The 72,089-nt window shown below is 31.7% G+C and overlaps 2 protein-coding genes and 1 long non-coding RNA gene across 3 annotated transcripts in view; 2 read left to right on the top strand and 1 right to left on the bottom strand.

Moving 5' to 3' along the window:
- The first annotated feature begins 1,414 nt into the window (after positions 1-1,414).
- Positions 1,415-6,871, top strand: LOC139497956 (perlucin-like protein). Its single transcript, XM_071286210.1, has 6 exons — positions 1,415-1,465; positions 1,935-2,228; positions 3,395-3,468; positions 5,101-5,182; positions 5,725-5,937; positions 6,803-6,871. Exons 2-6 carry the CDS (start codon positions 1,943-1,945, stop codon positions 6,808-6,810), a joined length of 663 nt encoding a protein of 220 aa, XP_071142311.1. The 5' UTR covers positions 1,415-1,465; positions 1,935-1,942; the 3' UTR covers positions 6,811-6,871.
- Positions 6,872-42,246: 35,375 nt separating this feature from the next.
- On the bottom strand, positions 42,247-52,372 carry LOC139497785 (chorion peroxidase-like). Its single transcript, XM_071286019.1, has 10 exons — positions 52,331-52,372; positions 51,805-51,850; positions 51,169-51,315; positions 50,235-50,411; positions 48,411-48,515; positions 47,862-47,957; positions 46,392-46,484; positions 45,147-45,639; positions 44,392-44,592; positions 42,247-42,514 (listed from the first exon to the last, which is right to left on the bottom strand). The coding sequence occupies exons 1-10, from the start codon at positions 52,370-52,372 to the stop codon at positions 42,247-42,249; spliced, it is 1,668 nt and encodes a 555-aa protein (XP_071142120.1).
- A 19,105-nt stretch (positions 52,373-71,477) lies between these two features.
- Positions 71,478-72,089, top strand: part of LOC139497957 (uncharacterized) — a 3,186-nt gene continuing 2,574 nt past the window's right edge. The window contains exon 1 of the long non-coding RNA XR_011657773.1: positions 71,478-71,687. This is a non-coding gene — a long non-coding RNA (uncharacterized lncRNA). The remainder of the gene's footprint in view (positions 71,688-72,089) is intronic.

The following is a 72,089-nucleotide window of genomic DNA, read 5'->3' on the forward strand; positions in this document are numbered from 1 at the left end:
TTTTTGAAGGAGCAGTTTATGATTTAATAGATAAAAAGCTTTACACATATCCAACAATACTGCACCTACTAAAGTTCCTTCATTAATGGCTTTCAACCATTTATCTAACAAAGAAGTGATAGCAGTTTGACAGGAATGGTTTGCACGAAAGCCTGATTGCATGCCATACAATAGATAATATTTGTTTCGAAAATTAATCAAAAGAGTTATATACGTGTTGGAAAGTAGCGGTAAAATTGCAATAGGTCATAGGTTTTTGAACCTTTATTTAAAAAAAATGGTATAACTTAAGCCAATTTGAATAACGATCCATGATATACCGGTTTTCGAATGCTTAAATTAAGAATGAGACATAAAGGAACTGAAATAAGGTATGATGACATTTTTAAAAACTTTGCACTGATATTAGTTTAAACATATTTTATTGTTCAAAATGACAAAAGGATCAGACACAAATTTTACAACTTAGCAACGTCTTCTCCAAAATCACTGATATTATCAACACTTGTTCCTGTTTTCTCATCATTTATTGGTCATTTGTGGTATGGTAGATGTTATAATACACCAGTATAAAAATGTTGTTTTGAATTTTCTATGAGGTCTTTAACCTTGTTTCACTAAAAAGAATAGTAATGCGTATCTTTTTTCTTATGATAATAATAAGGTTTTTCATGCCCTCCTTAATTTCATCATTTATCCACTCATTTTGATAAACATTTTAAACTCGATCTTAGTGAATCGGGCATGATGATTCAATACTTCAGTAAAAATATTTCAAAACTTAGTAGCGTTTTACTAGGATCATCAATTTCTAGTAATATATTTTCTGCCACATAACAATTAACATGATCATCTTAAGTGGATGAAATTTTTGTTACTCTAGTAAGTTGTGTAACCATCTGACTTATGATAAAAATATTTTTGATGTGTGACCACTTAGGATGTTTTTTTACTTGACATAACATCAATATTAAAGTTTCCCATAATAATAGTTTCCTTATCTTCAGTGTCAACTTTTAACAACATGGTTTTAATTCCAACTTAGAAACGCAGTCAGCATGACTGTTAGTTGGTCTATATACATAACCTTGTAAAATAGGCTTTTGATGAACAAATCATCAATGAATGACGTTTGTAAAATTGATACAATTGTGTATGCCCTTTTGTGTTTCTTTGTTAAATATTTGTTTTGATTTTGACATTTGATGAGGGAGTTCCCGTTTTAAATTATCCTCGGTGCTCAGTATTTTGGGTATTTACTTTTTACTTCCTAAAACAATTCCAAGAATCGCATGACATACAATACGGATAGTATTATGATACATGTACATGTACATTCAACAGATGGTAAATCATCGATGCTTCATACAAGTTTATAGGAAAGGTCTGTATAACTTAAATTTGCGTATCAAAACGGTAAACAAAATATTTGCAGTGATACATTTGTATACTGTTGACGTTTTCGGTAAGTTTCATTACACATAATATTGTTTTGACTGTTTTATATATATGACATAACTAGTTGTTATCGGATAACAAATGTTGAATCTATTGTACGGTAAACATTTATTTCATTATTAATGACATTAATATATCTTTCCGATTAGCTTTTTTTAATCTTAGGAATTTCTTTTTTCCCCCGTTGAATTGTAGATTTTAGATTGCAATCCATAAATGACATTCTTTATATTCTCTTCAAAATATTTATAAGAGTTGTTTACTCGCTTGCAAATTTTACTCGACACCACAACAACTGACAGTTAAATTTCGCATTTGCTTATGTGTTTGTTACCTTAATTTATGTTCCTAATCGTTCATAATATTTGAACATTAATTTTGTGAAAACTACTGTTTCTTTGATTCAAACTAGTAGGCTTATGCGGAATAAATCTCTTAACCACCCAAATAATACTGAAGTAATCTTTTGTCGTCAGATTAAAACATGGGATTTTCATCAATGATAATTCTGTGTATAATCGGTATTGTATTTAAAGAAGTGCTTACATTACCATGTCTGTCCACCGACTCAAAAACTAAATTTGAAGCAACCAGGAAGGCATTGAGAGAAGTACAAACTTCCATTGATGAGAGGGTAACTCGTTTACAAACCGATATGAAAAATAAAATGAAGAAATTAGATGGCGATATGGGATCTTTGCAAACGGACATAAAAAATAAGATACAGAAATTAGATAAAGACATGGAATCTTTAGTTTCAGATTTTCAAAGTGAGTAGATTAAAGTATTTGTGTATTTTGAGATTTAAAAACACTACTAAATCTATGTTTCTTCATATTTCATTTTTTTAAACTGTTGCAGGCTATATTTAGCATATTTCAAATCAAAGTGTACAGAAAAATTTAACCGTTATTATAAAATAAGTAACGACGAAAAGAATATCATCAAGTAACAAAATCACAACCAAGCAAAACAAGTTCAAACACATCAAACGAATAGAAAATAATTCTCATATTCCTGACTCGGTAATACAGTTTCCTTGTGTAGAAAATATACAATAATTATTAACAGAAAACATTACTGAGTATGTATCAATATTGTTCCATATATTATACTGTCAACGTGGCACTTTTGAGTTCAGGATTTTCTGTGTGTTTATACGATCCATATACAAATTAAATGCGCCGATGTTGATGGTAGACATGCATTTGATTCCGTTCAATTTATTCATAAGTTTTATAGGATTTACACAATTTAAAGTTGTACTTTAATAAACTTATCAGAGATGACAAAAGTAATTGTGTACGCTCGGCGCGTGTTTCGTCCTTAACAAGCGTAGAAGGGACATAATGAAGCTTGAATACATATTTTAAAAAGGCCAAAGAAAGTAGGTTATTAAAGTTTGTCTGTGTCTGACCTTTTTTTTAACAGCGTCTTTTGAGTTATTTAATGTATTCAACTCAAGTAGTATCATACATGAGTACACTTGAACTTGTATATGATGTATATTGATATCAGATATAAATGATCCTGACTTCAAAACAAAAAACCCCTCCCTTTCATGAATGTGACCTACCGAATTAGACTACTTACCGGATGTCTAATAACATAAACAACACGACGGGTGCCACATGTGGAGCAGGATCTGCTTACCCTTCCGGAGCACCTGATATCACCCCTTGATTTTGGTGGGATTCGTGTTGTTATTCTTTATTTTTCTATGCTATGTCATGTGTTTTATTGTTTGTCTGTTTGTATATTTCATTTTTAGCCAGGCGTTGCCAGTTTATTTTCGATTAATGAGTTTGACTCTCCCTCTGGTATCTTTCGTCCCTTTCTCTTGTTTCATCATACACGAATTTATTATAGCTTCATTTATATTATTAAATAAATAGAAGTTAATGATATAATTTAAATTTACCTTTTTACTCTAAAGAAAAACAATGGCGAAAATACAACGGACATTGTTACTACTTTGGAAGCGAAGCGCTTACCTGGTTTAAGTCTGAGGTGAGATTTTATAATATAGATATATACACAACTTTTGGTCCAATAACAAAAACAAAATAATTTTCAAAAACACATTTTGAAATACGTGAATATCGGTCACATAATGAAGTAATGAAGGACTGATACTGTAGAATCTGTAAACGTTGTACTGTTAGCATCTTTTGCAAGTTGAACATGACCATGATGACAATTCTTATAGTTAAGAAAATAATCTTAACTAGCAAAACATGTTTTGTATTGATTTAAATACTGTTTGAATCAAAGGATTACAGTTATTGTATATGAACCGTGTCCTAGTGTTTTCAGAAATGTCATAGCATCATTGCAAGTATCTTCAAATATAAATGTGAGGTATATAAAACAAATATCATGGCCTTTTATCAAGAAACATTAACATGGTTAAACATTTTTTATCCTTATTTTGGGGTTGAACTGTGTCCAGTTGAATCAAATAAAGTATGATGTAGCTTTTTTTCGCATTCGTGTGCGTTTTATGAAAAAGTTTAAATATATAATTATTATGATTTATTGTATTGAAAGATGATGTATACATTCATGCAGATCACTTCTCTTTTCGCGTCAAATTTGTTCAACAAAGAAGCTAGCTTCTCTATATATATTTTTATACTGAAGAATTATCTCACAGCTAATATATCTTTAGAAATATCTTCCTCTTACATGTCTTATGTCACTGAAAAGTAACACCATAGATGTATACTGCACTAGGCAAGAATAAGCCATACTATGCTTTATATGATAGTTTTGAACTTGAAAGGAATATTCTCATCTAGTAATGCCATGTTCTATTTTATATCTAAAATAAATGGCAATATTTTCTGTTCGTAACCTATACATTTAAGGAATGTAGCGAGTTATGTAAAAGTGTGCACCACATTTTTTATGTTATTTCGAATAGACAAAAAATATGTATCAGTCATTTCTTATAATTTAATTATAAATTCCTTTTTAAACCGAGGTAAATCATGACAAAACGTTTATGACGTCAGAGTCACTTGACAAACTTATGTATATTGGCTAATAAACATAATACCTTCAGCCAATCAGAAGAAGTGTTACATCCAAAATTAATTATCTAATTTTCATTTTGGCTTTCTTATTTGTTTAAATGTTCCTACTAAAGGTCAGCTCCGTATGATAATCAAATTCATGCAGGAGTATATTTTTTTTAATTTCGCAAGCTCTGTACTCATGGTACTAACTTCAATAAACTAAAAAACAGTTCCTTATTCAAACGATCAATACAAATGTTTAAGTTCTCTTTTTTAAATGCAATTTAAAATAAAAAAGAATCATCAATGCATACATGTTTCGAATTTACTTTGACACAGGCATCGCTGCAACTGCCTTGATAATTATATGTATTCTAGTATAATATTGATTAAAATGTCCAATATTCCCAAATAGTCTACGATGAACCACCCATTGTGTAGTAATAACATCAATGGTTTATATCTTCGAATTCTCATAAAAGGTTGTCTTTACATCTCTCTTGAGCCATCAGTTAGGATCCCAGACCTAAATCGACATCATCGGAGAGTATTCGATAGCAGGTCGTTTGCTTTGTCAAATTACATTTTACATTTTTTTGATTTCTTTTCATTGCATTTGAAGCAACGATGCAGGCAGATCGGAGGACATTTAGCAAAAATAGACGATGAGGCAGAAAATAAATGGATAATGGATAACAGAATAGGTAAATATACGGCTTTTGATTAAGAGAACCAAAGATGAACATAGAAAAGACGATGTGCATGAACTTTTTAAAGCGTTATCAAAAGAAAATTGCCAATTGCCAATAGAATTATAGAAAAATTCAGGAATTTGGATTTGTAAGAATCTAAGGTCTCAGTTTCCTAGGGAAAGTAATTCTTAGAAAAATGTGGCTTATCTTCTTGGTTCCATTTTCTCGTAATAGCTCTTTTAAATTACAAATTATTGTTATACATCCATGGCTTTCAAATTGTTATGTTTGAACGATTCTTGTGAACGTATCTCAAACTGTTTTGAAAGATACATCATGTACACGATATGATTAAACCATTCGTTCAATATATGATAAGTTTTTTTTTTCATTTGATGTTGCCAAACTATTTCCATCGAAGTTTGAACAGAAGGCTTTTTATTCACGACATTGTGTACGACATTGTGATTGAAGACTTAACTGAATTGATTTTGTTAAAGACAAACATAAATATGATGTCATTTCATTGACATATATGTATGATTTAATTTCAGTAAAATCTAGTCACTGGATGGGACTGACGGACCTAAAGGAAGGAGAATACCGTTGGAGTTATGACCAGACATTGGCAAAATACAAACCATGGTATAGTGGATGGGGCAATAAAGGTACATCTTATAACTGTGGATTGATGTACAATGGCACCTATACTTGGCTAGACTATGTTTGCACGAATTCATACCAATATGTATGTGAAAGTCATATCTGTAAGTACTGATTGTATCAAAAGTAAACAAAAACTCATAAATTTCAAGTTTTTGTAAAAATGATAAATCTTAACATTATGGATAGCTAAGAACACGTATTGCTATATCATATGACGTCCATTTCTTAAAAAAGTATACCGTATTTAGCGAAATTTCTAATGACTATTTTAATTTGAATAACAAGAATTATTTCTCTGATGATATTGGATACAATGTATTTTAAATGATAATTCACTTGTTAAATACAATTTTTATTTTCATATTTGAACGATATTACAAAACGAAATGTAAGATACCATTAGTATATGTCGTATTCATTTGATTTTTGCCCAGTTTTGTTCTGCTATTCCTGTTTTTCTTTTTTCTTTGGACTGTGTTAACTGTATGTATTTTGTCTTTGGCTCTTTTGTACTGTTTTCCATTTTGTTATCAATATATTTAACATGTTTACGTTAGCTACATATTGTTATAACTCAATATGCATCACTTTGAGAAGGTTATTCCAATCGAAGGAATTCCTGATATAAACACAAAATTTAAATAACTGTGTAACTTGGAAATGGAAATTTTGACATTTTTTTTCAATTTGGATTTGTTTTGAAACTTTGCTAATTTTTACCATGAGCTTTTTCGGTTGTATAATTTTATAATCATTTTCAACTACCATGAGCATGATAAGGTTGTCCGAGTTAAATTGAGAAACTCAAATCAATTACAAAAGAATAATTGTTGTGTTATTTTCATCATGATAGCCTTTGTTTGTAAAGTTAATGGTGCATGAACACTGCATGAACACTGCATGAACACAGACTCGCTCATTATTAACATGATTTTCGAAATTTACATTTTGTTTTTTATTTTACAGGTTACTGATGTTTGAAATGAAGACTTATAACATCAAATAATAAAGAGAAAAATCTTTCAGTCTAAAAAATGTCTTATTCATTGCTTTCCTATATATTGCCAAGAGGAGTACACTTGATTTACTTATGCTAAACACATTCACGAAACACAATTATACAGCATTCCATCTCTAGATTACTGGACGTTTCATGTTAGGGCGCTCTCCACTCACATATTCCTTAAACATTGGAGCTGTTACAACAAAACATTTATAGACTTATAAAAAATAGACAAGTCGATGCGTTCCTGAAATACCGTTTCAAAGTTGGTACATAAAATGTTCAATGTCATGTACTAATAGTTATTTTGGTCTTTGTTACACGATTGCTTTAATTGATCTGGATTAGTAATAGTTTTCAGTTACTGCAAATTGTGTATGGTGGGTACTTTGTTTCTTAAAGATTTTCTTTTGCTGCAATGCAAATAAATCAGGTCGTCAGTCTTTTTCTTGTTTGAATTGAAATTGAGTATGGAAATGGGGAATGTGTCAAAGAGACACCAACCCGACCATAGAACAGACAACAGCAGAAGGTCAACAATAGGTCTTCAATTGGCCTACTTTTGAAATGTCGGGAATTTTATAAATTTGCTATGCATTAGGGTGTTTGTTCAACGGTGCTGCTTTCAAATTTATTGGTCTCCGTTGAAAAGATGTCTCATTTGCAATCATACCATTTCTACCGATGTATCATATACCTTAAGTGAATGAATAGCTTACTTTTAACGTGTTGATAAATGTTACACAGCTACAGTAACCTACATAGAGCATACTCTTACATATATGAAAATGAACATGAAAACCCAATCTCGACGAATCAATGCGGAACAAAGTGACCTTGGTATCATTATTTATACATATTAATTGACTCTCATTCATGATTTCCAAAATATAAAAATAAGAAAATTGTTTTGACAGAAATTATATGTTTTCTTTATGAAAAGTAACAATTATATATGGGTGTTATAAATTATCAAAGTCAAGAACAATTTGAGTAGATACAATATTCCTGTGCTTGTATTTCCTATCATGATTTCCTTGATAGAGGGTTGCTGATCACAAGGAAGCTTTTAAACTAAGAATTCCAAATGGTGAAGTTGAAATCATCCCTTCGTAAATGTTACGACGACACCACGAGTTGGTTGACCGTTATGGAATAAACGTTTCACAGATGATATCGGATAAGTTCCTTACGTCGTAACTACAATCCCCCTCCCTTTTCATGAATGTGACCTACCGAATTGGACTATTTACCGGGTTTTAAAAACATGCGCAATACGATGGGTGCCACACGTGCAGCAGGATTTGCTTACCCTTCCGGAGCACCTGGAAAACCACTAGATTTTTATGGGGATTGTGGTTGTTAGTCTTAAGTTTGTATGGTGTGTCGTGTGGACTATCATTTGTCTGTTTGTCTTTTTCATTTTTAGCTATGGAGTATTTTCGATCTATTAGTTTGACTGTCCCTCTAATATCTTTCGCCCCTCTTTTAAGACATCTTTTTAGACAGACCTAAAGATTTTTTTACCATAGGCTTAATGAACTATTGTAGGGTTCGATTACCTTATATCATATCTCAACCATTCCATGTAATCAAGACTAGAGGGTCTGATTAAGTATTGGCATGGTCTTATTTACCGTTAAATATCTGTTTCGTAATGCATGTCTAGTTTGATTTCATTTTATTCAAAAGCTATCGTTAAATCTTATGATAATTTCCCACCCTTTAGCATTGTTAGAACAAACTTATTAATGATGGCTTATTGAAAACATCTTAAATATTCTGAACTTTAGTCAGAAAAGTTTTTATTCACTCAAACATTTGCGAGTAAAGAAAGGTCCATTCTTGAAGTTGCAAATTTTAAAGTATTTATAAAAACGTCTAAGATATTCATCTAAATGATACCAGTCAAGAAATCAACATTGCTTTATAATACGTTAAGATGAAACAGTATTCCGTTCGTTTTCTAGCAGAATATTGTGTAGTTTGCAGGTAAACCAGTTATATTCTTTGTTTGATTAATTTGCATCTTTTACGGTAGAGCTTGTCATATGGTAAAGATGTCGTTAGTTGACGATTGTATGTTGACCTATATAATTCTGATCTGTTTATCTGTTGCGTGGTGTTCCAACTCATTTATGCCGATCGTAACCTTTTTTCTACATAACAAATATAAGGTTTGGCAGCAAGCACGAAGCGGATTATTATGATTCACAAAGATGAAAATCTCTTGCAAAAGTTTTTTTTTAAGAAATAACCAATTGTTTTTGGACAAGTATACGAAAATATGTCGGGAGTAAATCGATTTAGAAAAAGAAAAAAAAATTCCGGGTTACAAACTAAAACTTATGGAAACACATCAAATATATAAGAGGAGAATTAAGACACAACAGAAACACATTTAGATGTAACACACACAGAAGCGAACTACATTGTATAATATAACAATGGCCATATTCCTGTCTTGGTACAGGACATTTAAAGAAAAAATGGTGGATTGAACCTGATGTTGTGGCATGCAAAACCTCCCGCTTGTATGGCAGTGTTAAATATAACATAAAAATGATAACATTTCATGACAGGACTTCGATACAAATAAACGGGAGAACATATAGGACAGAGAAACACCCGCATAGTAGCTAACACAATGTGCCAGGTTTATAATTTAATACGCCAGACGTGCGTTTCGTCCACACAAGATTAATTAACCAGTGAAGTTCGGATAAAAAAAAGTTCGAAAGCCAAAACAATAACAAAGTTGGAGAGCATTGAGGTCCAAAAATTTCAAAAAGTGTGCCTAAAACTGCTAGGGTTTTCTGCCTGGGATCAAAACAATTTTTTTGTAAAATGACTATATCATCACATTGTAATTTATGAATATTTTCCTCAAAATAGGATATAATTAGGATAGAATTGGAGATTAGATTTGTAAAACTGAGATAGCATGTATTAATAACAATAGAAATAGTCTACTTCTGGTCAAAATATGGTGAATTCCGGTTGACCAGATAGTTATCAAATGTGCCAGGTTTATAATTAAGTACGCCAGGCGCGCGTTTCGTCTACATAAGACTCATTAGTGACGCTCATATTAAAATATGTATAAAACCAAACAAGTAAAGAGTTGAAGACCATTGAGGGTCCAAAATTCAAAAAAGTTGCGCCAAATACGGCTAAGGTAATCTATGTCTTGGATAAGAAATTTACATTTAAAGTTTTGAAAACAGGAACTTTATAAAAATTATCACATTATTGATATTCATATCAACACCGTGTTGACTACTTGGCTTGTGATGCCCTCGGGGACAAAACGTCCACCAGAAGTGGCATCGACCCAGTGGTGTAAATGATGAAATGTCTACATTCAAATGGTAAACACTATTTGTTTTATTATGAACAGTAACAATTTTTAGCAGAGGTTAAAATCTAGAACGTCAAATTGACAAAGGGAAATAATTTCCATGAGATGTCATCCGATCACATCAATCATACAAAACCAGATCATTCTGAGTAGATAAACAATTTGAAGAAAACAGTTTCTTTAACTCTTTTACGGTTTCAACGAAATAATGATGAGATTTTGGCTACACAGGGTGAGTTTTGAAATCCCCATCATTGGCCAAAAAAGCATCTCAGAAGAAAAAAATAAATACCAATTCTACAGAGAACAATTGAAGGTCTTTCCAATGTCACTCCTAACAAAATAAGAAATATACATTGTAGTTACTTTTTCAGAGGATAAGTCTGAAATATGCTACTTCCGGTTAAATAACGGTCATTTCCGGTTGACCTGATAAATGATGAAATGTCTACAAACAAATGCAAAAGACACAATTGTTTAATAATGAGCCAGTAAAAAATCTAGAACGTCAATTGGCATGTGACATTGATTTCTATTTTAAGGTCATAGGTCAGAGGACTAACGTCGAAAAAACCCAGGCCAATCACTGGTATGGTTGTGGAGTAATACTGATTTTGAATACATAAGGGGAGAAAACTCCTTTGATGGTTGATCAAAACACTTTGACTTTAAAGGGTTGAAGTTGCGCCCTTTTGATCGACAATATATTTGTTGAATTTGGAGGATTTATATTTCAACAGACAGTTGATATTCAAATAGGTGCTAATTGTGCACCCCTGCTGGCCGATTTCTTTTTGTACTCGTATGAAGCAGAATTCATTCAGAATCTTCTAAAAGACAAAAAGAAAAAGCACCTTGCGAAATTCTTTAATTTTACTTTCCGATATATTGATGATGTTCTATAATTGAATAACCCATATTTCAGCCAATACTAACATCTCATACATCCCAGCGAACTCGAAATAAAGGATACTACTGATACTAGAACGACTGCTTCATACCTTGACCTTTTCTTCAATATTGACGCAGATGGACGACTTCACACGAAAATCTATGATAAACGGGACGATTTCAACTTCCCAATTATTAATTTCCCATTTCTCAGCAGTAATATACCCTCTGCCCCAAACTATACGGACTTCATATTCAGGAGTATGCTCCTTACACAGAGACTGCTCCAACAAAGTTATGAGGAGGACAGATTAAAATTGACACTCCGTAAATTTTATGGACACCATCACGAATTGGTTGATCCACACGATGTGTCTTTGACCAAACTAGCTAAGGACATTTTTACCACATGGTAGATTGTGGTTTGTCATTACGTCGTTTAATCTTTTAATTACCGAACGTGACTTATTCCCGATTGTGACTGTTTTGCTGAGTGTGAATTCGCATTACTATAAGACGTGTTACGGTACTTATCTATCCCAAATTCGTGGATTTAGTTTGATGTTTGTAATTGTCATTCGCGTCGGATTTTGTCAAGTGTGTTGACGTCTTTTCTTTTATATTCATGCGTTATGGTAAAGAAAATAAATCACCGCACTCATTTATTATGTTTGATTTTGTTCAACGTAATCTGAACGATGTTTTACGTTTGAAGTTAGATTCAAAATAAACCGGACATAGCTATATAATATAGTTATTTGCTACCTTTGTTTGCTATTAATAAGTATTGAAATGTACATTGTTATTAAATGTTATATCAGTATTTAGTTCAAATATGATCTTAAATCAATCCTAGTTCTATCTTACTTTTGAGATATAGTTTTAGTCATTCAAATGTGACGTCATTGTTGTGCTGTTTCAGAATTACAAATATGACGTAATTTTTGTGCCTTTTCACCATTACGTATGTGACATCACTTGTTTCACTTTTTGAGTTGAGGCTTTGACTAAGTCGGGTGTTTCTATTTTTTTATGTTGGTCTTTGTAATGTATCCGTGGTTTGTTTTCTGTAATTAGTTAATACTTCAATTTTATCATGTATATTCATTTGATAAAATTTACTGTTTGCAATAGCATACATTGTTCTAAATAATAAGGATGTTCTCATCCGAAGCAGAAAACCCTAACCGTATTTGGCACAACCTTTTTGAACATTGGATCCTCATTGCTGTACAACTTTGTACTTTTCTTGACTTTCAAACGTTTATATCTGGGCGTCACTGGTGAGTCTTGTTTGGACGAGGCGCGTTTTTGAAGTATTGAATTTTAAACCTTATGCCTTTTGTTAGCTATAATTCATGTGTTTCTTTGTCTAATATGTTCTCCTATTTATTTGTATTGTAGTCCTGTAAAATTATGTTGTCATTTTAAGTAATAGTAAAAGCTCAATGATAAGTTAATATTGATATTAAAAGACCTCCGAACAAAAAGGGATGTTCAGATCCACGAGCCCGAAGGGCGAGGGGATTTGAACAGCCCTTTTTGTGAGGAGGTCTTTTAATGTCAATATTAACTTCTCATTGAACTTTTACTGACTTACAAACCGTCAAAAACATAAGAAAAGTACTCAACAAAACACTTGCAGAAACCTTAATCCCCTGAATTGGACCAGTCTAAATATATCAAACTTAAATAGTACTCATACTGGTCTATACAAATAACCGTTACCGAATTGCATTTGAAACGGACCGATTAAATGACAGCACATCATTTTATTGTCTATATATTATCAAATTTTAGCATTTAAATAATACCATAGGATAGTTTTATAAAAAATTAAGGGAAAAATTTATATTTTTGAAATCCAACTTTTCTAAATTACTATTTTTCATTTTATAAATGAACAAATCAAAACCCTATACAGACCTCATTTACAACTGACCAATGAATGTTCTGTACAAAAATGTCTTGTTATATATATTTAATGTTTTTAATTTGTCAGTAATCATGATACAGATTCGTAATGACCAGACCAAATGAAAACTGTAAGTAAAGTCTTCCAACAATAAGTAAATAGATGCATAAGGTCCTGCACAATATTCAGGTATTTTGATCAGTGGCGGATCCAGAACTTTTCATAAAGGGGGGGGGTAGCCGCTGACTAACCTAAGGGGGGCCGATCCAGTCATGCTTCAGTGATTCCCTATATAATCAACCAAATTTTTCCCACGAAAGAGAGCCAGCCACCCCCGCCCCACCCCCCCTCGACCCGCCTATGTTGATTCTGTAACTTTCCTAAACTACGTTACATGCAAATGCGCAATAATTAGTGTTGTCTGTTCAGTCCAATTAATTTATAAATATCATTTTAATATTTTAAAATAAAAAACTAAGCCTGTAAACTTCAATGCATACTATTGTATTGAATACCCTAAATGTAACAACTTTAGCAGCAAGATATGTAGGTTGGAGGGGCTCGATCAAAACGGATATAGATGAGAAATTTTCATAATTCTTCAATTGAATTACAAAGTATTAGATAAGATAAGATAAGATAAATTTTATTTTCCAAATTAGGTCCCCAAGGGTACAACATACAGTATTTTACATATAACATTGTAAAATAAACTATTGAAATAGTCATACAGGTATTATTTGTTAAATAAAAAAGTATTTGAGAGTTGCTACTCCAGAGATGTGCCAAACCCCATTTATTTATTTACTTTTTTTTATATGAGTTTTATATGAGAACAAACACTTTTATTTTAGTCGTCCGTCATTCCCTTTTCACGGCTATAGATGAAGCATAAACACGTTGAACAAAAAACATGTTATCTTTCTTAGTTTTATAATCGCCTGACAAAATCATATATTATAAATAATAACAAAACGGTAGATATTAATTTAAAGAACCATGGTTAAGAAGTATTTAAAAGAAAAATAATTGTTCAGTCTTGCGGTAAATTGCACAAAATAACAAAAAAATGTTTGAACTATTATTCAGTATGCAGTGATTTAAATGGATATTACAGCATTAAACAAGATCGTGTACTTTTCACATGGAATCATTTTTGAAGTTGATTCATTGTTGTTTGCATCACGTCCAGTGGCAAATGTTTCATTCATGTTCATGACGAGAAAACATTAATTTTAAATACAAAAGGTAGGACTTACAATAGTCGGTCGACAGTAAGGTTGGACGTAAACTTGTAATACCACTGGAAAATGAGAGTAGATTTAAAAGGATCGACATTTAGCCTTGCAACAGCTCGCCAGAGTGGGACCCCTAAAAAAATTAAAGCAAGAGTTTTTAATTTGCAGAGCGCGATGATTCTCTAAATCTACTCTGATGTGGGCCATCGTTATTTACGTGTAGTTTCCGATATCATTTAACGCATCTAATTTAAGTTAAATACTTTTAGCTCGCATTAGTAACCATGATAATTCTGTGAAACTGTATTGTTTATTATGCTGGAGGTTTTGGTGTGATATTCTTTGTGACTGCTCTCCTGGTTGGTCTCGTGAGAGTATGTTCGCATCGAGAGCGGGAGGACCTTTGGTCCGAATCCCGACCGGGTCAAACGACGGGTGACTTGTTTCCCTCCGAACTGATAGTTTGTGAACTTACACGTTAAAAATTCCGTCTCAGTTATCGGTCTAGTGCAAAACAGGGTTAATTTTCATATTATATTTCCATTCCATGTTTTTGTCCCGAAAATTCATTTAATTTGTCACTGGACGTCATCCATAATCATTATTTATTTTACCTTTACTATACAGTGAAGTGTTTTTCTTCTACGGATTTATTACACCTTCTATAATTTCCACCGATCGAAATTAAAAAGGGGCATGGGAAACTTTTCAACCAAACACTTGTCTTAAAACTAAACTCCATATTATTTAGTCATGTTGCGGTTTTGGGCTTTAATGTTCTGTACAGCATGTATATTCTTCTTGCTATTACAAAAGTATGTTGACTCTTATATAATGTTGATATTTATGCGTGTCGTTGGGTTGCTGTCGTATTGATGTATACCTTTATATGCGTTTTCAAAACCAAAGGATTGATTGGCAATAGAAATATTGACATCTCTGGATTTCTCCCTTCCGACAGTATATCTTTGCTAAAATTGGGTGCGGCCGTTTACACGTGTAGAACGCCACATGCGGGGTGTCGGCTATGTTTGACATGGGGTGGCAATTTTGAAGCGACAAAAAAGTAACAAGGTAAGTTCAAGCATCAAAATTTCCTATTTTTAGAAATCTCAGTACTATATAATGTATTGCACGGAAGGAACCGCAACATAATCTATTTCCTGAAACCAGAAGCAGTCGTTTTCAGTGCTCAGTTTTCTCAAACACCTCGCCCTAGTTTTCCGTGATGCAGATTTTGAGCCTTTATATGCAAATTTCGGTATTAAAAAACTACTATACACAGCTACCCTCCGTATCATTTATATAGAATTGTATTCCTCTCATTGACTTAAACCAAATACCAGTTTCTTAGTTAAAATTAATTGGTTTTAAAACTGTTATTCATCAAAATATAAAGTGTCGCTCGGGGTGTCAGATTTTGAGTCGCAATTAAGGCGTAGAGGCTTGCCATAAAAAAATACATATTTGCATGTAATGATCTGTAATTTAGTCTTCATACGATACATTTTATTTCAAACACATCTACTTTACCATGACAAAATAAGGTTTTTTTCATTTTGCCTGTTTTTGGTCTTATAAAACATGTGCATTTGATTTCATTCATAGTAAAAACTGGCTCAAAATATTTAGTTTTCAAGCTGGTAAACGATTTCTTTTCCTTTTCAGTCACTATATATATCATGGTAAAAAAAAGTCAAGGCTATGGCTCAACAAACCAAAACATGGTGGAAAATCACAAAATACGTTTATGCATTTACATAATGTCTAAACACCAATTAATCTATTTGGGCGTCGATCAGTTTGGGAAAATAAACTGATACAGTTACTAAATAAAAATTATATAAAATCATTTACGATCTCGAATATACATTTGCATTTACGAAATTGAAAAACATATCATGGAAAGATTAAAGATTTATATGTTCATAGCATTTAATTAAGTATATTCCTATTCAACTCAATTTAAATCATCAATGATTTGATAATTAATCGGGTACACCCTTCTTCATTCATACGTGTAATTTTCATATTCTTACGTCCATTTGTCAATATTTTTGTATTTCAAAGGTATAATATAAAACAAACAACTTTTAACACTTCTATTCATATCCAATTATTTTTTTTACTTTGAGGTATTATTTGCTATGTTTATCAATAAAAATGCACATTACTTAAAAGACCAAAATATGGACCAAATGACATACCTTAAGGTTTATGTACCCTTCTGTAGCCATTTTTGATGAATTTTTCAAACCTCAATTGTATCAAAACTAAAGATATAATAAATGATAGAGATAGGCCATTTAGTACATGTTCCAACGGGAAACTTGATGCAAAGCATTATTTTTTACTGTTTCATTGCATTTGATAGAAAAAGAGGACTTTGTGGCAAATAAATCAAGATTTTATAGAAAATCCACAGCCTTTAATACAGAGATTTTTGTTATAAAATTGGAAACATAAATTACTCACTTGATTTTCTATGATGTGCTAGTGTTTATTTTTTACAAAAAGTTCTAAGTAACCTGTAAATTCCAAACCACCTCGTGCTGAGTCACTAAAGTCGAGCGCACCCTAAAAGGTGTACTTGATTTTGGCCATATTTATACTTGTCTTAACCAATAACTACATTTATAAACTTGTTTTAAGGAAATCAATGCTAGCACTGCATGCAATAATCCTATATCTATCAGTCATCAAATTGCCAAATATGAGAGTACAAGGATAAAGGCTGTGGATTTTCTGTAAAAATCTTGATTTATTTGCCACAAAGTCCTCTTTTTCTATTAAATGCAATGGAACAGTAAAAAGTAATGCTTTGCATCAAGTTTCCCCTTGGAATATGTACAAAATGTCCTATCTCTATTATTCATTATATCTGTAGTTTTAATACAATTGAAGTTTGAAAAGTTCGTACAAAAATGGCTACAGAAGGGTACATAAACCTTAAGTTTGTAATTTGTCATCATAACAGTGTAGGTGTGTTTGAAATAAAAAGTATCAGATAGAGATCGATTTATAAGAAAATTTATTCTTTTTTATGACAAGCCTCTACCCCGTGCGACGCAAAATCTGACACCCCGAGCGATACTTTATATTTTGATGTATAACAGTTTTAAAACCAACTGATTTTAACTAAGAAACTGGTATTTGGTATAAGTCAATGAGGAATACAATTCTATATAAATGATACGGAGGGTAGCAGTGTAAAGTAATTTTTTATATCGAAATTTGCATATAAAGGCTCAAAATCTGCAACACGGAAAACTAGGGCGAGGTGTTTGAGAAAACTGAGCACTGAAGACGACTGCTTCTGCTTTCAGGAAATAGATTATGTTGCGGTTCCTTTTGTGCAATACATTATATGGTACTGAGAGATCTAAAAATAAGAAATTTTGATGCTTGAACTTACCTTGTTACTTTTTTGTCGCTTCAAAATTGCCACCCCATGTCAAACATAGCCGACACCCCGCATGTGGCGTTCTACACGGTGGTTTAGCTGTTCGAATGTATAAAATATGCAGCCATGTTTGGTCGAAATAAAAATGTCGTTTATTCGATGCCTGGTGTAGTGAGAGTTTCACGCTATCTATACGTTAAAGAACCACCTGAATACCAGCAAAAACCAACAAAGGTCACCTGGATCTTCAAAAAAGTCGCATGGGTGATGTTAAAACATCTTTTGCGCCTTTTGCAAGGACGTCGCGTACGGTGTTGGTGATAATACGGGTTTTGCTTTTCAGTTCGCCTTTATTGCATTTGTTAGAAGTTTCGGAATTGATAACTATATAAATGTATATATCAAAATATGCGTAATTAAAAGTACAAATGGAATATGCCTTAAAGTCAATACTTTTATTCGTTTTGTTACTCGAATGATCCCTCATAACACTGATTTTGAACGTGTAGACAAGTAACACCGCGACATATGATCAGCGTTGCTTTGAAGTTATTCTTGTCATTTTTTAAACTTATTAAAAAAAAGTTGTACTCCTAGCAAGAGTAATCTTTGGTGTTAATGGTGTATGTTTTATTTATGACGTCATCGTTAACTGGACGCGTCTGACCAGGACGAAAAGTTCACTTTGTTTTGTGGTCAAGTCGAAATTAGAAAAAAAATATGGATAGGGGTGAAGTTAAGAGTGATTTTAAAAGGTAATTCAAATAGATTATTCCGAAAATGATATATCTTTTTATTCCGTATATAATAAGGAAAAACAAACAAAAAGGTTTGTTACAACATTTCAAAAGATCGTGTCAGAATTAACGATTTTTTGAAATTTGTATTTCTGTCACAAAACCCAAATCTCGCATATTTTTTGGAGCTTTTCAAAATTCGAACGAATGCTGCAGATCCCATCCTCAATTTACATATCCACCCTTCCTGTGTCAAAATTATACAATAAATATACAACTTTCTATGTCTTCAATTAGTAAGTATTTGTTTAAATTGTGTCCTAAATTGTTCATTTTATTAAATCCGTTGAAATGTCACACTCGCCGTTTTCTGACGTTTTGGCGTATTTGTTAAGTGTCTTATGAAAAGTAATAGGCAGTTGCAGTCTTTTCTACGATATGAAATTTATTCAAAAGTGAAAACTATTTTTTTAAGTGTATGAACAAAATTGTGTCGAAGTTTTAAGAGAAAATATTGAAAAAAAATAAACGTGATCTTTTTGTTTTTGTCTAGTCAAAATGTCACAAAACGCCGTTTTTTACATTTTTGTTACAAGTATGATAAGTCATATTATACAGTTTTGGAGGGGGAAATTTTGAAATCATAATAGCACAAAAAATACTATATAACATTAAAATCTACTGTTCAGGGATTTTTTTTAACCCATTTTTGATCACATGTCGGAAGAATTAACAACACAGTCAGCGATTACTTTTGTCTAGCCATAATGTCACACCATGCTTTTTACTTGTTTTGACGTTACGTTCTGTAAAACTTGACATGTAGTGCCTAACGTCGAAAATTACGGAAGCCTTTACGTGCTATGCTAATTAACTTTTCCAATTTGATATGACGAATTATGAATTTGATATAACAGATCATGAATTTGATATAACAAATTATGAATTTGATATAACAAAATATGAATTTAATATAACAAATTATCAATTTGATATAACAGATTATCAATTTGGTATAACAAATTATCAATTAGAAATAACAAATTGTCAATTTGATATAACAAATTGTGAATTTCTCTACCAATAGTATGATTTAATTACATGTATAATAATTAGATTGATTGAAACATTGCGTAACCCAAATTGGCGCATTTTTTATGTATTGATTCATTGTTTATCTGACGTCCAGCGACACATATGTCATTGAATGCTTATTCAAAACTTTATTAACAGGTTTAATGTTTCTGAAACCGTCTCCCTCCCCTTTTATCTATTATTTGAGGCAGTTTGAGGGACTAGTTTGAACGTTCTTTATTCAGTACATGGGACCTGGTGTCTTAGAACGAACGATTATAATAGAAAAAGGATCAATTTATATTGCACATTTTCAAATCAGAAAGAATGGATAGTGTGTTTCTAGGGGCATGAAAACATGCAAGGATAAATGCTTCCCCTTCCTCAAAATCCTGGCATGCTTCTTTATCAATTTCGATGGGCACATACAAGGATTAATGAAACATCCATAAGTTCATCCTTGCATTTTTCTTTATATGTTTGTTTCAATATTTATTTTGTTTGCACACTTTTTATTAAAAACAAAGACCCATGCGCGAGATCTAGAAGAGAAAACCCATGCACAATCAGTGCAAAAGGGATCTGATATATCAAATTTATAAATTTTCATTTCAAATTATCATAATTTTGATACAATATCTTAACAGATTTTTATCAAATCTATTTGAAATTAATATCTGTATCTGTTTCGGCGGAGGACATTTTAGCGCATTGGTAGGACATTTTAGAGAAAAAAATCTAACGTTTTAGCGCCAAAGTAAAGCCCATTTTAGCCCAAAATTTTAAACCCATTCGAGCGAAAATGGAAATTATCAATGCCCATTTTAGAGCAATGCTTTAATCCATTTTATGATTAATGATTAATGATCAATATTTTTTTAAATAGAAGCAAGACAGCACAATTTAAAAAATATCATGTCCATGAAAATATAACACTAAAATTTTAAAATTAAATTTTAAAAGTCCGTTCTAGCCTGGAATTTATATTCCAGAGAACGTACGTAATGGGCTCTGGGTATACCCCCTGTACAATACTGTTCATAAAATTGCAGTAGGAACTGATTTTTCTCTTTATCTTGTCTAGATTGTGGTGCACATTCGTCTATACATTGTATTTTTATAGATGTTGTTGTTTGCAAGTTGATGATAGTATAAAGAAAAACGTTAATGGCTGAGTGACAACTATAGAATTACTTTTATTTCCATGATGAACCAATGTGAACATATATACATATATATACATACAACTTTAATATTAAGCAAGCATAAATTAATGCTCGTGGTTTTAGTTTTATTCAACTAGGAAAGTTTTCACTAAAATGGGCTATCGAAAATACAGCTGAACGGATTAATCCTGCGCTAAAATGGGCTCTGATCTCTGCGCTAAAATGTCCCCTAGTAGTTTTTCGCTATTTTATCTGCGCCCAACTGTTTTCTTGTTCAAATATATATAGGTGAGATTAAATTTTCTTTTGTTTATGAAATTGGCAAATTGGATTAAATAAACTTTATTGTGGTTAATTTTGAATTTGCTTTCAACTGTTGATTCTTTTAACATTTAATACAGGCGATGCAACAAACGATTCAATTAATAAAAAATTTATTCGGAAATTATCAAAAGCGGATAACAGAATAAGCCCTTGACACCATTTGCGAGTATGATTGTCTTGTGAAACAATGATAGTCCGTCGGTAGGGGCGATAAATGACTGACCCGTGTTAAGAGAGAGCAGTATCTCTTGCACGTAAAAGTCACCCTTTTAGATTTCGAAAAGAGCAGGCTAAGGCTACAAGGAAGCACTCGCACCCTCAAAGTGGAAACGGATTAATATAAGTTGTAATAACTTGTTTCCCAATCCACTATAAATAAATATGTTTAAACTAAAAGAAAAAGCAGCAGAAAAGACAGGGGTTTAAACTTTTTTTTAAATACCCTGTTTCAATAAAAAAAAAAGAGAAAATATCTTTGCTCCAAGGGAATACTAATTTAAATGTATATTATTTTTCTGTTTTAATTTAACTGTACTTAAAATATGTGCCGCTTTTGCAATTGCATTTCGGTTTTAACGTAGCAAGTCAAGCAAAGCGCTCATAAAAATTATGCTGTATGATTGAGCTGCACGAAATGAAAAAAGGACGACGTTATTTATACAATGCATGAAAAATAACGTCAAACTAACGTTACCAAAACTAACACCAACACCGTACGCGACGTCAAGGTGAATTATACGTAAAAAAAACCTTTAAATAACAAAACCGAAACTTTTTTCATCCGATTTTGCTTTTATGACAACTATACCAGATATATATATATAAAAAATTGACACAGCAAATTTTGCCACCTATACGAGACTGCCGTTGTTTTACGTTTCAATATATGAGTTATTGTATGTACTCAAGGGAGATTTTTTTCTGTTCTGATCCCCTCCTCCTTGTTTGGCTGGATACAATGTAACTCCTGATGTTGACTACGCCGGTTACTGAATTTTAACAACAAAATAAATTCAAAGAGAAAAATGTCGAAAGAAATTTTAAAATGTACGCTTAAAAAATCAAATAGAAATAAAAATTGAATAGACAAAAAATGGAAAACGTTTTTTAGACAATTATCAACTGAGAACTAATGATTATTCATCACTAAATGAAGCTGATATATTAATTGCTCCCGTAATGTCCAGTGGCAAATATATCACGCATATTCACGACAAGATGCAAAGTGGATCGACCTGAAGCAAATGATTGACACATAACTAATATATAGAGTTTGCTAGAGGTAAAACGTATGCTGTACTAGAATAAAGTTGAAACATGATCAAAATCGTAAGTTAAGCTATTATCCCCCCTTTTTTTCTCTACGGAAGACGCACGCCAAAAACAAAACGACATGAATTTACGATCAATAAAGCCCACTTAAATTTAATGAAATATGGACAAATTTTGTAAATAAATTCATATTGCAGCCAGCATTTCCCTGTTTCGGACAGGTTTGTGTTTCCACTCAAATGCCGTCTGATTAGTGACCGAGGATATTTTAAAATTAACCAAAAGCACTTTGATGGTATTTTTTTTCCTTTCCTATTATGGACCCCTTAAATTTAAGACGGCGTGTCTAATTAGTCATGCACGATTAACTTTTAGTAAATTGACCCACCAACTTAAAGACCTACACCGGGTTAATAAGTTCGAGGTACAATAAGTAAACAAAAGAAATCCTATTTGAAATGGGATCGACCCAAGTATCTTAAATAATTATTTTGCGTTGAATAACAATGAAAAATGCACGATCAGGTTTGTAATATTATATTTAACATTGCCATTTAAGTGCGAGGTGTTTTTTTGAAAGAATTTCCTGTACCAAGTCAGGAATATGGCCATAGTTATATTATATTTCGTTTTTGTGGGTGTTACATTTAAACGTTGTGTTTCCGTTGTGTCGTTTATTTTCTCTTATATTTGAGATTGAATTCACATTACTATAAGACGTGTCACGGTACTTTTCTATCCCAAATTCATGTATTTGGTTTTGATGTTATATTTGTTATTCTCATCGGAGTTTGTCTTATGCTTAGTCGGTTTCTGTGTGGTACATGTTAATTTGTGTCGATGTTCTCCTTTTATATTTAATGCGTTTCCCTCAGTTTTAGTTTGTTACTCCTATTTTGTTTTTGTCCATAGATTTACGGGTTGTGAACAGCGGGATACTCCTGTTGCCTTTATCTATTGTTACAGGTATTTGACAAACACATCTTATCATTAACTGTTACTGTTCATTTTGAATAAAGATAACAAGCAAAAATTTCATTGGATCTATTTTGTTGCTGTACTGTTAGATCTATTTTGGATTGTTCATATTTTCTTTTAGTCGTGTAAGTAATGTCTTAAGACATTTTTTTTTCTGATGTTTAATGTAGTCCCCTGTGTACCAAATATACTTAGTTACGTTCAGTTATTCTTTTTTTTAATTTAAAACAATCAGAAAACAAAATAAAAAACATAGAAAAAGCAAGACATTAACCAAAAATAAAGACTGAACAAGAGAGACCAAAGATACATGTTTTTCTTCAATTATTCAAAGGGAAAAAAAATGAGGACATCTTTATTTTTCATATCTTGATCGTACAATTGCATAGGTGTTTCTTTTACTTGAAGTTTGTACAAGTATTCACGTTGTGATTTGTGCCATTGCAATAACATTTAGACAATATTCCCAGCATTAACTATTGGACATAATTAAGCACTTCATACGACGAATTATATGCTGTGTGTAGCCAACGAATGCTATGTATTATATAAGACCAACTTCGTATAAACATGAACAAAAACTAAACAATGTTAATGCAAAACCAAATAAAGGAATGCAATACTGATACGTTGTTATTAAGAATGGTATCTGCAGGAGATTACTAAACTTTGCATGTTCATCTGACATGCATTTATGTAACCTGTTTATGTCATGAATCTGACAGAAGTAAACACAGAGGAAGTCAATGAATATCTATGCTGTACTATGTAGTTAGTTTCGTATTTTATTAATCTGACAGGAGTAAACAAAGAGAAAAAGCAGGTATATCGATGCTGAACTATGTAGTTAGTTTCGTATTTTTTATAAATCTGTCAGAAATAAACAAAGAGAGAGAGAGCAGGTATATTGATGCTGTCACATGCAGTCAGTTTCGTATTTTATAAATTGCATAATTCTTATTGAATAATTTTCGATTGAAATAACTAGAATATGATTTTAAGAAAACATTTTACATTTGAGATCACCTTGGTTTAAAGTGGGGTTCTTATTGCTCAGTCTTTGTATTTCTTTGTACTGTTAGGTAGTGTACTAGACAAGTGTAATAGTTTTCTTCGTTTTCTTGTTATGTCTTTTTATGCATGGAATTAACCCAAGTAAAACCCGAGTGTGACCTCATATGAATTTGAAGGGTTATTCAGTGAAGGTGAGTATTGAAACAATTTCCTCTATATTCATCTGATTACATGGTTGTGAAGTAGGTTTGCAGGTTACTCCACGGTACAATATAACTACCTGGTACAGAACAAAAAGTACAGAATGTTACTGAAAGACATTTTACACATTTGAATGTTTTAATCGTCATATAGTGCTGGCATCGAAATGACCAATCCATAATAAATTTTCTACGTATTGTTCTCCTTGTTCACGTATAGACACAATGTCAAATCCCAGACGAGTTACAATTCATTGGTCAACATTGCCTGATCTTTACCTTATTCTTTGACGTATCAACATTTAATCATAGTAAGTTAATATTTGTAATATGTCAATAATTGTATTATTTGGTTTAATCTTTGTACGTTACTGAATTGCACGAACTGCAGACTTTTGGAATGCAATAAATTGCAGTATTATTTTTCAAATGCCAGCTACATGTTTGTTAATTTATAGAAAATTGCATCACATAAATATGATCTATATAGAATACAAACACAAATGTTTTGAATATTGTCCCTATTTGATGTTGTTCTTTCTTAAATAGATGTCAATAGTATACGACAGATAGTTCTTATCCAATATATATACACATACTTGTACATTAGATGGTCATTGTAGAGGCAAATTTTGCTCACTTGAAGTTTCTATGAGTCATACGCCTATCTCAAATGAGCTTATCACCATGAATCTAAGTTCACATTCAGTGTCCAATCTAACTGTAAGTCATAGTAGATATAAGAAAATGTAGTATGAGTGCAATTGAGACAACTCTTCATCCAAGAATTTATAAAAATAAACCTATATAGGTCAAAGAACGGCCTTCAACATAGTAATTCATAGAAAATCCACGCAAGCAATATTCGTCTCTGCAATGGCCAGCTAATGTACAAGTGTGTGTATATATTGAATTAGAACTATCTGTCGTATACCATGGAGTCTTGGCTCACAAAGAATATCAAACAATGAAGAGCCCACAAATAACTAGTGTTACATCATTCAAACTGGAAAAACCAACAGCCTAAGCGATATAAAAAAAAAGAAACGCGAATCACTTTGAGCCACATCAAGAAACAAGTTTTTAAGTACTTTGGAAATTCCGTATATCATCAAATTATCGAAATTCCAGTGGAGACTTACTATGCACCATTAATTACAGGCCTGTTTTTGTATTGTTGTGAGTTACAATGAAGGACCAAAATCTGCAAAAACCCATCGAAACAACATCTGATATTAAAATTTAACAATAATTTTAGATATTTGGATGATATATTGGCTCTCAAAAATGGCGACTTCAGTCCTGTTGAAATAAAATTAAATACAGCCAATTCCAACAATGACCACTGTCCTTTACTCGATCTTAATATCTATATCATTAATGGGAAGCTTAATACAAAAATTTAAAATAAAAGAGATGATTTCCTATCGTTAATTATCATTTTTAGATGCTGACGTTCCCTTGTCACCATCTTATGGTGTTTATATATCTCAACTTGTACGATTCGCTCGTGTATGTAACAATGTATAAGATGTTTGCGAGTGAAATTTATGTATTACTGAAAATTTATTAAACCAGGGTTTTCGATATTACAAACTAGTCAAAACATTTACTTAGTTTTATCATCGGTAAAGGGACATCATTTGTAAATATAACTGAACATGCAGACATATTATACGTTCAGGTACATGTATTTCACATCCAATCTTTTATGGTAATATTCTTTACAAAACACAAAAAAGTAAGTATTCACCTCAAACCCTAATTAAACGTTACCTTTTGACATACTTATCAAGAAGAAACATAGTTACGATACTGTTGTCAGGTCATTAAAGATTGCATATTTTCGCTTTAGTATTGATTTACTTTTAGGGTCTTTGCATCGGAATTGAACACATTTATTCTAAAACCAATTGTTTGCATGACAAGGGTTATGTTCTTCTCATATATTTTATTATCGTATAATACTTAAGCCCTAACGAGAGGAATTATACTTAATATTCATATGATGAAGACATATTCTTTCAATCAGTTTAATTGGGGTATAAAGCTGGCATGTTAGTAACTGCTAGTAGTCCTTTGTTAATTTATGTATTATTGTCATTTTGTTTAGTTTCTTTTGTTAACTATTCTGACATCGGACTAGGATTTTCTCCTTAATTGAGTTTTACTGTGCGTATTGTTGTGTGGTTTTTTTTTTCTACATTGGTTAGAGATATAGGAGGAGGGTTGAAATTTAAAAAAAAAAACATGTTTAACCCCGCTACATTTTTGCGCCTGTCCGAAGTCAGGAGCCTTTGGCCTTTGTTAGTCTTGTATACTTTTAAATTTTAGTTTCTTGTGTATAATTCGGAGGATGATGTCCATTATCACTGAACAAGTGTACAAGGACTTCTCCGGGTGTGGGAGTTTCTCGCTGCATTGAAGACCTATTGGTAACCTTCTGATATTGTCTGTAATCAGGTCGGGTTGTTGTCTCTTTGACACATGCCCCATTTCTATTCTCAATTGTATCCGTCACTAAATAAATAAAGAAAAACAGGAACGAAACCTTAGTTCTACCACAAAGGTTTTGTTCACAAAGACGTCTACAGAGAAAACAAAAATGACTGTCCTCTCCAGCCAGAAAAAAAGTACTAATATGAAAAATTAATCAAGTTGCTTTTGATGGGCAAAACATTTCTTTTCTAAACAATTGGAACCATTCTTATTGTTCATAACGAGGAATAATATTGTAATATGCATGAACGACTCCGACGCATTCGTAACAAAATGTATCAAAATTCCTAGATGTTTGGTGCCTCTATACTGCACTAGTAACCCGAATTTAACTTGAACGGACAAAAACGTGTTAACGCTATTTAAATGAGATTGATCGTTTATTGATAAAGATTGACAAAAAATAAAAATTATATTTAATTCATATCAATTCATATCAATTCATTTTAACGCCAGTCAAATAGATTTCTCTGCGGTGAATCAATTGAAATCAAGTTGCTGGTTAGTTGCGTTAAACTAATAGGCCACGCCCCCGTTAAACTATTTCAAACATCCATTAATTCGTTTTAAACATGGATGAGACCCGAGCTTTTTACAGGTAAATCACCCAAGCAAAACGACCTCGATGTATCTATCGTTTTTTGTTTCAAACTTTAAATGCGTAGTCTTATTAAGTCACATGCTCCACAATTTAATTAAACGAACGTATAATACACGTGACATTTTTATATATAAGGCATTTAAATAAAAACATTAAAATATATATGCACGCGTGGTTTAAAAATGTCAAACTAGGGAATCTGTTGAAAATAAAATAGTTAGATGGATAACATAAATTTAATTTGCTCAAATGCACTAGATCTTTATCGCACATATATATGTGCGTTTCAAAAAATACTGAATGCTATGAAACCTCATGGCATGTAAGTAACATGTGGTCCTTTGCAACTATTTACGAAACTTTATGTATTCCTGTATATTTACCGTTTCTCTTTTCTCTTTTTATGTTTACTATATTGTACTCGTAAATCAAATGCAGACATGGAAACTACACAGCAATTATTTATTGTGTACATAATTTAAATCGATGTATCTTATATTTCCGGTAAGCAACAAATATTCATTCTCTTGCCGTATATTGATATACGGAAAAGCTTGTAATGAAAAACAAGGTTTTGATGAATTGAATAATAAAATTGATGAAGACAATGTTGACGTATGTTGAATATGATAAACAGAAAGTCATACCCAAAATTATAAATGAAGTAGCAGCCCACTGAACTTTTAAAACTGTTAAATTGTAATACCGGTCACTGGCCAAATCGGGCGTTAATTGTGGAAGAGAAGCAAATATCAAACAAAAATATTGTTCTTACGATTCTGTAAAAAGATTATTGTGCTGTCATGCACCCTGACGTACTTGTAATAAATGAAAATATATATATGAGATAAATTTTAGTCTGCGATAACGATGGGTAAGTTGATTTAAGTTTAACGACCTAGACTGGCTATTTATCGGCATACTCTCACGTTTTTTAATGTTTTAAAAGAAAACATATATTTACGTTTTGGGCATTAAATATAAGTCTACTTACCAAATTGAAATGTACATAAACATTGTTAAAATAAAATGGAAAAGAAACATTTTGCATTGTTGTTTTCATATAATTTTATTTCCTATATATTTGAGCGGAAATTTCTAAGTTAAAACTGATTGTAGTATAGATAAAATATTTCATCTAGGTGCTCTCGTTGAAGTTCGCGTTACATATTAAAATGAATTTCATTGGTCGGAACGTTTGCAAACTTTCAATTCAATACACAATATAGAGTCCAGTTCGGCAAAAAAAAATCAAATTAAGACTCTACTTTGTCCGATTAAACAAACAGAATTTAGAAAAATAACACTTTTACGATTCTTTCAACCACGACCAAAATATCTATCTTTTTCTCCGCTGAAAATCATTACTATTTCATATTAGAACAAGTCAAAAGTTGCCGGAGCCGGTTGATTTATGATGCATACGAAACTTTAATAATTAATTATACGGTTTGTATTTTTCCAAATAACTACTATATCCGATAAAAATCGAAAAATAAATTATCTATTAAAACTACCGATTTTTCTATGAGACAAACATTATCCTTATATGAGTCAAATTTGCAATATAGATTCATAAAGGACAAACCATATCCTCATGTTTTTTATGCAACACTAGTAAGCATAGTTCGTCTGTTCTCGCTTCAAACCAAGCCATCATAAATACACCAGAGATGACTAAAATGAAAGTCTTTTCGCTCATTGAGATTTTTTGGTAGGTATTAAGCTTCAATTCGACCATTAATTACCGTAAATTTTCGATTTTTGCAAAATTACGAAAAATATGTTATAATCCTTGACCTTCCAGAAGCTTATACTTCGTTAAGTCGATTGTATGAAAGTTTTTTTTAAGAAACCGGTCTTTTACTGCAAAAAAAAAAAAAAAAAAGATAAAAGCGATTTTTGTTTGAAGTAACGAATCTCATTCTTACAAGAAAATGAAAGTTTTCGTGTTTTAGGTTGTGCTGAAGCAAACGTAAAAGTTGAAATAAAAATTACACTCCGAGATTACACTAAAGACATTTCGCTAGCACACATGGGACTAGATTTATTAATTGTTCAGTTGCAAGTCAAAATTAATAATCATGCAAAACAAATGATAAAACTTCCCAATTTAAAATTGAGAAAAAACCGACAGGAAACCAAAGTACAAAAGTACGGCATTTATTTAAAAACAATCTCCATCCAACTTCAAAATGTGAGGTAAATCGATTAGCTTACGCTAGCCAAGCAACCAACAGACAAAATAAATCTTGCCTCTCCGATCAAGACTATCTATAGACACGGAATAAAAAATAACGGAAAATAATAGCATGTTAGAAAGGTTACAAACACATTTATACAAACATGAAGCAGCTGTTTTTTTACTGAACTGGTCAGTGGTAATACAAAACTAGGGTTTCAAAAAGATGAAGAAAAAGAAAAAGACATTTAAACATGCTAAAGTTTCTGAAAAAGCAAATCAGACATAGTGTTTAACTGAAATCGAAAAAAAAGGATCATGATAGTCTATAATATGTAAACATTTATTTCAGAAAGCCAACAACAAAATGAAAGGAAATTATGTATTGCTTAAAAACATTGACCAGGGCCGTAACAGCCTCATGTTTGAAATTTTAAAACAAAGTCACAGTACAAAGGCTTGTCTTCATATCAAATTGTTTTCACGGCGAATGTCTTGCAAGAATCAAACTCCCATTACTCCGATGTCGCCCCTGCTTAATTTTGCGTGATCCATGCATTCCCTATTTCCATTCTCAATTTTATGTTTCTGAATTACTTGTCTTTTGTTCATTTACTTCCCTACTAAATGTCTATAGTCTAAGTGTTAATTTTCATTTGTAAATGTCTGGTTTCGCAATAATGCATGTCCACCAATATCCAGACATTGTGCGAAAAAATATAGTTTAGAAGATATTATTCTATGCTGAATACAGAAAACATATAGTCGTTTCTTCATGAAGATTTGAACTCTAACATTAAAGAGAACCAAACTGGCTGTCCTTTTTGAGTATTTCCATCTGGTGTCTTACATTAAAGGGTTTAACTAGTATTAACATGATTAAGTCGTGTCAACTTACTGTCAAGACAGACGCCTTTATAGAAAATAAAGGAATATGGGGTAAACATACACGGGACCTAATCGAACACAAAGTCAGAGCTTAACAAAAATACAAATTATCAATGGTCAGCGTTTGTATTCCTGTTCATCTTTATAGTCGCTAGAGGGTCTTCAACGATGAAAGAATCTGAGAGTACTTAAGTTTCTGACAGCTAGTTCACACTGTTACGTTTGGAGTCTTCCTGTCCGTCATCCCGCAATCTGATAATTTGATTATCTGTCTCAGGACCTGCGCATATATAAAATACTTGCCACTGAACATTGAACCAAGTAAAATCAATACACATCGTTTCATATATAAAAATCAATCTACAGATGATTATGCATTTCTTAGTTGGTTAGATTCCCTTTTGTGGGAGTTGAACACTTTGCGGGACAATTTTCTTCTCATGGGAAGATATAATTTTCCCATGGGAATATTAGTTTTTTCTTTTCTTTTTTTTTCAGAATTAGTAAAAGTGCTATGAAATATCGAAATGGACTGACAATCATGCACTAGTAACCAATGACTGGAACAATATAACAGGCATTTCAATAAATTAAAAGTATTTCTATCATACTTTTACACTCAAAAGTCTTTTTATATCGATCGTTGAATGATTGATAGAAATTCTACCGTTCAGCGAATGATTTTACAATTTGAATCTTTCACCTTTGTTTTCGGTCAATATCATCGTGCATTTCATGTAATAGTGTTCGCTGAACTGTAACGTATCAGAAACATGCCTTTTGAATTTCAGAATTAAAATTATAATTTTGTTTTAATCTATAATTATACATGGGGAATGACGAATTGTGTTTTTGATTGTTTTCTAATTATAACCTTTTAATTTCGTGAATTTACATCATAATTATTATGAATGTAATTATTCTTTTTCGTCTACGTAACTCGATATGCGTGTTTTTCGCCACTACAAAGATGAGCACAAAATTTGTTCAAATTTCCTAATCATGCTTATGCAATGTTGTAACTCGTCTACACAAAAATCTTTTATTTCAATTCATTTTTTGTCTTTTCTAGATCTTTTATAGAAAATCCAAAATTCAAAGAAAATCCAGAGTTTTCGGCATTTACAAGGACGCGTACGGATGAGGATTACATATAATCTTTTTGTGATATATTCACTTGTACTTTACCCGTAGGCTGTCTTCGTGTACTGCAATTTATGGTTTACATGTTTAAAGGAATACGAATACTTTATTTCTCATAAAACTTCAATTATTAGTTGTCAAGAACATACATACACATAACTATAAGGTAAAATTAGTACATGCATGTGTAAACGATACAATTAAATTAGCTTGGAGGACTGACTTTCACATTTATAACTTTTACATAGTTTTTCTAATATTACAATATTTGATGAGTTTAACTGTTGATCAGCTTTAAAGATATAAGGGTTTGACTAACAGTAGTTCCTTAAACATTTCCTTCTTTTTCTATAGTTTATATGTTCTACAATTCATAATGTAATGGTACTCATCATCAATGTTGTTTGTGTCACAGAGACGACATATTCTGTCTTCTCTGTGTAAATCCTGAGACCTTCTGGACTCAATCGGCAACAACCACATCTATATCTGCGTAATATATGAATTTAGAAATGTAAAAAGGAGTTTTCTAATTGATAATTCTTTTTGAAAATATGACAGCATTATGTTTTATGCGATTCTGCATAAAAGCAAAGAATTCTTCTTGAAACTGGTCTTTGGGTGTCTGTTTAATACATTTTGACACCCATTTATCACAAACTGTGCACAAGGACGGAAAACAAATATACGTCCTTGCTGTGCACTATAAATCGAAATAGCTGTAAATTGCATTTTTTTTTAATTTCTATTTTTTCCTCACTAGATAGGTGAAAGTATGTATAACATTTATTGTAAATTGCGAAAATGCATTACGAGCATAAATTTATAATTTCAAGTTAGAATTTAGAGTCTCAACTTTTTTCAAAATCTCTGTAATATTACTCATGTAGTATTTATGTTTATGTCAAAGGCGTTTGATTGGATAATAGGTAAAGGTAGGCGTGGTTTTTGGTAACTTTCCTCCAATCAACTGCCCCATTCGAGAAACCTGTGTGCGCTGATGCGTGTAAACTGGGTATTGTAACGGTACGTGTCTTACATCAGAACTTATCGTGCGTGACCAATGTTTATTGTATAATTTCTTGTCACGTGGTCAAATTATCCGAAATACAAGTTCTAAAGGTGCACTACAGCAGAATTACAGTTTCAGTTGTTATAATTCAGACACAAATTAATATGGTTATTTTGAAATCTGCTGCATGGTTTATTCCATTGGCAATCATATTCACGAAAAGTTGTAAATCTTGAATGTTCTGTAATATCTTTATGAAGCGTGATTGAGAAGTAGATTCACACAGATACTGCAATCATTGTCATCTTTAAAATTTACTTTGCATGCACTAAATTTCTAATCCATTTGTTTAGAACAATAAAATATGTTTAAACTACTAAATATCTAAATGAGATTACATAGGAATAACTTGTGGTGTATTCATGTATACTAGTATGTAATAATAATAAAAAGAAACCAACAGCACTATTTGACGAAGACGAAGACGAAATAAAGGATTGAATTTTAACGTTCAGTGACATATATTACAATGATGTCGAAACAGAACTTGAACTTGACAATAGGTTTTCATAGAACCGTCGCTTTTCCAAAGTACGCTTAGTTGCGATTTCACAACTTCGGGTTCGCATTATAGTTATACATGTACAAAATAACTTACAATAAACAAATTCTGATGATTTCTTCAACTGTTCGAGGACTTTCTAGTTGTAATATAAATCTGTGATTTTTCTATATTCGTACTTTCGACACGAAGCAAAGCAGTTCGATCTAGATCTGGACATGTATCATCATTAAACATTTACAATATGCAATAGTTGTACATTTTTTTTGGTACATATAGAACATGTAGAAAAATCCGTCTTTTCGAATAAAATCTTAATTTACGTACCATTGTAAAATTGAGAATGGAAAATGAGGAATGTGTCAAAGAGACAACAACCCGACCAAAGAAAAAAACCAACACTGAGCAGAAGGTCACCAACAGGTCTTCAATGTAGCGAGAAATTCCCGCACCCGGAGGCGTCCTTCAGTTGGCCCCTTAACAAATATATACTATATATATATATATATATATATATAGTCCAGTGATAATGAACGCCATACTAATTTCCAAATTGTACACAAGAAACCAAAATTAAAATAATACAAGACTAACAAAGGCCAGAGACTCCTGACTTTGAACAGGCGCAAACATGTTTATGATCTCAACCTCCCCCTATACCTCTAGCCAATGTAGAAAAGTAAACGCATAACAATACGCACATTAAGATTCAGTTCAAGAGAAGTCTGAGTCTGTAGTCAGAAGATGTATATACGGACCCTGGATTTAAATCAGATATGATCTGGCGGTTTTTGTCTTTTTTTCAAAATACATATTTTTAATTGTGACTATCTTTAGTTTCGAATCTTTCTTTCATTCTAATTAATTTAGTTTAAATGAAAATAAGGAAATTGGAATTAAAACACTGTTGAAGAGAAACTACATATTCGGGTTAAATTCACCTTAGTTTGTTAATTCAAGTTTGACATCTAACATCTTAATCCGTAATCCACATTTACCCGACAACCTTAAATTGTTTATTGAATTTTATCAATCAAATATCCTCACACAGGAAACTAGACAAAATAAGTTATTTGTAATGGTATTTATCAAAACTAAAATGATTGAAAATATCTTTGTAGAATATGAATTTGCCTAATAAGCGAATAATTATAATACATATATTTCAACATCTTCAATAGAGAGATTACTGATAAGATGCCCAAAATATATGTACATGTATACATATTGCGATTAGTGCTATATAGTATGTCAATGATATCGAATGCTCGTTGAGTGTTAAACATGTTTGACACTGCTGGTTTTAATTTTCTGACTCAAGTATAAATTTAAGAAAAGTTAATAGTTTCTGAATATTTTTAGATTCAATATTTTATCATTATTATTATTTTTTAAAAGTCTCACCACATACAAACATAAAATGAGAATCACAGAACTAAACAAAACATTTAAACATTTGCATTGTGTAAAAAAGATAAATGAGACGCGTATAAGACACAATATATAAATATAAACAAATTTTTACTCATTTACATTCAAAATTTACAGTGTCCGTATATAACAAATGAAATGAAACATCTTTTTATTTAAGAACAAGTGAAATAAAATGCCGTTTCTTTTCAATAAAATATTGTTGATGTTTTGGCATCTATTGCAGCAACATTGTCGTTATTGAATAAATATATGCATTTTTCGCTATTTGATATTGATAAATTGAAATGTTAAGCCTAATGTATTATTATATGTCTATGTCTATAATGGGCATTTTAAAAGGACAGGAATATAAAAAAGAAGATGTGGTATGATTTCCAATTAGACAACAGTCCACAAGAGACCGAAATGACAGAGACATTAACAAATATAGATCACCGTACGGCCTTCAACAATGAGTAATGCCCATACCGCATGGTCAGCTATAAAAGGCCCTGATATGACAATGTAAAACAATTCAAACAAGAAAACGAACCGCCTTATTTATATAACAAAAAAAAAATAAATGAAAAATAAATATGTAAAACATAAACAAACGACAACTACTGAATTGCAGGCTCTTGACTTGGGACAGGCGCATACATAAATAATGTGGCGAGGTTAAAATTGTTAGCGGGCTCCCTATCCTCACCCTAGTCTCGATCAGTGGTATAACAGTACATGTACAACATAATAAAAAAAAGAGGGTTAGGATGGGGTTCAATGATTAGAGAATAATGCCCTTGAAAAATGAAGATTAGAGAATAATGGGCATAAAAAATAAAGATTAGAGAAATGTGTGGTCTAAAAATATAATGAACATTGAATGATCAATAAAAGAAAACGCTAAAAGATACCTGAATTTTATTGAATGATTAATAAAAGAAAATGCTAAACATTATCTGGTAACAGAATTTTCTCTTCTTAAAATTTAAAGAAAATTATCAAAGTTATCATTGTAAAAATATGATAAAAGTGAAAACAAACTTGGTAAACCTTTTTTGGTTTCGTGGTAACAGACTATAGGATTCAGTTAATATGAACTGGTTTCCGATACTTCTACTCGGGCTTTAAATTCAGTGGCCGATCCAGAGGGGGCGTAGAGGGCGTACACCTCCCCTTTTGCTTGCGTAAGGGTAAGCAGAACCGTCTCCACGTGTGGCACCCGTCGTTTTGCTTATGTTATTACACATCTGGTACAAAGTCTAATTTGGTAGGTCGCAATCGTGAAAAAGAAAGTGTGTTGTAGTTACGACATAAGTAACATAACCCGATATTATCTGTGAAACGGTTATTCCATAACGGTCAACCAACTCGTGATGACGTCCATAAAATTTACGAAGGAACGATTTCAACTTCACCATTTGGAACTCTTAGTTTACCAGCTTCTTTGTGAGCAGCAATCATTTATCATTCAACCGACCCTCATTGTGAATTTATAGATTCAAGTCAAGATATGAGACAGACTTAACTATATCTGTAGTAACCATTATATCTAGTTCGATGGGAACGATTCGTTCAACATAGTCACCAAATTTTATATTATTTAGTGAGAGAACATCATTTATATAGCGGAACGTAAAGTTAAAGGATATTGCAAAGTTCTTATCTTTCTTCCTAAGAAGTTCCTGTATGAAGTCAGCCTCATAATAAGAAAAAAGCAAGTCGGCAAGAAGAGGGGCACAATTGGTTCCAATTGGAATTCCGACAGTCTGTTGAAAAACACGTCCTCCAACCGTAACACATATGTTGTCAATCAAGAATTCAAGCACATAAGAATTTTTTGTTTGAACCAGAGTAATTCTTTACAAAGTAGGATGTATTCCACCATTAGACAGATACTTGTATCTAAGTTTGCCATTTTTTTTAATGAAACAAAGTAACACCAACTCTTTCAATTTGTCTGTTAGTTTGGAATGGGGAATACTTGTGTAAAATGTAGAAAAGTCAAATGTTTTAATACTTGTCTATTGAAAGATTAGAGAGTCTTAGATTATATGTACTCTAAAAGATTTTCGGATTTTTTTAGCATCCAAATATAATTCACGCCACCTCTAGAATAGGCTGTTTCACAATCACTTTGGAGCCCGGCTTTGATTACTGATCAATAACATGTGAATAATTTACAAAGAGGTTTCGTGCAGCACTTGGAATACCAAGCACTATATCGTTGTTCGTAATATCTCGTTCTGTTAATCCTTCGTTATCTCCCTCACGCTCATACTCTGGTCCACTAAATCACTGTTCCGTTTTCTCTCACTCTTCTTTTCGTTCCCACTCCTTCAATATCGTTCTCTTTGACTTTTTTCCATTCTTGCTCTCGCTTCACTGTCTCTTACTCTCTAACTCATTCTCGCTCTCTCACTTTCCTTCACTGTTTCTACTTTTCTCTCGCTTCCTTTCACCCTTTCACTCTTTTTATTTCTCTCTTTCATTTTCTCTCGCTGTCTCTGGCTCGATCACTGTGCCTTGCCTACTCACTCTTACTCTGTACCATGTAACTATTCCATTGAAATCTTCTTTGGTAATGCTGAATCTAAAGGATTAACACCATTGATTTCTTGACATAGTACATAAGGTAGAACACCACTGATTACCAGTGTAGTGTAAAGGTCAGCACACACTTCTTCAGTTAAACTAAATTAGGAAAGGAGCGCCATTAATATTAAGAATTAGAACATTTTAATTTGATAGAATTTTGTGTGTATTAAATTATGGTAATTTTACAATGGGTTGTTTGCAATTAAATCTGAATGATGGGACTTCATGTCATTTTGCTATCAATTGTATAATGATAATTTAGTAGTTTATGTACTTTTTAATTGCATTTAACGTAATATGTTTTAATTAACTGATTATACAACCATATGCAAGGGTGGTAACTGTACTTGTTTTTTTTTTATTTTAAAACAATTATAAAAAAAAAGATGTGGTATGATTGACAATGAAACAACTCTCCACAATATACCAAAATGACACAGAAACTGTCACACCCAACTTTAATAATGTATATCAAACGATGTTTAAAAGACCTGTAACCTTGACCTCATTTCCGAGGTCATAAAACAAATATCGCACATCTAGCGATCCAAGGTCTTTACATTTAAAAAAAAATAAGAAGATGGGGTATGATGACATATAAGACAACTGACTATCAGAGAGTAATTGACATATATTGAAGTTTACAACTATAGGTCATATAACAGCCTTCACCAATGTATGGTCGATGAGTTATGATATAACACTACATTATACACATGTGCAACTAATTTAAAATATTCATGGAGAGAAATCTCCAATAAGATGTCACTGTATCATTTCAATCTCAATTATCGAGTTAAAATAAATTGCAAAAAAAACCATTGAAGTAAAATGTTCTGTCAATATCTATAACAGATAAAGAATTGTGTTGATATAATTTATTTATATGTGAAATAATAAAAATTAGGAGTTAAGATTTGATAAAATATTCATTATCATTTACAAAATATATTAAGGACATTTAAATTGACGGAGGAAGAAAAAAATATTCCAAACATTGTTCATGTATAATAAAGGAAAATATGCAGAATTTCTTCATTCAGGTTTAATTCTGATTATATTCACGTGCACTATCATATGACAAATACCAGTCTCTCTATTTTTTTGGTAATTTAACCTTTTCTGGACCCGTTTTATTTACCGAAGTATGGTTGCTGATACCCTCAGCAGATAATTGATAACACTTAAATTTGTATTTACGCGACTTATAAATCAGGAATGTAGAAAGAAATTTTTACATTAATTAACCCTTTAGTTTTCTCGTTTGAATTTATGATTCCGTTACCTTTTTTAACTGATGATGCCATACATGCTTTGTTCACTGTTGGAGGCCCTACAGTGACCTACAGCGTTTAATTTCGGTGTCATTTGATCTCTTGGGTTGAGTTGTTTCATATCCTATCATACCACATTGGATATATCCAATCTCCTTATTTGATTAAACTAATTAACAAGACGTGGACTCTTATAAGTTTCAATAATTTAACTATCTCAGCTGATAAAAATTTATAACCCACCTGCACGAATGTTAGAATCTTTATTTCTCTACCTTTTGGTCTTCTACCGACAAAGTTAAAGGGGACTTTAGGTTTGCACTCCATTCTTTGTTAATCGGTATGTCTGACAAATCAGTTTCCATTACTTTTTTCTCTGTGATTGTAGATATTGATTTGCTATTTGGTGTATTGTTTTATCATGACAAGTTACAGATCAAGTTCGAATTTTGTTTTGGTCTAATCGTTTTGTTCAGAGCAAATAATGGTCCTTTAAATAACAATAACAATCAAAAACAAGGAGTAAACAAAGACTCACAAAACAAAAAGACATTTACATCAACAGTTATAAATAATAGATAAGAAACAACACGAACTCCACTAAAAACTGGGAGTGAAATCAGGTGCTCCGAAAGGGTAAGCATTTCTTGCACCGTATACGGCACGCTTCGTGTTATTTCTTTGTTCAGTTTCGTAATGATGGAAGGTCATTATGACTGAGAAAGAATATGAGATATGATTTTTGACACACTTTTGTCATAATGGTCCGTCATTTCATGAAGACGACCGTAAAATTTCTTGAGTGATGAGATTGTTCGTACAAAATTCACTCCTATAATCAGTTGTCCACACATTTTTGTCATTCTTAAAGATATGGATTTGATAATTGGTTTATAGTTTTATCATGACAAGTTACAGTTCAAGTTTGAATTTTGTTCTGGTCTGATCATTGTGGTTATATGGTCCTTGGACTTGATTTTTTTTTAACTCAAATCATTTTGTTACCTCTTTCTATGACAGCTAGGTGATTATAAAATTTCTACTTTTACACAGCTTATTGGTAGATATATACATTGTTACATCTAAAACGACCTTGCGATATTTTCAAAAATACCTAAGAAAATAAACAAAACATACACCATTTGGAAAAAAAACACTGTCTTGTCTAAATTATAAATTGAAAGTTCAACTAATAAATTATGTATATACAGTTGGTATAAATTTCAAGATTCAAGTTTCTAGATTTTCAAGATTTTATTGTAAAGCAACGATCAGATACATATATATGTAATATGAGGTAATAATAAACATGTCATGTAATACAAAGGTAACATTTAAAAACAAAAACAAATACAAATTTGAAACTACGTGTATAACAGTATGTGACTAATAAGAATCTTGGACAATATCATTTCTCCTCGTATTGAAGTATTACTTATGTAAGCGCTCCATACAGTCGTTGTCTTTCCATAAGGTAAGGTCTATTTCAGGAAGATCTTTGCACTCACGTAGCTTACTGAAAATATGGAATACCATTAGATAAAGAAAGATTCAAACTTCCTAAACGATATTATACACGAACATAGGCATAATTTGTAAATAGCCCTGATGTTGTTTATTTTTAATTGTTTATGTTAATTTGGTTTAATGATAGTTAGTCATTAGGAAAAGACATTGCAACTGCTTCTTTCCCTTTTTTATTCGCAAGACCATGCACGTTTGTTTCAAACACTCGTGTGATTAGGAACTTACAAGTTATCAAATAGACTGATCAAAGACTGGCAAAACTAGGGGTTATTCTCAAGGTTAAAGGCCAAACTGTAGTATATATTTTCGTACATCTGCCTCATTTAAAAGTTGGTGGATAGTTGTCTTAGTATTGGCAATCATACAACATCTTATTTTTTTTATTATTCGTGTAGAATGGTATGAGGACAAACCAATACTTGACTTCCTAAAAAAAAAGATTATCCATAACACTAAAATGAATAGGATTTAAGAAAATTACAATGATTACACAGGGAATAATTTAAGTATGACTCGAGCGGACCCCCCTTATGTCAGTCAGTGCCCCCTTATAAAAAGTTCTTTATCCGCCACTGAATTCCCATTTCTATACTGTTAGCCGGGCATAAAAACCAAGTACATGTGAAATTCATTCGAAAATATATTTTAATAGATTTATTTCAAAATGCTGGATCAAGAAATGGATGCTTGGTACTATTGTGCTGATGTTTCAATGACCTGACTCCCATTAATCATAATTTCGTATGTACATGTACATGTGAAACAATGCAAATACTAAAGAGACAGAACAATATAATCCAAATGCCGATTGGTGTAACTTTGACACTTTAAAGACCTCCCTATTTAGCGTGTGTACTCACACATACTCAAATAATAACGCAAAAACATAAAACGGAGGTGTAGGTTTCTTATAAGTTTAAGACCTCTTTCTGGAAAAAGGACAGAAAATATCATAGGTATCATTAAATTCAAAGTCAAAGATACACCTACAAGACCGTGACAGAAAAAAAATGAAACGACAAAGCAAATATCACATGAATAATAATATATAATAAATAAAAAGAAATTCGTATAATACTTTATACGGAACAATACACCAGGAATGCAATGTAGGGGTCAACATATGGTAATAACTAAAAAGACATTCACTTCGATAAGTACTTTAAATCAGGAGAGCATTGTTGAAATAACAAAATAAGCTTAAATATTTTGATAGGTTATGGAACATCTATATCAGATATTTGAATTTTAATTTTTTTAAAATGGCGGGAAAAATCAGACTCGGATTTATACCAAATATTTAGCCTATGTATTAATTTTGGGTCTCAAATCAACAGAAAAATAATCTGTAATCTGTTTTAATGTTTGGTAAAGACTTGTTATAACCTACTGACGATTTTTCCAAAAAGAAAAGTTGGTGATATGGGGCAATCTCTTTCTCAACTGTATCGTAGGAAAAAAAAACAAAGGAGTCCAAACATAAATTCTGACAAAAAGTCCTAAACCTGGTCTGACTACATGTACATCTTTAGAATGTTTCGCAAACTTACTTATTTTTACATGGAATCTGGAATATATCTTTCTGTATCTTATTTTGACCAAACTCTTTGCACCATATTTGGGACAGTAAAGTTGCGGATTTGATAGAGTTAAGTTGACCTGGAAAATAAAATGATATATATATATGTTCGTTCACATGTTCAATAGAACTTCAAAAGATCTGTCCATGTCATATATTATACAAGCGTCAGTGTTATTAACAATGAAGTTTAAAGAAGAAACATGTTATTTTTTGTGATATGCGCTTTCGCCACCTATGCAGCTTAGGCATGATATTCAAATAAAGAATACTATGCAATACTTCTTATAATTATTAATACTACAAGTATAATAACACAGTAACACGCGATTCATGTATTATAGTTTGGTACTTAAAGACGAGACATAACAAGATAATTTTTCTTTTATTTTGACCAAACTCTGTGCACCATATTTGGGACAGTAACATTGCGAATTTTAATGAGTTAATCTGACCTGGATAATAAAATGATATATATGTTCTCATAGAATCCTTTTAATAGAGTTTGGTCTCAGCTGAGGATCACCTCCGGACGCGGGACTTTTTTTGTGTGTGTTCAAGACCCATTGTTGGCCTTCAGCTGTTGTCTGCTCTTTAGTCGGGTTGTTGTCCCTTTGACATATTCCCTTTTTCCATTCTTAATGTTATTAATACTACCTTTTGTGAATGCAAAATCTGGATCTGACGATTCATACCAAAATCTGTCTCCCACTTTGAAGCGAAAGAATTGTGTTCCAATCAGAAAAGCAAATGTAGGACCAACTCCTCCATCCTCCTCTTTTTCTAACAAACCACCAATAAATAGATCAACATCGTTTACTGTCCTTCAAAACAAATATTAGGTAGAATAAGTAATAATACGATACATTTAAAAAAAACCTCCAAATTTATTTTGAAGCGTGTAAATAAAATTGAGAATGGAAATTGGGAATGTGCCAAAGAGACAACAACCCGACCATAGAAAAAAACAACAGCAGAAGGTCACCAACAGGTCTTCAATGTAGCGAGAAATTCCCGCACCCGGAGGCGTCCTTCAACTGGCCCCTAAACAAATATATACTAGTTCAGTGATAATGAACGCCATACTAATTTCCAAATTGTACACAAGAAACTAAGATTAAAATAATACAAGACTAACTAAGGCCAGAGGCTCCTGACTTGGGACAGGCGCAAAAATTCGGAGGGGTTAAACCTATTCGTCTTTGCGATGTCTGTTTTGTTGTGTTGTGGTCTCATGAACGTATTCCATAATCTTCTAATATCATCATGATGATTACAAATGTAACACAGTTAATAAGTTAATATAATTATGCCACTGCAGCCGTAGTTTGTAATTGTACCACCCCTGAAACCACAACATAAAATTTCATGTAAAATTGTAGATGATACTAATATTCAAATGTGCATATTGGCATGAAATTAAAATTAAACTTTTTTCTTTGAGTTATTCCTCTTTGGACCTATTATTTTGTCTGAAATGTACTTCAGCGCCTCTATTCTAAAACCTCACAACACAATATCATGAGACTTTGTAGATATGTATACGTACATATCGACATTAAATTATTATTGAATGGTTTTGAGGCATCTGCAACAAGAAATCTGGCATAGTTATATTTTACTACTGTAGTTTGTCGTCGCATCTCCTCTAAAACTACAGAACAGAATTTGATGAATCCTTGTATGTTCATGTGAAATTTATACATCTGTTTCACGTTTCTTTTATAAATGTTAGACCGTTTGTTTTCCCGTTGGAATGTTTTTTGAAATAGTTATTTTTGGAGCCCTTTAAAACTTGCTGTTCAGTGTGAACCAAGGCTACGTGTTGAAGACCGTACTTTGACCTATACTGGTTTACTATTATAAATTGTGACTTGGATGGAGAGTTGTCTCATTGACATTCATACCACATCTTCTGATATCTATGTATATAGAAGTGCTTATCTACAAAAAAAATGTTGATCAGTTGTTTTTGAAGGGAGTTATGCATCTTTCAATATTAAATTTTTTCCAATAGTGACAATAAAGGAGGACAGGTAAGCATGTTTACAGAGGTGCTTTAACGTGTAATTTAGTTAATATTTGACAAAAAAAAACACTGGCCTGACTTTCGATAATGTACTGATTTCCATATAAAATAAATATTTGACATAACCAATTCCATCTCTTTTTGCCTGGGTCGATTCATCTTAATACTCAATATAAAAACTATGATATACAAAAGTTGCCATTATACTTTAAGTTAGCATCAATTAATCAATAGATCAATGTACTATTTACCATTATTTCAACATCTTGATGCATTTAACAAATTAAAAAACATTCTAAACCCCAATCCTGCTTTTGATTGTCATATTGGAGTCTTTTTTAAGCAGTCTTTAAAACTGAGGGGGTCAGATCCATGTTAGACAAGCTTATGATTATATTGTTTACATAAATTCATAATTGAACTTTTTAAATATGTTTAGGTTTATAAATTGTTACTTGAATGGAGAGCTGTCCATTGCCACTCATATCACATCTTCCTATATCTATCTATTATATTGTATTGGACTGCATTGTATTTGATTGTATAAATGTTTGTTTGTATTGCTTGACTCTTATGGGTGTTATTTTTCAATAAGTTTATATAAACACGGACTCTTGCAGAGATTCTTGTGAACAATGTGTTGCATTAAAGAAAGAAAAAAAAACCACATACTTATATACTTTTGCAAGTTTTGAGCCAAACACTCCAAAGTCGTCAAAACTTCTAAATTTTCTAAGTCCACAAAACTTGCGCCACTCATTGTACGCAGGAACACCTTGGTCACGTCCTCGCTGTATGTTTAGTGCATAAAGGTCAGTTCCAGGCGGTGTTTTGATGAAGAACAGTTTGTCACGGGCTCCGTCAACTAGAAAACTAATAATAAATGGTTAGTTTAAGGTAGTATTGGTGTCTTTCGCCATCTTGGATTGTACAAAGAACCTTAGGTCTAGATTTTCAAGGAATGTAGATAACTAATCTAATTTTTCTTTTCAATGCATACATTTTTCAGATTTAACTTATAAATATCAATTTTTACCAAGCATAGATTATTTTTGTTGCTTGATTGCTAAGTTTTTTAATTTAACATTTTAAAGGGGGATAAATCCGAAATAGTGCATTTCTAAATTCATCCAGGAACCATTTTCTCGATTGATGTATTCGGTCTGACGGAATTAATATCTTATATTGATTGTTATTAATGACGAAACGATCGATATTCATTTGATAATATTCACAGATAATAAAAGGATTTAAATCCCAGTTATCTTGTTTGAAATTTCAATGTGTTTACATTGTTTTACGGAGTTCCGTTTGTTGTTTGTCATTTTTTATTTGACTATGATGCGTGTCTGTTTTTATTCACCCTTTGTGGGTTTTTCTATGTTCCCTTGGTATTTCTCCCTCTTGTTTTAGTTCATTGTTCATACCTGTCAATTTTTTGTGCTGGTTTTGTTGCAAGCCATCTGGTGAGGTCTTCAATTCTTTCTCCAAAATTTGTCTGCCATAAATCTGGGCTTTCTAAATTATCTTCGAGTTTATGTGTAATAATAGTTTTGAAGTCATCCTTTAACTCTGATTGTTCGGCCATAATTTGGGAATGTCCATAACGCCAAGGTGCTATTCCAAAACTATTGACAGAAGATGCATCAACTTTTTTATCATAAACATCGTTAAATCCTCTCTTCTTTGAAAATAATTTGAATCTTTGCATTGTTTTTCGGTCAACAACAAGTGGAAGAAAGTGATTGTACGTGATGTGTTGGACTTGTGCTATGATAATTCTTCGAGTTTCTTGGAAAACCATCTCATTACTCCAGCATGGGTTAAGTTTATATAGTTGTGTGGACAATCGGTTGTGATATCTGACAAATACTAAATGGTTTAAACTAAGGTTTGGTGCTTCAGTACTTCTTCCATCACCTGTTGAAAGAAATAGTTTACTACTAATAAAATTAACATGTCCTTTTTTAGTAGTGCACTGCTTTGTAAGACATGATATGATTTAAAGCTTGAATACTGCATACACAGTTTTGTGAGAATGCTCAAATGATAATAAAGAGTGTTCGCGCAAAAAAGAAACAAGTTTTGTGGAGGACATAAGATAAAACAAAATATATATTTTGATTGCGTTTTCAAGTTTTTTGTCACTCTTTCGGTTATTTATACGTTTATATACGTATTTTACGCCTCAAAATATTTACATACCACGATGTAATATATTCTTTAGATCTTTCCTCAGCGGGATTCCAATGATGTCGTTGCTCTGAAAAGTACACCATCTTCTTTTCACTATACAGCATGTACTGTGTTAAAACGAAAGGTAAATCCTACAATGAAAGGCATCGACCACCGAAAGTTGTATATTGCTTTGGTGGTCCAGTGGTCTAGGGCGCTGGACACGGTGCATGTGGTGGTGCAAGAATGTCACAGAAGCAAGGGCTCGAATCCCGTTAAGGAAGGAACAAAAATGTACTTACGCAAATTTTAAGATCTAACATTAGGCTGAATTTGAAACTATTTATTATATATAAATTATGGTGTTTGCCAAAGTCCTTGTACAACCACGTGCTATCTAATATTAAATGTCTGTCATAAGGTTGTCAAATGTTTAAATGTGTATTTTTATACCAGTTCTGTTTGAACTGGTCTAAATTTCTTCTGAGTAGCATTACCTGCAAACGGGCATCTATTCTCTGTTTTCAACTTTAAGCAGGCACCTCCATCAATTGTTGGTAAAAGATTTCCTGGATCTGTTTTCATCAAGACTAAAATAATGTGAAACAAAAACTTGAACTTTTTTGTAGTATTGTAGTTTTAATTTGGAAGAGATAAAAAGACATGGTTGGAACATACACATAACAACACCATTACAATAACAAGTCCATTTTAATATTTGTGTCAGAGTTAGAAGTACATAAAATAACACCATTACCATTACGTCTGGCGCATATACACAATACTTTTATATATGATTTACAACCAAGGGGTCGATGATACTGCTGTTGGATTTTATTTTGTATTCCCCTAGGGTACCACCATCCCAGTAGTCAGCACTTAGGCGTTGACCTGAATTATCATCGATATGGTCATAATTATACATAACCTGTTTACCAAACTTTGAAGTTTTGAAATACTAAGGATTTTCTACTTCCTAAATATATAACCTTAGATTTTAGGAATTGTTGGTCCTCAATGCTCTTCAACTTTGTACTTTATTTGGAAGTTTTCACTTTTTTGTTATTCTAGCGTCACTGATGAGTCTTTTGTAAACGAAAGGCGCGTCCGGCGCAAATACAAAATTTCAATCCTGGTATCTATGATGAGTTAATTTACAAACTCAATCAAAATTTTCGTATTATTTCACGTGTCTATAAAAAAGAACTCTTTTTATTTTATATAAACGTCACAAAAATACGTCACTTTTTCTGATGCTGGTCCATTCATGTCACACACAGTTTATATTTTGTCTGTGGTATCATGTGGTGTGCTGTCGTAATTTCATAGGATGAGTTTGTTATTATTCTGCGGTTTTCACGTTGTAATGTACTATTCTTTTTTTCATTAATGTGTTTCTCTGTAGTGCTGAGTGGTTTTGAGTTTGTTTGAACGGTATTCCTGTCACGTAGTGCTGTCATTGTAACGATATTATTAACATCTTTTCTAAATGATACAGAAAGTTATAGAAATGGTTTCATAGATATAGGAAGATGTGGTGTGAGTGCCAATGAGACAACTCTCCATACAAATAACAATTTAAAAAGTAAACCATTATAGGTTAAAGTACGGCTTTCAACACGGAGCCTTGGCTCACACCGAACAACAAGCTATAAAGGGCCCCAAAATTACTAGTGTAAAACCATTAAAACGGGAAAACCAACGGTCTAATCTATATAAACAAAACGAGAAACGAGAAACACGTATATATTACATAAACAAACGACAACTCATGGTTGTTTGAACTGGAATATTCATGTCCGACTAAATCCAATTGGTCAGATAAGTCAAACAGGCATGTCATTTCACGCGATTCTGGAGTTTACCAATGAATCTAAACGTTTAACAAGATATTGTATAAAATAATTCTTTTTTTCAAGTCAACTCAGTAAATAATATTTTATTATAAAAGCCAGGTGAACACTTACAGCTATTTTGAACTCTTAGTGTTTCATCAACCCCATCACCATAGAGAAATGAACAGTCAATATAAGAACTGATTAAATTTATCTGCTCCCTGTAAACTAAAACAAACAAAAAACATTTCTTGGTTCCTGCATTAGTATGTTGACAAGTTTTGTGTTCATCACATGTCAAAACCAATTGATAGGATATACTGTGGATTCCATCATTTTCGTAGTTGGAAGACAAATTGTTGATATAAGCCTTTAGAAAATGCGTGCTTAGTTGAATTGTAAAATTCGTGATTCCGATATACACTTGTAATCCACAAAAATTGGCAGCCTACGAATAAGTAGTGAATTCACAGTATTCAATAAAGTAGCGTGAGCTCTTGATAATATTGAAATCGATAGTGATCCCATTTTCAATTGATAAATTTTGCCATAACGGCTTTTCTTAGCAATCGTTTATTTAATTTCTAAACAACAACATGCTTGAAAATAAATTTGTTTGTGAAAAGTCAAATTATCGACACGTTTCATCGATAGAAAATAATTTACAGTGAATAAACATACCTTGTAAATTAACATTATTTGTAGCAGCTCTGGCCCTTATGAAGTTTTTACATCCAGCTGGTAAACGTTTATCAGAGTAAGGAATCTCAAATGGAAAGCATTCGTCTAGACTAAATAAAAAAACCGACAAGAATTGCTTAATATTCACCGTACAACCTACCATTTATCTATTGATAACATAAAACTTCTACTTTGGTTCAATTTAAACTTATACTTTGGTCTATTAATGCTACAGTAGTTTACCGGTTAAAATGTCTTAGAATGAGACAAACATGAAATTGAGTTATTCGAATGAACTTAAAAAGGGCAGGACTGGGTGCGTATTTAAGCGTCTTCTGCTATGTATGACCATTTATCTAAAGTCCAATTTATTTCTCTGAGTATGATTGGTTAACAGCGTCCGCGTGAATACCGTGTATATTCCATATTAGGTAAGTGGGGAGGCGGGGCTTGGTTGTTGATTATTTTTTGGGGGAAGACCAATGGAAGTCGGAAATTAAACACTGGAACACTTTAATATAAAAATAAGAAGATGTGGTTTGATTGCAAATGAGACAACTCTAGTCTAAATTCAACAAAGAAAAATAGCCAGTCAGATAAATTCGATACATAATGTGCTAGTTACCTAATACGGTATATACGAGGTCAGAAAATCCCATGTACTTCGCTCTCACCTCATATGGAATTTACTGACCTCGTATATATCGTATTAGGTCACTAGCACACTATGTATATATGTGGATCCCACTACACTCATTATCAATGTCACAATTGCGGCCATTAAACAGACATTTGCAAAATATTCACCGTCCATCTAATATCTATTTTTACCTTTTGATAAAGTAAAGCATTACTGTTATTCAATTAAGGTCACAGTAGTTTATCTTTTTTTTCATTTGGTAAATTGCTTAAAATGAGACAAAAATATAACAAGTACAAACAGGATGACTCGAATGAAATTAATAGAGGCAAGACTTTAAGTTAGTGCGTAAACCTGCAATGCGTCTTCTGTTTTGTATGCGTATACTGCTACACTCAATATAAAAAAATGAAAACAACACGTTATTAATGTCTTGCGTCCGAAGCGCTTTTCTAGATTTTCCTTCATCAGGAACGCTCAAAACCTAACATTTGAAATCCGAAGATGTATAAATATAAGATGTTATCACAGGTACCAGGATTATATATACACTCAATATAAATGTCACAATTGCGGCCGATCAACAGAAAGTTGTCGCTGTCAAATATCATGCTACCAAATAGTGTAATACAGTACTGATATCCCTATAATAATGCCATTCTCGTAAGACAATCAATACTGGATTAAGCAACTGAATTGTTTAATTTTGTTTGGGTTTCGAAAACAACATTACATTCGTGCATATCATAAAGATCTTGTGAAGAAAAATGTTAACAAACCCAATAAATATTTAGGTAGAAATGAATAATATCTTACTTGCCGAATTTTGGTTCCAATCGATTGCAACAGTCAATTCCTAATAAAACAAAATAAAACTAAGTGATTGGTTTGTTTTTTTTATTTACATTGAAGTGTTTTGTTCATTATATTTGTTTACGTTAATGTTCACGCATGTTATTTATGCTATTCTGTTATACACAATTTCAAATAAAATATTTTCTTTATATACATGTATACTTTATAAATACTATTTATAGATTTACATATTGTTTCGCATTTATAATTGTTTTGATGTTATTGTCATACTTTCTAGAAAACACTTGGCAGTACAAATTCAAAATTCGCAGACAATAAAAGTGTCAAAGCTTCAATGATGTGTCTAGTTCAGACGAGACAAAACTTACCCGAGGGTATATCCGTTTCTATAAAATCATGTGCCAGTAATTGACCAAACGACATATGTTGTCCTGTCCTTTTTCTATCACTCTGGTGTTTAGGCCCAAAAGAAGAATCAGAAACTGCATTGCTGACAACTCTAGGATCAGGAAGTCTGTCTGGAAAACCTCTAGGCATACTTACTCCTGTTAATGATCAAGCAACATAGTACTGAAAATTTTGGTTTAATTCTAGCTAAAAAATAAACATGAGAGATAAATAAAGCCAACAGTAGTATACCACTGTTCGAAAGTCATTAATCGATTGAGAGAAATCAAATCCGGATTACAAACTAAAACTGATGTAAATACATCAACTATAAGAGGGAAACAACGAAACAACAGACACACTAAAGTGAAGCAAAAAATCTGAACGATACCACGATCATAAGTTGATACGCCAAATGCGCATTTCGCTTACAAACGAATTATCAGTGAGCTAAGTAATTTTTATAGAATAAAAGTGTTATTACATAATTTTAGAATTGAATTACAATTGAAATTGAAAAAGCATAACAAATTACCAAACTACAAGGTTATTTTAATAAAAAGAGGGGAGAAAGATACCAGAGTCAAAATTATCAATCCAAAATAAACTAACAACGCCATTACTAAAATGCCTAAAATGGCGTTGAACATACAATTGCAAAAAGACTAAATTTATTAAGTGCAGTTGTTTAAATCATATACTGCACATTTTTTTGTTAGTAAAATTTAGCCCTTCTTGTTTTAAATCTTGAATGATATTGCTTGTAAATTTCCTAAATTTGTATTTCCAAGATGACTTCAAGTACCTGATTCGAAAAATTATTCCCCAAAAAGACAGTGTCGTGATAAAAAATAAATATCCTATTTAAAAAAGGATTATATTGACTTATCAGCAAAACAGTGTTTAAACCAGTACCGTCTTCATAAGCCACCATTGGTTTCCCATATCTGTCACTGAGTCTTCTTTGTGCAGTTCCCGCCTGTCCCCAAGATGGATTTCTTAAATTATTGCAATAACCACTAAAAGTCCGATATCGTGCACTTTGTGGACAGACAGTTTCCTCTGAAAGTAAAGTAAAGTTTATTTAAGAACAAATAAATTATTATGCCGTCATTTTCAGTTTAAAAAATATTGTTTAACGCCTCTCCTCATTATCATTTATCTTCTTCCTTATAATGTTGATAAGTATCATTAAGGATTAGACTGTTTATTGTATTCAGTTTTACCAATTAAGGCATACATCCGTCCAATGTAACAGGTGGTGACACCATAACGGGACCCCAACTCACATTTCAACAGTGCTTTGTCCATATGTTGTCATCTTGTCCATTATTTGAAAAATAATAACATAATTTTTAGCTATTGTTTTGTTAAAATTGTAGCTTTAATCAATTATACTACGTCATCGGCTGCTTTCTTATTTTATTAAAAATATTATCAGTAAAAAATGTAATCAATCAATTAAAGAATGTTTTGTCCAATGTTATGAGACTGTGGTCGAACGTTTGTTCTCAGTTCATGTTGGTTATTGGAAATTTTATTCGTACGTACCTCTACACTTGTGATTGCTGCTTGATTCGACACTATTGATAATAACCTGAAAAAAGGAAAACACAAATAATTTGGTTAAAAAAGCATTCAGTTGGTACCCATCATAATGACTAAAATAGATATGGTAATGACTAAAATAAATATGGCTTGTTTAACATGTTTCATAAAATTTTGACAAAATACTTTGACTTCTTGACAAAATGTAAGAGTTTCAAAATAAGCGAAGCACTTTATTGCAGAAGTGAATTCATTGTATATATAACAGTTTGACAAAGACAAATTTTAATTATTGAGAAGGTTGATTTTTCTTTACGTATAGTTTACGATTAAAACATTCAGCTGATTTTTAAAGATTTTACTCCCTTGGTGTTCTGTTTTCACTTAAATATATATATTCAGCGCATCTCTTATATTGACAAAGTATGAATCAAGCGTCATGTGATTGTATAAAAGAAACTTGTTTTATTTATATCTTTACGGGCAAATATTATATTCACAACTATTAACAAAAGGGACAAAAACTTACTAAAATAATCATGATGAAAGTCCTTATTGATATTTTCTCCATTTTTCCTAAAAAGAAGTTCATTGTTGATTAAACAAAGTCATTCACAACTTCTTTAGTGATGAACTTTATATATATATTTATATTAGCAATAACCTTGATGAAAATATTTCAATATAAAGCTTTGGCAAATTTGAATAATAAAAAATAAGATTTAAAATAATTGCCTATATAATGTTATACCTACCTACTTACAACTGTACAAATGTACGTACGTATGATTACATACATACATACATACATACATACATACATACATACATACATACATACATACATACATACATACATACATACATACATACATACATACATACATACATACATACATACATACATACATACATACATACATACATACATACATACATACATACATACATACATACATACATACATACATACATACAAACCTACATACATTCACACCTACCTACCTACCTACATACATGAATCGAGGAATATTTATGGAAAGTAAAAGAGGGACGAAAGATACCAAAGGGACAGTCAAACTCATAAATCTAAAACAAACTGACAACGCCATGGCTAAAAATAAAAAAGACAAACAGAAAAACAATAGTACACACGACACAACATAGATAAATTATGAACATCACGGCATGATAAAACTGAATGTGTTGATAAACTATGTGATAGTAAAACATATATTGTTGAAGTGAATGTGTATTAGTAAGCTGGGGTGTGATTTATATTTCTTTATTTCATATACAAAATGTTCAGGTTATGAAGAAAATCAAAATATTGTCGTTTGTAACTTTAATTTAGCATAATGGAGGTGTTGGCAGAAGCTTTGACATGAATGACAAGCCAGTTTTATCATTATGAATACAGAAATTTAAATCAAATCATCACATTCTAATGATCATTGTGATCTCAATTATAAGCAATATAACCAAAGCTATATCATTACGCAACTCTCATACAGAGGTTAAACTAGCTATAAAACCCGGTTTAATCTAAAGTTTTTAAATAAGAAAGTTCCTGTTCCAAGTCAGAAATGTTGTTTTTCGTTTGTTTACTGCGTTTCAATTTCTGATTTAGTCATTTGACTTTCCGTTTTGAGTTTCGGAGTTCGGTACTTGAGGTATTTTACTTTTTATATGTCAGTGGAATAATTTATGACACGTTTAAGCAGAGACAACTCTTGGAACATGCAGGGGTATTTACGCGGTGTTATTTGATCGCGTTTGGTAGATACCACGAAGAAAGCTCAAATTACACACACACACATAAAAAGACTAATACATGTATATGGTATTTCTAAATCGTAATGCCATTAATAACTTTGATATAAAAAAAAAAGAGCAGAAATCGTACTCCCTTGTCGTATTTCCCTATATAATTTAAAGGGACCTGAGGTCAAATAATAGTTTAAATTACACCGATTAATACATGTACCACTTTTCATAATTTCAACCGATGTGATAAAATCACATTTATTCCAAACTATTTAAATGCCCTCTTTTTTAATTTTATGTACTAGCTGCCAAAACAAAAAGTTTGTGTCAAAATTTACAATTTTATCAACTTCACGGGATTTTGACTTGTCGAAAATAGTTTTATTGGTATACTTTATAATTTATGGCACCACATACATGTTACTGTCAACAAATGTGAGTACCACTTGCTAAAAATATGTCTTTAATGCTTTTCTGAAATTTTGATTGAATAATAAAGAAGGTGCGAGGGATACGATACAGTTACAAGAAAGGTTTTGATGTTTCTAATGTAAAGTCTTATTTTCGAGACGTCGAACTGTGACTTATCGGAAAAAGATGCAGTGTTCGACTGATTTGATCATTCAAACTGAAATAACTTGAAAACGAGTCCATGGACCCCTCGTTTCTAAAACGACAATTGATTTGATTACGTAGAGATTATGTAAACCAATTTTCAGGAAAAAAGTAAATCGTGCCATTTTTTTTAAATTTGATAAATAATCACCGAAAAAGGACGTTTTTTCTACATTCATGACTATTTGATAAATATGAGTTGTTTGTAAAAACAAAATGTATAAATTCATAAAATATTTATATAAAACAGAAATACCAATAATTTATCAAAAAACAGCTTGAAATTATCTTTTAAAACAAAAACGTTATACATTTCTGTCGAAAGGGAAAATATGTCAACAAATAAAAATTTTGAGGAAATATCGGAAATTTCAACCGGAATTTACTCAAAAAGTAGCATATGAAGGAATATTTTTTATTACATATTTGGTTTAACCAGGTAAAAAAATAGCCTCAATTGTATATGCAAGTTTTCATTAAATTCTTATTTTGGGATCAAAACTGTATAGTATGCCATTAGGCCAATTACTTTGTTAATGACTATAATTATACCTTATTTAAGAATCCTGGGTTTTGATTGGTTGATAGCTAGTGTATTTTTCACCAATTTACTGTTATCAAATGAATATCGCTCATTTTTTTAAACGCCGCCGGGGTATATGCAAAAAGGATATGCCTTTTATACCCTCTCAGCCGTAGTTTTTGCTAAAAAAAAACTCAATCCGACCGGACGCTTGTAACGTCACGATCATCAATGCGTTTTTGAACATCAACATTCGGTGTAATTAAACAGATATAGCATGTTCTTGAGGGGTATTTGCGAAACAATATCTTAAAGAACGAATTTCCCTCGCCTTACGGCTCGCGAAATTTAACATTCTCTCGACTAGAATTTATCGCAAATACCCCTCCTTAACATGATATATCTGTATACAATTTATGGATATGTTGTTTTTGTGATTATAATAGCTACTTACTCGTAGTAAAAACATCACGGTTAGAAGTTATTCCATTATCATTTTAAATCGCATCACACTTAAAATGCACTGAACGGGATCGTTTCATAGTCGTCCACCATATTACGTACATAAGACATATCATATCACATTAAAAATATGCATCCTTATACAATGGAAAACAACTTTCACAAAATTACTACATAACACACACGACCATACATGTATTTGACACCAAGTACAACCATAAAGAAACAAAATGATTTTATTATTTTATAATAAAAAAATTAATCGGTACCATAAAACAGAAAATGGAAAAAAAATATAGCATCTGTTTTCATGACTAGACAACTATTATGTAAACTTTTGACATTTTTATCCTCCATGTTCACGACAATTTCACAGATTGCTATTAACCAACATTTTCGTATTGCATTAATAATTACACCTTAAGTAAGAATGCTATATTTTCATTGGTTGAGAACCAGTGTTTTTTTTTGCACATTCTAACCTTCTTTCCTCATTTCAAAAGAATATGCATTTTTTGCAACACTGCCGGTTAAATTTTCCTCAAATATCATGGTATTTGCCAATTTGGATATTCCCTTTTTACCCCCGCGAGCCTGTTCCCGCCAAAATTATCCGGAACCTTTCTCACTTTTCCTGATTATTAAGACAACATGTTTAAACACTATTGATTGAGTTAGACCAAAACTGTAAGGGATATATACATATAAAGAGAGGAAGAAGACGTCTATACAACTGAAAGATTTAATGATGGAATAACAATGACGTTTACACATATAGATACCGTGACGTTACAAAAAGACAACATTAACGTACATGCATAATTCCCGAGGTACTACGATTACCATTCACATGTACAGACAGTATCAATCAAAATCTATTCGGTGTAATTAAACAGTTATATCATGTTATGGATGGGTATTTGCGAAAAATACCAGTCTTGGGACCTATTTCCATCGCCTAGCGGCTTGGGAAAGTTCACAGTCCCTTGACTGGTATTTTTCGCAAATACCCCTCTAGACATGTTATATCTGTTCAAAATAGTCATTTGCAAATTGTAAGTATTTAATGCATCTCGATTGCACATTCTTTTAAGATAGAATAGATAATTTTGCTAGATATATATTAAATGAAAGGTTTTAAGGTATACATATTCTCTTTGACAGCATCTAAGTAACGGTACGTTTAAATTGAACAACATATCTTAGATCAAAGGGATACACATGCTAGATATATATAAATAAAATTTAAAATGGAAATGGGGAATGTGTCAAAGAGACAACAACCCGACCATAGAACAAACAACAGCAGAAAGTCACCAACAGGTCTTCAATGTAGCGAAAAATTCCCGCACCCGGAAGCGTTGGATTTCAAATATTTTGGCCACGAGCATCACTGAAGAGACATGTATTGTCGAAATGCGATTCTGGTGCAAGAAAATTGATACCGTTAATGTTATTACTATCACTGGGTCGATGCCTCTGCTGGTGGACTATAAGTCCCCGAGGGTATCATCAGCCCAGTAGCCAGTACTTCGGTACTGGCATGAAAATACGGATTTTTTGTGTTATTAAAATTTGCTGTTACAAAATGATAGAAATTATTATAAATTAAGGAATGTATCTCCCTCATGCAAAGCTCTGATTCCTTTCACGGATTTGGCTATACTTTTTTTACCTTTTGGATTATAGCTCTTCATCTTTTATATAAGCTTTGGATTTCAAATATTTTGGCCACGAGCATCACTGAAGAGACATGTATTGTCGAAATGCGCATCTGGTGCAAGAAAATTGATACCGTTAATTTTATTAGCTGGCCCCTAAACAAATATATACTAGTTCAGTGATAATTAACGCCATACTAATTTCCAAATTGTACACAATAGACTAAAATTAAAATAATACAAGACTAACAAAGCCCAGAGGCTCCTGACTTGGGGCAAGCTAAAAATGCGGCGGGGTTAAACATGTTTATGAAATTTCAACCCTCCCCCTATACTTCTAGCCAATGTAGAAAAGTAAACGCATAACAAGACGCACATTTAAAATCCAGTTCAAGAGAAGTCCGAGTCTGATGTCAGACGATGTAACCAAATAAAATAAACAAAATGACAATAATACATAAATAACAACAGACTACTAGCAGTTAAATGAATGTATAAAGGTAAAAGGATCCGGCCTTTCTAAGTCTAAATTTTAGTTCATGTATATGTTTTGGAATTAAGTATGACGTCCGTTTTCACTGAACTAGTACACATTTTTTTTTATTTTAGGGAACAGCTGAGGCTAACCCCTGGGTGTAGGATTTTCTCGCTGTGTCGAAGACCCATTTGTGGGCTTCGGCTGTTGTCTCTTATTTTGTAGAATTTTTTTCCCTTTGACATATTTCCCTTTTTCATTCTTAATTTTATTTCAATTAATATACATGTTCTCCGTGACAACATCTGAGTTCAAATACGTTTAAATTTAACCGCACATCAAATTAAAAATTAGTAAAAAAAAAATCTTATTGATTTACATAAACGAATTGCTATTATGTTCAGCAGATTCATTTTGTTGTAGTACATACATCTAAGCCTTATTGTACAACCTGAATTAAGATAATATATCTGAACATGAACATATAAAGGCAACAGTAGTATACCGCTGTTCCTGAATTTAACAAACACAAACAACAATGCACCACGCACATAAACGAAATATAAGATAAAAACTGACAGTTTCCTGACTTGGTACAGGGTATTTAAAGAGAAATGGTGGGTTGAACCTAGTATTGTGGCTAGCCATAAGCTAGCGCTTATATATCAGTGTTAAATATAACACTGAAATGACACTGTGACATTGCATATCAGTAATACAGTACACATACATGCAAGAATATCCAGAACAAAGAAATAAAGTTTAAAAAAAACCACATAAGAGCAACACTTGTAAAAGACAGCCTACCATAAAAATACATAAAAAAATATCGGAAATTGATGAGACTGTCATTAAAGTGAGAGGGTTAGCGCTATAGAACCAGGTTTAATCCACCATTTTCTACATTTGAAAATGCCTGTACCAAGTCAGGAATATGACAGTTTTTGTCCATTCGTTTTTTATGCGTTTTGTTATTTGATTTTGCCATGTGATTATGGCATTTCCAAATTGATCTTCCTCTAAGTTCAGTATTTTTGTGATTTTACTTTTTATACATTAGATAGATATAAAACAACTTACTTTGTATTCGACTTTTGGCTGTAATGAAGCTCTCTATGATGTTCTCTATTTATATTAAAACAATACCAACAAGCTGACGCTGATTAACGAATTGTCCAATGAAAATCCGTTATATGTTCTGCATCAACCCAATATGTGTTACATACTTGTTTTACAGTACAAAACCTATATAAAAACTCCAATCAAATATCACGTGTAAAATGGCACTACTAAAATTTGACCTTTTGTTCTCAAATAGGTGATTTTCACTAAACTTCTAACATAAACTTAAAAATGTAAAGAATTTATATAAAATCAATAGAATATGCCTTGACATCCAAAACCTATAACATTATTAAGAGAAGACATTTAGTACAAATAAATGAACTAGCACCAAGACTAAGAGATCATATTATTTATGGAGCAAACAGGTATAGGAATGAATTTCTTTAAATTCTTTATTGGTCTTACAGAAAGAAAAAAAAAATACACAAACGTTTGATCATGTGAATACAGATTTGTGTTCATTTTTTAAATTTAACTCATTATTTGTAGTTTTCGTTCAGCTGGTTGTTCTATAGGTTTTTTAAATAAAGGGAGAATGTTGGTGGTGGTATCAAATAAACTCATCATAGATACCAGGAATAAAATTTAATATTTACGTCAGACGCCCAATGAAGTATTTATCATAAAAATGGCGGAAAATACCAGAAGGATATCCAAACTCATCAGTCAAAACGAATTGTGTCGTGATGTTATACTATTATTTTGGATTAGGATGAAGGTTTGCACCCATTAAAATGTTTACACCATCTGCATCTGTTTGCACCTGTCATTAGCCAATACCCTTTTTTTAAGTGATAGTCGTTTATTGATTTTGTTTCTAAGTATTTCTCGATTTCAGATATAGATTATACCCTTAGTTTCCCTGTTTGAATGGTTTTGTACTAGTCAGTTTTTGGCCCTTTATGTCTGTTTGCTGTGAGCCTTAACTTCGTTTTGAATGCCAAACTATGAACTATAATGATTTACTTTTAAAATTAGTGACTTGGATAAAGAATTGTCTCATCATACATCTTCTTATTACTATGACAAAAGACAATGCAAAATTTACAACAAATGGAACAACAAAAAGAACAACAGTCCACAAAAAACAATAAAGAAAACTAAAAAAAAATATTCTGAGCAACAGGAACCTTTTCGTACTCGCGAAAAGCTATGTGTATGTATCTGTAAATATGTCAAGGGATATTGTACCTGTGTCCTTGGTTGGGTTTAATAGATGTAATACAAACAAATGTATAACAACGCTTTTCGCTTGATGTAAAAAAAAAATACGAACATTTCAAATGTCTATTGAAAATAATTCTTTTAATGTTTATTTAAAATAATCCTTTTTCAAATCATTTGGTAAATGTTTATATGTGCTTAGCTAGTTTATATAGGATCGCAAAACAATGGGTCGTATATTGCATGTATTGCTATCACGTCGTCATTGTCAATTCCATACAAGAAGTTTGGGATTGTTTTTTGGAAGTGAAAGTCCCAACCGTTTAGGAATGAGGGACAAAAAAGGGGCTAAAAACAAGCATGTTTCTAGAATCAGGACATGAACTTGTGTAACAGTATTTTGATCGTTCTGAAATTATCTTACATGGTTTAATACCACAATTAGAAAGTTGTGATTCATTTTTGGGGTAATTGCTTAAACATTTTTAAATTATACGCAAATTAGAGGCAACAAAAGGTTGAAAACAAGCTTTTCCGACAATGACTTGTGTTTATAGGTGTATTGGTGTTTCTGAAATTGTCCCAGATTTTACAAAATTAATATTTCTTTAAAAATTATTCTTTTTTTTTCAAGAGGATGAAGAAAGGGGGGGGCATTTTTCTCCAGATATAAGGAAGTTTCCAAAGATTTATTTTGCTTATTCTTTGTATGTAGTCTGAAAACAGATTAATTAAATTTTGAACAACAGCACATTGTTTTGTAAAAAAGCCAGAATTATTTAATTCAATGTCTATTCAAATCATATAACCAATTTTAAGTTATTTGACTTCATTTTTCTGTGCCTAAAACCTATAATGTGTAAAATATTTCATAACAATTCAATTTCAAACCTTATTCAGGCTTAAATTTGTACATAGTGTGTTAATTTTTGCCCCAACTGATAAGAGTTGTTTCTCTGCGGTCGTATCCAGCTTATCGAAGCAGTTTATTTTATTAACTTAACTGGTGTAATTTCTTCTAACAGACTTTACTCTAACATATATTATATGTGTATGTATGTCAATAAAAATTCGAACACGAACTTTTCGTACTCGGTGAAAGCTGTGTATTTGTGCCTGTATATATGTCAAGGGACTTTGTTACTGTGTCATTGATTGGGTTAAGTAGATGTAGGACAAAATATGAATAACAGCGCTGTTCGCTTGATGTAATAACAATACGAGCATTTTAAATGTCTATTTGAAATAATTCTTAATGTCTATTTCAAATAATTCTTTTTCATATCACTTGGTTAATGTTTATATATTCTTAATTTGGTTTTTATACAATCGCAAAAAATGAGTCGTATATTGATATCACATCGTCGTCATTACCTGACAGGAATTCAGTACAAACAAATGCAATAACCACCAGCTCAGAGAAATTACATTACAGTACGGAAATAGCAATGGACAGGACACCACAAACTGTGTGTAACATGAAAAGATCATTTGATAACAGAAGTTCCGTTTTGAATTTTTATTGAAGTTCTTTTTATTTTTTAAACGAAGAGAGACTATTTGTAAATATTCAAAACATGACAAGTAAATTCCAAACGTTTTACCAAATCAAGGTGTTTTAGAAATTAAGCCATTGATGAGGAACTAGCCTAATGACATGTATTAAAACAATTTTTGATATCGAAAACAAAAGTTGTTTTAGAATTAATTAAATTAAATTTGCAAAAGCTAACTCATTTTTAGGTTGATAGGGTGTCTTCCTCCATCTTGGATATAGAAATACCAGAAATCAAGGTCTAGATCTTCAATAGAATGTGCAAATTTGAGAGTAGTAGGAATTCACGTGTAAGAACTTTCATTTCAATATAGAAAATGACATGTTTTATCATATTTAAATTTATGGTTGTTTTTTACCAAAAAAAAAACAGAAAACTTTGTGTGATTATTTTTTTCAAAAATGCCAAATAAGGGAAGGCAACTCAAATGAAAGGGCAGATAATTCCGATAAAAAGGAAATTTTACAATATAATGGGTCCGGTGACTCCATTTTTATTTTTCTTAACTGAAAGCATACTACATTTTGGCAAATTATTAAAAAAAATCTATGGATTTAAATTAGACACCCCGTCTACTTTAACAGTATATATCAAGAACAAAAACAATTATCAGATATATGTTGACCTTGTATAAAAAGTGTACATGGTGTTCTCCAAGTGAAAAGCATAGCATGTAGTTGTTAAATTGTACTAAATATGTGATTATACAGTAAAAACATTTATGAACTAAAACAACAGCTGGTGTTGAACACAATAGCGTTACAATATATATGTCATTAGAAAAAAAGGATATGAAATTATTTATGCATTTCTGAAAAGACTTTCAAGAATTAAGAAAAAGAAGAAGAAGAAAAATATCGTAACTTTCCGATTTGGGTTCTGTTGTTAGGGATTTTAGTTGTGACGTTATTAAAGTTATGACGTCATATTCAATGTAAACAAAGAAACGCTATCATCAGGTAATTTTTTTTTCATTTAAAAATGAAATTGGTATTGTGTTACTTCTTATATTTTACTAGACTGATACATATATATTTTACTGAAAGTCTCATGACACAAGACCGGAAGAAGGAAGTAGATTTCTGCGCAAATGCGGGAATTTTAAAAAGTCGGAAAAGAAAAGTTAACGATTTTGAGTTCATTAGTAGAATGAAAGAGGGACGAAAGATACCAAACGGACAGTCAAACTCATAAATCGGAAATAAACTGACAACGCCATGGCTAAAAATGAAAAAGACAAACAGACAAACAATAGTACACATGACAAAACATAGAAAACTAAAGAATAAACAACACGAACCCCACAATTTACCTAAATTTTCCAGATTTTTTAAATTGTTTTATTGATTTTTCTACCGTTGTAGGGGACTTTGTCCCATCTTTAATTTCATGATATTTTTGTCGAAACAGTAGAGAAATGGTATTTGGTACTTTTTAAAGGATTATTTGCTTCTATTGTTTAAAAAAAATCAGTTTAAACCTAATATTATTGATGAGAGGCAGTAAAAGTCTTGAAATAACCAAACAATCGAAATAAATTACTTATTGAAATTGTGCAATATGGATCGTTAAGATAATAATAAATTCCAAAAGTTTGTAAGTAACAATTCAAGCCATACAACGACGTAACAAACAATGCTTGAATACCACCTAGAGCAAGAATGATGTCTATGATGTCATTGCAAAAGACCTATTGTTATTATGCCCTTTGTTTCAAGAGTTAAAGCTTATTGTGTCTTTCCAGAAACCGTTTATGTGGGGTTATGCCCCCTACATTTAGGTCAAAAGTCTTCAACCAAAATACAACAGAGTTGCGCCATAATGTTACAAACATTAATCGCTTTTCAAGATATAATAGTTTTGGAGTAATTATAAACAGTTGGCGTTGAACACAATAGTGTAACAATATATATGTCAATACAACAAAAGTTGATATGAATTAGTAATGCATTACTCAAAATTATTTTAAGAATTATACATAACTGGAAAAGATTATCGGACAAACCTTTCCTATAAAGTCTTAGCATTGATAAACAACATTTAGCCATCTATTGTGCACATGTCTGGGTATGTCTTTATCTATGAAATTCAATCTTTATAAATTACATTATTCAAGTAAAAACGATCAAAATTGTGTATACTTATAGCCATCATAACATTAATACTATTTGGTTCTAAATGCTGTGTCTTCAGACGAAGGGTAGTTGATATTACTGTCAAGATATTTTTGGTCGAAACGGTAGAGGAATGTATTTTTGTTTTTTTGAAGGGTTATTTGATAATATTGATTTTTTTTAAATCCAGTTTAGACGTAATTTTAATGAAAACTAATGAAATTATCAAATAATCGTAATAAAACCACAATTGAAATAATTGAATATGATTGTTTGAGGTAATAACAAATACCAAAAATTCAGAAATAAAAATAAATGTCATACAACAATGTAACAAACATTGCTTGAATATCATTTAGCGCATTGTCAAACACGACACTGTTAACAACTTTTTGACGAGCCAGAGTTTTTTTACTCAATCATTAGTTTGATTTATGTATTGTTTACTGGTTGTTATTTTCCCCTTGGTCACTTTTTTACTTGCATTTTTTGTATTTGCCTTCTTGTTATTTGTTTCGTTTCGTTTCAGTCGTCGTTTGTGGTTTTGTTTGTATTTCAAGTATAATTAATAGTTCATTTCCTATATTTTCTATTGCCCTATATATCATAACGCTATTGTGTACAGTGCCCGCTCTAATATTTAGTCGTTTATAAAAGTTGTTAATCATTTCTTTAGTACAATTGGACAACAACATGTACATGCCAGGCCAGTCACATAGGGTACAATAAGTACGACTATTATATAAGGTCAAAATATATCTGATAGTTCGGTTCTATTATAACTATATACAATAAACTATCTAAGCTTTCGAATTTTTGCTTTAAACCTGACACAACTTTATGTGTGTCGATATGTTATATGTTTTATGTATGTCATTTGACATCTCTCTTTAGTGTCCTAAGTTCAGGCTACTCAATTGAAATGTATTAGTTTTTTAACACTCAATCTAACATATCAAATATAACAGCTTTATGTGTATATGTAAAGTGTTTTATGAACGCCACGAGATGGTCTAATTTCCAACAAACTGAAAGTATGTCAGCCCAAGTACACATCAGTTAACTTCAAGATTACAGAAAATTATAAAATGGGTGAATACTAACTCATGGAATGTTCCTAATTACGTTGGGTCCGACGAACAGTTTGAATATTATAAATAGTTTGCCTGATAAGGATTAGACGTAGATACACATTTTAATACTTTATACGTGTTTTTACTAGACGAAAAGTACTAACGATAATTTTAATATGTCAAATGAACTAAAAATTGAATATTATTATTATATAGTTGTTAACAAGAAATACATTGTGTGTTAATTTGAGATAACCTAGTTGTTCTTGTACCAGCCTTTAAAGGTCGATATCTAAAGTTGTATGTATGTCACATAGTCAATTGTTCTACGGTAGGCTACGGAGTGTATATCTTCCAATTGATACGATATGCCCGTGCTTGTATTTCCTATCATGATTTCCTTGATAGAGCATTGCTACTCACAAGGAAACTATTAAAAAAAGAGTTCCAAATGGTGAAGTTGAAATCATTCCATTGTAAATTTTACGGACGCAATCACGAGTTGGTTGACCGTTATTGAATAACCGTTGCACAGATAATATCCGAAATGTTCCTTATGTCGTAACTACAATACCCGTCCCATTTTACGAATTTGACATACCGAATAAGGCTATTTACCGTATTTGTAATAACACAAGCAGCACGACGAGTGCCACATGTGGAGCAGGATCTGCTTACCCTTCCGGAGTACCTGAGATCATCCCAAGTTTTTGGTGGGGTTCGTTTTGCTTTGTCTTTAGTTTTCTATGTTGTCTCTTCTGTACTACTATTTGTCATTTTGTCATTCATTTTTAGTTGTCAGTTTATTTTCTATCTATGAGTTTGACTTTTCCTAAGGTATCTTTCTTCCCTCTTTTCCAAATGTATCAAATTATTGATCAGTGCATGCTGAACTATTTTCTTACATAGAATTTCGAATGAATATTGCCAAAAACGTTGCAAAAGAAATTATAAAAAGGTACTCATTATCGTCTTCTCATTTAAGAAATTGAGTAATTTGCTTATATTGATTTTAAAAAAATCAGTTTGAACATAACACTCGCAAATTTACATGTCGATATTTAAAATGTGTATGTATGTCAGAAAGTAAATTTTTCTTCGGTAGGCTAAGTCCAACTGCGTCAAATGTTGGATGGGTGCATGCTCAACTTTTTTCTTACATAGCATATGGAAAGAGTATTGTCAACAACATTGCACAAGAAATTATAAAATGGTACTCATTATTATCTTCTCATTCAAGAAATTAATTAAGTTTTAAATATAAACAAGAATGTGTCCATAGTACACGTACACGGATGTCCCACTCGCACTTTCCTTTTCTATGTTCAGTGGATCGTGAAATTCGGGTCAAAACTATAATTTGGCATTAAATTTAGAAATATCATAGGGAACAGGTGTACAAATTTTCAAATTAATAAGACTACTACCTTGACCAAACACTTTAATTTGAAGCGGGACAGACGGACGGACAAGCGAACGGACGGACGGAAGGACGAACGAACTTACGCACAGATCAGAAAATATAATGGCCCTCTACTATTGTATATGGGGCATACAGAAGATGTGTGTAAACCTCAATGGAATATCAACTCAACCAAATAAAAACTAAGACATCAAGAGTTAAAAAATCTGCTTTCAACAAAAGATATGAGGTATCGATCTGCGTGTAGACGTTATTAATTCACAATTTTCCCGTTATAATTTCATTTAGTGATAGCATCGGTGATTTTGAAATACACACACATTTTATCAACTGATTAAATCTGAATCTGAAAACAAAAAAAAATTAATGAAGGTAAACATATATGGTTTGTACACTAGTTTATATAAGACAAAGAAGATGTGGTATGATTGCCAATGAGACAACTGTCCACAAGAGACCAAAATGACACAGACGTTAACAACTATATGTCACCATACGGCCTTCAACAATGAGCAAAGCCCATACTGCATAGTCAGCTATTAAAGGCCAAGATATAACAATGTTAAACAATTCAAACGAGAAAACTAACGGCCTTATTTATATAAAAAGTATGTTATTTTAGCGAGAAAACGTAATATCTAAAGAATGTTTGATATAATCACGTAAAGAATTGTAGATATGCTGTTAAAACTTCGAAATGAATTTTAAGACAATAACAATCAAAACCAAGGAGTAAATAAAGACTCACAAAACCAAAGGACATTTACATCAACAGTTATAAATAATAAATAAGAAACAACAAGAAGTGCACATAAAACCGGGGTGAAATCAGGTGCTCCGGAAGGGTAAGAATTTCCTGCAACGTATACGGCACCCGTCATGTTATTTCTTTGTTCAGTTCGGTTATGATGGAAGGTTATTATGACTGAGGAAGAATATCAGATATGATTTCTGACACACTTTTTTCATAATGGCCAATAGCTCATGATGGCGACCGTAAAATGTCTTGAGTGATGACCTTAATTTGATTGATTCATAGCCCTGTCTTAGCAACTTTTGAGAAAGCAGTATTCCTCGTTCAACAAAATCTAGAGTAATATATCAATTGAGACACAAAAACTCCATATGCTGATGCCAATGGGATGTTGCTACACAGAAATGGAAAGTTGACTATAGGAAAATTAAAATCATCGCGTTTGTCAAAAATTTTGGTATTCAACCTACCATCAGTAGTCATTTCGAGAAAAAGGTCTAAATATGAAGCAGATTTATCTGCGTCGGTAGTATCTTTAATTTCAAGTTCACTTGGATACATTAAATGTAAGTGATCACTGAATCTATTATTATTAAGAGACAGTACATCATCAATATACCGAAAGGTGACATTAAAAGACTAGGCCAATTTCTTTTCTCCTTTCTGAACAAGCCCTTGGGTAAATTCTGATTCATGGGAATACAAAAACAAATCTGCAAGTAGAGGAGCGCAATGGGTATCCATTTGGATTCCAATAGTCTGTTGGAAGACCAAACCTCCTCTTCGGTGTATTTTTTCCTTGACTCTATATGATTTTTCACAAAGTAAGCTGAATTCCTGCCCATACCTAGATATTTAAAACGTCTAGTGCCCTTTTTTTTTAAGAAACATAAGCTGACGAGTTCTTTCAATCGAGCTTTAAGTTAAGTATGTGGAATAGTGGTATAAAGAGTTAAAAAATCAAAGGTTTTAATATTGGTACAATGTTTTAATGATATCGATTGTAAATTCACCAATAACTCTTTTGAATTTTTCAGTATCTACATCTGAATAACACCACTTCTTGAATATGCCGTTTCGGAATATTTCTGAAGTCCTTCTTTGACTGCAGTGAGTATGGCAGTAAGCACTTTAGAAAGGGGTTTAGTGGAACACTTGGAAGAACCTGCAATATACCTTTCCTTATAAGGATTCTTGTGAAGCTTAAGAATCCAATATAAGGGTGGAATATCCTGATCTTCATCCTTTGAATTAACACCAAAAGAGATTAGAACCGATTGGTGGTTTTCCAGGATCTCCTGCTTCTTAAGCGTACTTAGTGTATATGTAGGATTTCCAAGTGTGTTATTTATCCAGAGTTCCTTAATCAGGCAGTCAATGTAGTATTTCTTGCAAACAAATACAAATACAAAGATGAGGCTTTGTCAGCTGGTCTCTGATTTTACCCACTCCGAACGATTGTCAACCTCACCTTTTTCTCTTTTTGTCCAGTCTTTTGCATAACCCTCAACAGAATCCATTAGTAGTTTGAAGTTCTGCTTCCAATTGTTTGGCTGCGGCTCTCTGTATGTCGGACCCTTGTAAATATTATGAAACTAAATTAATAAAAAAAAATCATCAGTTTTAATGTTGTGGGTGTAAGAACTTTATTGCCTTTATATGACTTAGATCGTATAGCTATCATGTAAAACATGATAGTAAATTTTTACAGCCTAAGTTTTAACGATAAAGTCCAAAAGTAAATTTAAAAAGGAGGAAGTCCATTTAATCTGACAAATTTGTTCAAGTATGCTTTATAAATTTCAAAAATATATATATTCAAACATTGTTTCATTGTACTTATCCTATTATTTGGTTCATTTCATGTCTCTTTTAAGATTTTAATGCATGAAGCTATAAAATATTGTGATACACAATTAATCAAGGTATCAAAATATATTTATAACGGCCAAACTGGTTTTCAAAAAAACATTTTGTTTTAAATCATTATAAAAATCATTCATTTTTAAGGTTTACGAATACCTATTTGTGAATAGTAAGAACAATATAGGTCAATCGTTAACGTTACACATGTATTTGTGCATACATGTACCAATCAATAGATGAAAATAAATAGATGAGTGTCAAAAACGTAAGTTTATAACAACTGTCCTTATTTGAATTGTTTGTGTTATTTTTCTTTTGTCACTTGATAAGACTTGAATCAAGCATTTTGTTTTATCAAAATATAAAATATTTATTCAATAATCACCTATATGCACACCATTCTAAAATTGATATACATTTTTTGTTGTATTGATCGCTATAATAATATTCTTGTCACAGTTTGAAATGACGAAAGTTCTGTTTGATTAAAAAAAAAAGGTGAAAAATAAATAAATACATCGTTAACTTTGAAGTGTTTGTAGTCTGGGTCATAGGTGTTGTTGTTGTTGTTATTGTTGTTGTTGTTGTTGTTGTTATTGTTGTTGTTGTTGTTGTTATTGTTGTTGTTGTTGTTGTTATTATTGTTGTTGTTGTTATTGTTGTTATTGTTGTTGTTATACAGTATTACCATTTGTATAATTTAGATTGCTTAAAACATATACAATCTATCTATATATGGATTTAAAGATTTAATAATTGAAATTTCTAATAACTAAAAACACACTTCGCAAACATCGCCACAGTTTTTTTTAAGAGAATATCCAGGATATGAATTCAGCTGCAATTATTGACATTTTAATATTTTATAAATTAATAATGGCAATGTTTAGTCCTCAAATGATTTCCTTGCATTTGAATCAAGAATTTTGTTTCCAATACAATATCATTATTTATTTATTAATTACTATCTACCTAATGATAAATGCACCACATCATTTTTTTTAAATAATGTTTTACAATCAGTATTAACAGATGACTAGTAAATAAATTTCAAAATCATCGCAAGTTGTGAAATTTTCAATTTACTGCATGTCTCAACATAAACTAGGTCTAATAGGAAAACCAGTCTTTAAGTGTGATGTTTTTGAAATTCTCGAGCATCTTTATCAGTCAAATAGTATGTCTTGTTGGTAGCTGTACTGTGAACGTGTTGGTCTGCTTAATAAAAACAGTTGTTTTTAGCTGGCACATTTATTACATTTTTTTTTCAGGACAGACTTAGTAACGTAAGCTATACATTTTGGCACGTATAGTTTGCAATGGTTTGGTTAAGGTAGACGAAACGCATATCTTCGGAAATAAACTAAAAGTCTGGCATTTACTCTGTCGACGCTCGCAGTTTCGCTCCTGTAGAGTTAAAGCCCAGCGGACTATATTATACATATTGAAAACATCGACACCTTAATTAGCGAATAAATCGTTTTCGAAATTCTTTAAAGAAGATTTTATTTTTTTTCAAAAGCCAGTTGTGACTAGCAAGGTCCATGCTTATTGAGACTTGTCTGTGCTCAGTAGCATTTGCATCAACATAGAAGTCTATTTACCTCTGAAATAGTGGAATAAGGTTTTTTCATAATGGTTCTGAAAACCGTTGAGAACTGTTAATTTTTAAAAAGTTTCTTAACATACATATATAATAACAAGTCTTTCCAAACATGTTGTTAGTTTCATGTGCATTTGTCAATTTCCGTGACTGTTTTGCTTCAAAAAGAAGTGGGAAATTGGGATAATATTTTGACATCAAAACATCTATGATTTTGACGGGATAGACAATAATAAATCCAGTCACTTATAATGGACTTCGAAAATAATCTTTAACAAGAATTTGGTAAAACTAATAGCTTTTGACCAGTTGAATTTACTTGGACCTCCTAAGTTAAGCAAAAATGTGTTACTTACATTATTTTAACTATCTTTGTACTGATATTGATATTTAACAAATAAAACGAGAAGATAAAAACGAAGGCAAACAGCATAAACTGTTTGAATGGAATAAACTTTAAAAGGAAAAATACCGGTTGCGTCGAAAGGTTTAGCGTGTCCCGTCATGCATGCAATATATGTCAAGCGTATTTGATAAATTCCGGATCTGCCGACCACTTTTAAACCCAAAGACAGTCATTGGTCGTTTGCGGCAAATGAGCGATCGAACCACCAAGTCGGTCACACATTTAATTGCATATGTTTTAGGCTTCCCTTGCAACCTATGGTTCGGGAATGAAGACATTCATTTTAGTTCTTTTTTTATTATAGTCTACCAATCCCATTTTCAAAACTATACTAAGTACTATTCAACGGTATGCTCTAAGTAATTATTTTCGCTGAAAAAGGTAGACATAATTTCGTGGATATTTTGGTAAAAAAACTGAAGATGAAACAAAATTAATACATGCATCTTAATTGAATTGTTATTAGTTCTACCCTATATCACCCGTACTATGACAAAAGATCTTCCAAAAAGATAATATTGATTCTTACATAAAGTTTACTTCCCTAAATATTTCCGAGAATCGAATGCAATATGACACTGATAGTGTGATACCTGTACAGACGACACATGTTTAATCATCGATTTTTTTTCAGACTTTTTTGAAAGAAGGGTCTATATATTTTACAGTTTGCATTTCACAATTGCAAACAGAGTATTTGCAAAGACATACTGTTAAGATTTTCGGTAGGTTGTATAAAAATTAATATTGTATATATATTAACAAATAAATTATTTGCTTATTTGGCAGGTAAGGAGATTTTCTGTCAACTTCTTTTTAGCCAAACAAAATAACTACTGTTCTATATTCTATATTATTCTAACAAGATTTAAACGGAAAACTGCCCTCATGATCAGATTCAAAGACTGTTATACTCATTTTACAATATTGAAGATTACAAGTATGTCTTTAAGTGAACATTAAGAAATATCACACTGAGTGTTCATTAACTTTACAGATAATATCGTTTGAATTGTGAATCATATTGAATAATGATGTGAGCCTATATGCTATAAACATTTAATCGCCATTCCAAATACCCTTTTAGCATCAGTTACACAATGGGATTAACGTCAATGATCGCTCTGTGTATAATTGGAGTGATATTAAAAGATGTAATTGCGCTACCATGCTTGTCAACCGATACAAAGACAAAATTTGAAGCGACCAGAAAAGCATTGACAGATCTAGGAAAAAACATAAAAAATTAATTGAAAAAGTTAGATGACGACATGGAATCATTAGTTTCCGATTTTAAAAGTAAGTAAAACCACTTTTTTTTAAATTGATTGAAACTTTTTTTTCAATTCTTACTAAATATATAAAAAGTTTCCGATTTTAAAAGTAAGTAAAACTACTTTTTTTTAAATTGATTGAAACTTTTTTTTCAATTCTTACTAAATATATAAAAAATATTTTGCAGAATATGTTCAGAACATGTCAAACCGAAGCAGACAGAAAATCAGATTTTTATTTCATTGCCATTTAACTCAAACATCTTCTTTCATTGTGATAATTAAATGCGTCATTTTCAAAAAATGTAGAATTTTCAGTACATCCATGCTAAAATTTGTCTAACGGGAATTTCAGTTGTAATGGTTTGAATGAAAGCTAGTCGGATTTATTATTCAGAACATTAATAATAAGCACGATTTCAACTAT

This window comes from Mytilus edulis, chromosome 12, assembly GCF_963676685.1.
Source record: "Mytilus edulis chromosome 12, xbMytEdul2.2, whole genome shotgun sequence".
Taxonomy (NCBI): Eukaryota; Metazoa; Mollusca; class Bivalvia; order Mytilida; family Mytilidae; genus Mytilus; species Mytilus edulis.

Excerpts from the sequence above, each read along its gene's own strand:
- LOC139497956 (XM_071286210.1), top strand. The coding sequence starts at position 1,943 with ATGGGATTTTCATCAATGATAATTCTGTGTATAATCGGTATTGTATTT. Across the intron at positions 2,229-3,394 it reads TTTAGTTTCAGATTTTCAAA|AAAAACAATGGCGAAAATAC; the intron begins GTGAGTAGATTA and ends TTTACTCTAAAG. Across the intron at positions 5,183-5,724 it reads GATAATGGATAACAGAATAG|TAAAATCTAGTCACTGGATG; the intron begins GTAAATATACGG and ends ATTTAATTTCAG.
- LOC139497785 (XM_071286019.1), bottom strand. The coding sequence starts at position 52,372 with ATGGAGAAAATATCAATAAGGACTTTCATCATGATTATTTTA. Across the intron at positions 51,851-52,330 it reads CTTTCATCATGATTATTTTA|GTTATTATCAATAGTGTCGA; the intron begins GTAAGTTTTTGT and ends TCCTTTTTTCAG. Across the intron at positions 44,593-45,146 it reads CCAGCACAAAAAATTGACAG|TTTTCTAGTTGACGGAGCCC; the intron begins GTATGAACAATG and ends ATTTATTATTAG.